The sequence below is a fragment of the Corvus hawaiiensis genome, chromosome 4 (assembly GCF_020740725.1).
Source record: "Corvus hawaiiensis isolate bCorHaw1 chromosome 4, bCorHaw1.pri.cur, whole genome shotgun sequence".
NCBI lineage: Eukaryota > Metazoa > Chordata > Aves > Passeriformes > Corvidae > Corvus > Corvus hawaiiensis.
Window position 1 is genome coordinate 18092165 of NC_063216.1, and position 68948 is coordinate 18161112.

A 68948-nucleotide genomic window follows, 5' to 3' on the forward strand; every position below is an offset into this window, starting at 1 on the left:
TGAGGCAGAAATTGTTCCCAGTGAGGGTGCTGAGGCCCTGGTGCACGTTGCCCAGAGAAGCTGTGGCTGCCCCATTCCTGGCAGTGTCCAAGACCAGGCTGGATGGGACTCTGAGACACCTGGGATAATAGTGGAAGGTGTCCCTGCCCATGGCAGGGAGCGGTGGAACGAGATGATCTTTACCGTCCCTTCCAACCCAAACCCTTCTTTTCGTTTCCCCTCATCCTGTCCCTTGTTCCCTGGGTGCAGAGCCTGACACCCCCCTGGCTGCACCCTCCTGTCAGGGAGCTGTAGAGAGTGAGAGGGTCCCCCCTGAGCCTCTTTTCCTCCAGGTTAAACACCCCCAGCTCCCTGAGCCGCTCCTCATCAGACTTGTGCTCCAGCCCCTTCCCCAGCTCCGTTCCCTTCCCCAGACTCACTCCAGCCCCTCAGTGTCCATCTTGCAGTGACAGGCCCAGAACAGGACACAGCACTTGGGGTGAGGCCTCACCAGTGCCCATGACAGGGGACAGCCACTGCCCTGGTCCTGCTGGCCACACTGTTGCTGACCCAACCCAGGAGCCACTGGCCTTCTTGCCCATCTGGGCACACGCTGTGGACCAGCAGCCCCAGGCCCTTTCCTCTGGGGCTCCTTCCAGCCGCTCTTCCCCAGCCTGGTGCTGCTGGGGGTTGTTGTGACCCAGGGGCAGGACCCAGCACTTGGCCTTGTTGAACCTCAAAGATATGAAACAGGACTGGCCCTGAAAGTGGGCCCAGGGGCACAGCACCAGTGACCCACTGCCAGCTGGATGAACTCCACCACCACTCTCTGTGCTTGGCCATCCAGGCAGCTTTTCCTCAGCAAACGGGGAACCTGTTAAAGCCGTGGGCTGCCAGCACAATGCTCTCCAGGAGAACACTGTGGGAGACAGTGATCAAAGGCTTTACTGAAGGCCCAGGTACACAACACCCACAGCCTTTCCCCATCCATGAGGTGTTCATTGGAGGAGATTGGGTCAGCCAAGCAGGACCTGCTTGAACCCATGCTGACTGGGCCTGATGACCTAGTGGTGCAGCACACATCGTGTGATTGCACTCAAGGTAATCTGTTCCATGCCCTTCCGTGGCACTGAGGTCAGGCTGACAGGCCTGTGGTTCTCCCAGTTGTCCTTCCAAGCCTTCTCACAGATGGGTGTCACGTTGGCCCACGTCCAGTCACCCAGGAGCTCTCCAGTTAACCAGGACTGCTGATAAGCGATGGAGAGTGGAGTTTTGTGAGCTGCTTCACCAGCTCCCTCCATAGCCTTAGGGGGAAGGATGGCATCTCCCTAGACTTGTGCATGTCTAGGCAGCACAGCAGCTCACTAACAACTTCCTCCTGCAGTGTGGGGACTTCATTCTGCTCCCTGTTTCTGTCTTCCAGCTCAGCGGGCTGGATATCCTGAGGATAACTGGGCTTTTGGTTAAAGGCTGAGGTCAAGAAGGCATTGAGTACCTCAGCCCTTTCCTCATCCCTGGAGGCAATGTTCCCACCCCAGCATGCAATAAAGGATGGAGAATCTCCTTGGTCTCCTTTTGTTATTAAGGTGTTTGAAAAGGCATTTTTTTCTTAACTTTTATGCTGGGGGCAGATTGACTTCTAGCTGGAGTTTTACTTTTCTCGTTTTCTCTCTGGTTAAGCTCATGACATCCTTGTAGTCTTGCTGAGTTGCCTGCCCCTTTTTCCAGAGCTGCTAAACTCTCTGTTCTTCCCTGAATCCCAGTGGAAGCTTGCTGTTCAGCCAGGCCAGCCTTCCCTGAACCAGTTTACAGCACACTGGGAAGAGCTCCTACTCTGCCTATAAGACCTCCTTCCTGAGGAATGTCCAGCCTTCCTGGGCCCCTTGGCCCCTCAGGACTGCCTCCCAAGGGATTCTCTCAACCAGTGTCCTGAACAGACCAAAGCCTGTCCTCCAGAAGTCCAAGGTGCTGACCCCTTTCCTTCCTTCCTTCCACCCTCCCTCCCTTCACGGAGAATTGAAACCAAATCATGTCGAGGTCACTGTGCCCAAGACGGCCTCTGGCAACCCCACCTCCAATCAGTGCTCCTCTGTTTGCAAAGTGCACATCCCATGGGACACCTCCCCTGCCGGGCTCGCCTGCCAGTTGTATCAGGAAGTTCTCTTCCGCATGCTCCAGGAACCTCCTAGAGTGTCTCCTGTCTGCTGGGTTGGATTCCAGCAGACACCTGGTAAGTAGAAGATGTCACTGAGAATGTAGGCAGTGGATGATGGGGGGTCATCCATCTACCCCTTAGGCAAGTCCTTGCTCACCACTCAGCACTGCTGAGACACACCTGGGGTGGGTGCTGCTTCTGGGATCCCGGGATGAGTGAGCCGTGTCCGTACTGCAGCAGATCCAGCAAAGGGCCACTAAGGTGAGAAGGGGACTGGAGCACACGGTGCGTGAGGGGAGGCTGGGAGAGCTCTGCTGACTTTTCTTGGACTAGAGCCGGCTGGGGTGTCTGGTCAGGGTGTGCAAACACCTGACTGAAGGCGGGTGGGTAAAGGACACAAGCAAGACCCTCCTCTGTTCAATGCAGAGATGGGAGGAGACACAGTGGGCACAAATTGAGCTGTGGGAAGCTAGAATGAAAGGAATGGAGGTGAAACACTGGATCGGGTAGCCCAGAGCGGTTCTGCAGTCTCTGTGCTGGGACAAGGATGGTCACGAGTCCATCCATGGTGCTGCTGTGCATGGAAGGATCTGGGGAGAGGAGAGGGGTGTGGGACGCTACAGAGCAATATTTCTTTCAGGCAGCTGAGGGGGAATTGCAGTAAACCCTACATTTAGTGGCTGCACTGATAAAGGTGGGATTTTATGAATGTGCCAGCGTGTCTCGTGCAAGGGAAAGTCAGCCAGCCTTGATCACAGGGGCAAGGGGGAAGAGTCATAGAATGAGGGACACCTGAACGTGGTGGCAAAGTCCTTCAGTGAGGTCCCTGGCTTATTAGGGGGTATTCCCTAATGAGTGAGTGAAGTGTTTGGTCCAAAGAGTGTGTTTCCAAAGGAGCATTCCGTACTTTGGCCTTGGGGTGGGAGCAGGCAGCTCTATGGAAGGGTCAGCTCAGTTACTGTGGCAGCCCCAGAAGCAGCGCGAGCACTGGGAATTCTTAGCAAAGGAGAAGAAAACAAAACCAGCCGTTTTCCTCCCATGGTCTAAAGTGTAGTGAGAATAAGGTTGCAATTTTCTCTATTTTTTCTCTTTTTTAAATTAATTTTAACTAACTGCTGTGTTCACAGTTAATCTGTATGACCTTTGTATCAGCTACTGACACCATAAATGATGTCACATGCTCACCGTTTTTTTTTCCAAGTTGCTTGGACTCCATTTCTCACCCTTCCTTTTTAGAAGAAGGAAGTGCCAGACCGTAGAGCTGTAGGCATGCTCACAGACTTTAATGTCTTAAATATCTTTTCCAGCTGAGCAGGGAATTCTGTGGTTTCTTGAAAGCAGGGACAGGTGAGTTTCCGGACTTCTCTACAGCACTATCTCTGTCCCACCAAGCCTGTGCCACTTTGTCTTCTACAGCTTAGAAAATTATTTACAGGGTTCAACCGCTGCAGTGTGGAGGGTGGGGAATGGAAAGGGTCTGTAAAAGACAGGGTGGGTTGGTTTTTGCTGCCTACAACACCGGCAGCACACGCTGGCATTTCTGTGTGGGAGGAGAAAACCTTCTGGGGATCCAGAGCTGATGCTTTGTCTGTCGGCTGCCTCTCCTCTGTCCCCCGGCCCCAGTGCCTGGTGCACACTGGTGGCTCCATGCTCTGACATTTGGATGCCTCCCAGGGTGGCTGACAAGTCGTTAATGGCCACGGGGAAGCTCCGTATGTGACACAGGCACAGTGATCGAGGGGCAGTGACAAATGGGGCTGTGTCAGCTGGGTTCTCTATCCCATTCCCTGCCTCTTTGCTTACAGCTGTTGGATTAAAGCTTTTCCTGTTTCCCAAACCTTTCTGTCCTGGAGCGTGGGGCTTTGGAGATGGAGCTCAGGGAGGCAGGAGAAATGATGGAATCCTTTAGGATGGAAGGGACCTTTGAGACGCCTGGCTCCAGCCCCAAAGCTCTCTCTGCCCAGTCCACCAGTAAGCCTAAGTGCCACACCTACACGTCTGTCAAATACCTCCAGGGATGGTGGCTCCACCACTTTCCCGGGCAGCCTCTGCCAAGGCCTGGTAACTCTTCCAGGAGTAGAATTCTGAGTAATGTCCACTCTAACCTCCCTTGGCACAACTTGAGGCCATTTCCTCTGGTCCTTAATGCCACAACCTTCCTCTCTGCTTCTTCATGTGCTCTTGCCCGTGGGCCTTTGGGGCTCGGTTGTGGGCGCGGGAGGTGCTGCTTCTGCTGCCTGCCCTTCACTTTAAGGAGAGGCAAGGGCAGCAGTGCTGATGCTAACGCTGAGGATGGAGCTAGACTGACTTATCTGTTTGTTGCTGCCTCATTAATAATCTCTTCCTCTCCATCCCTCCCTTTTGCCAGAAGAAGAGAGGAAGTAAGGGTAGGAGGGATTGCCTGTCCACCACCAGGATCCACTGGCAGAGCTGAGCAGGTCAGAGCCAGCGTGGCCCGTGCAGGGTTGGGAAGCAGCCTTGGAACCCCCTTTACTAAGGCAGTTCTTGTCCTTCTTTGTCTGCATCTGCCTCCAGAGCTGCCTTGTATCCATTCCTTTCCCACTCTCCATCCATCCTGCCAGGCTATAATGCCATGAACAATGAGCCAGGCTCTCAGCAGTGGGGCAGGTGGTTGGTTTAGAAAGGCAGCAGCTGCCAGGTCAGCAACCTGGGAGACTGAGGCTTGTGTTTGCTTTGGGGGAAGAGCACGCTGTGTATCAGGAGAAAACAACTCCCCTCACGACCAACACCTGTCCCTGGGCAGTGTCTGTTGACAGGGCTCCAGGAGTGGTCATAAGGAGCATTCCTATTTCCTCCTGCCAGGGGCTTTGCGTACGTGTCCCATGTCTCGTGTTCACAGGGACCTGAAGTTCTAGAGGTGACAGATGAGGTCTCTAATGGTGTTCCCAGGGTTTGTTATTCACTGCGGTGAAGGTGGGACACACCTGTGAAGGAAGGCTCATACTGCGCTGCCTCGCCTGTCAGGGTTTTTCTCTTCTTTCCTTCCTTTCAGATCATGATGGCTGTCTCGGGAGAGCAGGCTCCGGCTGGAGAGAGAATGCTCAGGATGCCCAGCTGCCTCCTAAAGCTGACCAGGGTGGTGCTGAGCCACAAGCCCTGGGCTCTGTTTATCCTCATCGTTACATTCGTATCCTTTGTCTACCACAAGTTGCACTGGGGCATCTGGGAGGACCCAAACAGCAGAGGCCACCCCTACGGCTTGTCAGATGAAATCAGTTGTGCTCACTATGTGCCTTCTTCCCTCAACATTGCTGCTGGGCCCTCTCCTTCCACAGGGAATGTGTTTTTTGTGGAGACATCAGAGCAAACTACCCCAAGTTACCTGTTCTCATGCTCTGTGGAGTCAGCAGCCAGGGCACACCCTGGGTCAAGGGTCACGGTCCTCATGAAAGGCATGGCCAAAGGGAACACCTCCTTACCCAAGCACTGGGCTTTCTCCTTGCTGAGCTGCTTCCCCAACGTGGAAATCCAGCCCCTGGACTTGACAGAGCTCTTTTCTGGAACGCCTCTGGCACAGTGGTACTTGCAGCCTCAGCACTACCAGGAGCCTCATTTTTTAGCCGTTCTGTCTGATGCCTGCAGGATTGTCCTCATGTGGAAATTTGGTGGCATCTACCTGGATACAGACTTCATTGTGCTTAAGAACTTGCAGAACCTCACCAATGCCCTTGGGATCCAGAGTGAAGACGTACTGAATGGGGCCTTTCTCTCCTTTAAGCCCAAGCACGAGTTCATGGAACTTTGCATGCAGGACTTTGTGCAGAACTACAATGGCTGGGTCTGGGGGCGCCAGGGCCCAGAGCTTCTATCTCGTGTCTTCAAGAAATGGTGCTCCCTCAGAACTATCAAGAGCATGAGCTGCAAAGGTGTGAGTGCTCTTGCCCCAGAAGCTGTGTATCCTATTCCGTGGCAGAACTGGAAGAAGCTGTTTGAGGCAGTCAGTGACTTGGAGCTTCACAAACTCCTTGAGCACAGCTATGCAGTGCACATATGGAACAAACTGAGCCACGGGACCAAGTTAGAGATCCCATCCCAGGCTCTGCTGGCTCAGCTCTATTCCCAGTTCTGCCCCGCCACCTATGCAAAGATGAAACAGGACTCTGAAGAGTGGGCAAGGCGTGCAGTGTGACCTGTGGGCCCTTGGCTGCAGGGATGCTCCCCAGACTGAAGGAAGCCAAGTGCCTTTGACCTTCCCCAGAGTTGGTTTCTAGACCCCAGCTCAGGTTTTCTGTGTGGCGCCTCTGTGCTTTTGTACCATTCCTGATACCTGCCTCAGATCCTTTGTGTTTCATTTACATTTACAGCAGAACCTGTACGTTCCTTTCACTGGAATATTGAGCCCCTTGTGGACGTCCAGAGGGAGACATGTCCACATCAGTCAAAGGACCAAGTCCAGGACTCAGACCAGTGTCCCCAGCGACAAAAATAAGATCACAGAAGCATGTGAAGGTTGGAAAAGACCTCCAAGATCATTGAGTCCAACCTTTAATTCAGTATCACCACACCCACTAGTCATTATCCCAAAGTGCCCTGTGTACTCTTTTTTTGGAGCACTTCCACGGATGGTGACTCCACCACTTCCCCGGGGAGCTTGTGGCACACAGTGCTGAAGCATGCTGACATTTTTCCTCACATCCAAGCTGAACCTACCTTGGTGCAGGGGGTGCTGCATCCAGCCCTGGGATCCAGCACAGGAAGGACAGGGAGCTGCTGGAGCCAGTCCAGAGCAGGGACACCAAGGGGAGCAGAGGGATGGAGCAGCTCTGCTGGGAGGAAAGGCTGAGGGAACTGGGATTGTTCAGCCTGGAGAAGGGAAGGCTTTGGGGTGACCTCATTGTGGCCTTGCAGTGCCTGAAGGGAGCCCACAGGAAAGATGGAGAGAGACTCTTGGCAAGGGGGAATGGCTTCACACTGACAGAGAGCAGGTTTAGATTGCATATGAGGCAGAAATTGTTCCCAGTGAGGGTGCTGAGGCCCTGGCACAGGCTGCCCAGAGAAGCTGTGGCTGCCCCATTCCTGGCAGTGTCCAAGACCAGGCTGGATGGGGCTCTGAGACACCTGGGATAATAGTGGAAGGTGTCCCTGCCCATGGCAGGGAGCGGTGGAACGAGATGATCTTTACCGTCCCTTCCAACCCAAACCCTTCTTTTCATTTCCCCTCGTCCTGTCCCTTGTTCCCTGGGTGCAGAGCCTGACACCCCCCTGGCTGCACCCTCCTGTCAGGGAGCTGTAGAGAGTGAGAGGGTCCCCCCTGAGCCTCTTTTCCTCCAGGTTAAACACCCCCAGCTCCCTGAGCCGCTCCTCATCAGACTTGTGCTCCAGCCCCTTCCCCAGCTCCGTTCCCTTCCCCAGACTCACTCCAGCCCCTCAGTGTCCATCTTGCAGTGACAGGCCCAGAACAGGACACAGCACTTGGGGTGAGGCCTCACCAGTGCCCATGACAGGGGGACAGCCACTGCCCTGGTCCTGCTGGCCACACTGTTGCTGACCCAGCCCAGGAGCCACTGGCCTTCTTGCCCATCTAGGCACACGCTGTGGACCAGCAGCCCCAGGCCCTTTCCTCTGGGGCTCCTTCCAGCCACTCTTCCCCAGCCTGGTGCTGCTGGGGGTTGTTGTGACCCAGGGGCAGGACCCAGCACTTGGCCTTGTTGAACCTCAAAGATATGAAACAGGACTGGCCCTGAAAGTGGGCCCAGGGGCACAGCACCAGTGATCCACTGCCAGCTGGATGAACTCCACCACCACTCTCTGTGCTTGGCCATCCAGGCAGCTTTTCCTCAGCAAACGGGGAACCTGTTAAAGCCGTGGGCTGCCAGCACAATGCTCTCCAGGAGAACACTGTGGGAGACAGTGATCAAAGGCTTTACTGAAGGCCCAGGTACACAACACCCACAGCCTTTCCCCATCCATGAGGTGTTCATTGGAGGAGATTGGGTCAGCCAAGCAGGACCTGCTTGAACCCATGCTGACTGGGCCTGATGCCCCAGTGGTGCAGCACACATCGTGTGATTGCACTCAAGGTAATCTGTTCCATGCCCTTCCGTGGCACTGAGGTCAGGCTGACAGGCCTGTGGTTCTCCCAGTTGTCCTTCCAAGCCTTCTCACAGATGGGTGTCACGTTGGCCCACATCCAGTCACCCAGGAGCTCTCCAGTTAACCAGGACTGCTGATAAGCGATGGAGAGTGGAGTTTTGTGAGCTGCTTCACCAGCTCCCTCCATAGCCTTAGGGGGAAGGATGGCATCTCCCTAGACTTGTGCATGTCTAGGCAGCACAGCAGCTCACTAACAACTTCCTCCTGCAGTGTGGGGACTTCATTCTGCTCCCTGTTTCTGTCTTCCAGCTCAGCGGGCTGGATATCCTGAGGATAACTGGGCTTTTGGTTAAAGGCTGAGGTCAAGAAGGCATTGAGTACCTCAGCCCTTTCCTCATCCCTGGAGGCAATGTTCCCACCCCAGCATGCAATAAAGGATGGAGAATCTCCTTGGTCTCCTTTTGTTATTAAGGTGTTTGAAAAGCATTTTTTTCTTAACTTTTATGATGGGGGCAGATTGACTTCTAGCTGGAGTTTTACTTTTCTCGTTTTCTCTCTGGTTAAGCTCATGACATCCTTGTAGTCTTGCTGAGTTGCCTGCCCCTTCTTCCAGAGCTGCTAAACTCTCTGTTCTTCCCTGAATCCCAGTGGAAGCTTGCTGTTCAGCCAGGCCAGCCTTCCCTGAACCAGTTTACAGCACACTGGGAAGAGCTCCTACTCTGCCTATAAGACCTCCTTCCTGAGGAATGTCCAGCCTTCCTGGGTCCCTTGGCCCCTCAGGACTGCCTCCCAAGGGATTCTCTCAACCAGTGTCCTGAACAGACCAAAGCCTGTCCTCCAGAAGTCCAAGGTGCTGACCCCTTTCCTTCCTTCCTCCATCCTCCCTCCCTTCACGGAGAATTGAAACCAAATCATGTCGAGGTCACTGTGCCCAAGACGGCCTCTGGCAACCCCACCTCCAATCAGTGCTCCTCTGTTTGCAAAGTGCACATCCCATGGGACACCTCCCCTGCTGGGCTCGCCTGCCAGTTGTATCAGGAAGTTCTCTTCCGAATGCTCCAGGGACCTCCTAGAGTGTAGGTTACAGGTTCAGGGGTTCTGGGGTCCAGTCGGGACGGCCGGACGTAGACGAATGGAGACGAGAGATCTCTATAGGCAGGTCTTGGGACACAGTCGGTTTATTGTAAAGGGCGTGGGTATTGGGGCACTGCTCAGAGCTGGTAGACTCAGCTCTGAGCAGGCCCAAGAGAGCAAGAGAGTGAACGGGTGAGAGAGAGAGAGAGAGAGGGTGTAAGAGCGAGAGTGGAAGTAAGAGCAGGAGTAAGGAAAGGAATAGAAGAGAGAATGTCTGAAGTCCTGGTTACAATACAATAAATCATCTTCTGTACTGAATATTCTAATTGTCACTAACCAATCTAATACAAGATACAAATCCTATAGCATTTACATACAGCCTATAAGAGTTCTTATATTACCATAGAGTGTTACATCTTAACTTCTAAAAACTACTCTTTGGACCCCTTCTGCTGAGCTAGTAGGGTCTGCTCTGACCCTTGGACCTGTTTGCAAGCAGAGGGTATTGTTCCATCAAGAGGGGATTACTTCAGTCGGCCATACCATTGTTTTCCAGTTGTTCAGTAACTAAGACTTGGTATTTCAAAAGTGGCTTTCATTTCGATGTTGCCTGTAGTTTTCATATTCCCAAAATCTTTTGTCAGGCAATCAAATTTACAAGGCTTTCCTGTTTCATCTTCCCCAACATCTCCCCCTTTCCAACGGACAATTAAGATATTAGACATAGTCTTACTCGTCATTTTTTGCACACACTGAAGTATACAAGGTACTGCTACTAAAACTATAATTATTACTACTAGAATAATCAAGCCTATTTTACAGAGTTCCCTTAGCCAAGGTGCAAAGCTCCAACCATCAAACAAACTGTCTAGCCAAGACGGGTTATCTGTTGTAATTTGGTTAGCTAGGTCCCTTAGGTTTTGTAACTGTTTGTGAATGGAAACAGAATGATCGGATAAGTTCATACAGCATAATCCTTCAAAATCTTCACAGCCATGCCCATGTGCTAATAAAAGATAATCAATGGCAGCTCTATTTTGTAAAGTGGCATGTCTGACTGCCTCTTCATCGGTTAACAAATCACTGATCATAGTAGAGGTGGCATTTACCTCCTTGCTGAGCCAACATCCCAACTTGTTTAACTGTTTTAGTGCAATTGAGGAACTTAACTGAGGAAGAAAAATGCTCGCAACAATTGATTTTTCAGAGTTCCAAGGATGAAAGTCACTATCACAGTCACTCTCATACTGATGTCCCCAGGAAGATCTAATCTTTCTGTTTTTCTTTTTGATTACTTCTTTGACACTGGGAGCAATAATTGTAAGTTGTCCCAGAGCACAAGGGCCACCATCTATTTTTGAAGGTATACCTTGCCAGGCTCTGTCTCCACAGATGAGCCAAATTCCTCTAGGGAATCGAATAGGAAGTTTGTTAAAACGATCTGCATGAGGTTCATCATATATAAGAAGCTTAGCTTGGTTGCACCAAGAAGTTACATTGCTGTAAGCTGGGTGATATGGGGTAACATTTAAATGAGGACCGTTTTCTCCTAGAAAGTGAAAGAAATAGCAGGTATCCATAGTTAACGAGCCTAGGATTTCTAGCTCTTGAAGGTCAGATTTATCAATTTTAGAATTATCAATATAAGTTTGGTGTTTATGGCTGGTAGTTGGAGAAATGTGATCATTATCATATGGCCAATATTTATCAAAAGTAACATTATCAAAACCTTCTGGTAAAGGTATTCCAACTGAACAGGTTGAAAAAGGTTTGTCAGGGCTTGTGTCAGATAGACAGATGGTATCGGAGCCTGCAGATTTGGCTAAAGCAACCCAGACATTTGTCTTTGGTTGATTTACAGGTAAAGCTTCACTATAAAAACTAAAACATAAGAATAAAAGCAACATGCATGCGCGCAGATGAGAAAGCTCCATTATTTTCTTGAGCTGTTTTTGGCAGATCGCTTTCTTCTGGTGATTCTGCATACTTCAGGTTTGGGTGCTTGCTTCCTGGCTTCCACTTGCAGGGTCACTGGCTGGTGTGGAGGCGTCGGCAGGTTTTGATGTGTGGTATGGCTTCACGTTTTTTGCTGGAACCCACTTGAGCTCTCCACCTGTGGAAACACATGCAAACCCCTTCCCCCATGTTATAAGATTGTATGGTCCTTCTATTTTTCCTGATTCTAGATTCTTGATTAAAACTAGGGGGTGCTCTTTCAGTTTTGCTTTTTTGTTGTTTAAGAAGTGTCTGAAGATGGGGGGATCAGGCTCTTCTGCAGAGCTATTCAAAAAATTATAAACATACAAAGCCTTATTCAACCTCCTTTGAGGTGTATCCTGGGCTTCTCCCCCTTTCTGTTGATCTAAAATGCGTTTTAGAGTTTGATGTGTTCTTTCTATTATTCCTTGACTCGTGGGGGAGTAGGGAATGCCAAATGTATGGCGGACACCCCAGTCATTTAAGAATGCAGCTAATTCTTGTGAAACATACGAAGGACCGTTATCAGTTTTAATTTCTTGTGGGATACCCAAATAGGAAAAAGCTTGTGAAAAATGATGGCAAACATGCTTAGCTGTTTCTCCTGTATGCACAGAAGCGAAGACTGCATTTGAGAATGTATCCACAGAGACATGGATATTTTTAAGTTTTCCAAAAGAGGGGTACTTAGTAACATCTGTTTGCCATTTCTGTAAGCTCTCCAACCCCCGTGGGTTGGTGGCTCCTGAGGAGGGGATAGGTTGAACAAGCTGGCAGTTTGGGCATGCTCGTACAATATTTTGAGCTTGCTCTAGGGTAATATGAAAATCTCGTTTGATTGCCTGTGCATTTTGGTGAAAGAACGCATGACTTAATTTGGCTTGTTCAATAGTGTTAGGCAAGGTAGTTGCAGCAAACACCGAGGTAGGATTTTCGATGTCTGCTGCAACTTCTCCATCAGATGCTGCTGATGCCAATGCATCAGCTCGTGCGTTTCCTTCTACCATAAATCCTGGAAGACCAGAATGAGCTCTAATGTGGCAAACGAAATAAGGGTTAGTTCTGTGTGATAAAATTTGGTAGAGACAGGTGAGCCAAAGACATAATTTGTCGTTGTTCACATCCTTTAAAACTGATCCTTCAATCCTCTTAATAATACCAGCAACATATGCTGAGTCAGTGATTAGGTTGAAAGGTTCTGGAAAGAGCTGAAAAGCTCTTACAACAGCCGCCAATTCAACAATTTGAGGAGAACCTTCAACTTTTTGAACATCTTGCTTCCAGACTTTAGTATCTTTATTTTGCCATGTGACCACAGAGTTGTGTGTTCGCCCTGACCCATCAGTGAAGATAGTGACCGCATTTAGAGGCTCTTCACTGATTAGGGGTTTTTCTTTGTAGCACAATTTAGCTTTGATTAATCCGTGTGCTGGGTAATGAATAGAGCAAACGCCTGGGAAATCGAGCAAGGCATACATCAAGTCTTCTGATTTTTGCATTGCCCAATCGAAATAAGATTTAATCATGGGCAAATAAATAATTGCAAATTCGCAACCTGCTATTGAAAGAAGCCTTGCTCTGCCTTTGATGATGATTTGAGACATCATTTCTAAAGGTGTGAGGATTGTCTTTGGCGACCTGTAAGGGAGAAAAACCCATTCAATTATCAACAGCGGTTCTATTTGAGAGGAATCCCATTGAAAAATGAGGCCGTACAGTCTCAACTTTTCTCCTAAAACTGCAAGGAAAAAGGGTTTGTTAGGAATACAGCGATGTGCCTGCCTGTTTTGCAGAGCGTCAGTAATTTTTTCCAGGGCCTTGCAAGCTTCAGGAGTGAGAGATTTAGGGGATTTAATGTCACTGTCTCCTCTCAATAAATCAAAGAGTGGAGCAAGTTCATCATTAGTGATTCCTAGCACAGGCCTGACCCAATTGATTTCTCCTAAGAGCCGATGCAAATCCTGCAAGGTACGAACATCAGTTCGAATTTGTATTTTTTGGGGTGTAATAGACTGTTCTGTTAGTTTCCATCCTAGATATTTCCAGCGAGCAGTCTCTTGTATTTTTGATTCGGAGATCACCAGTCCAGCCTTTCTGATTTCAGCAACAACACTGTTACGAGTTTCTTCCATTTGTTTTTGTGTTGGCGCTGCGATGAGCAAATCATCCATGTAGTGGAGAATAACTGATTGCGGGAATTGCTCACGGACTGGGGACAAAGTACGGGCTACAAAATGTTGGCAACTAGTCGGTGAGTTCTTCATGCCTTGAGGCAAGACTAGCCAATGATACCTTTGAAGCGGCTCTTGCAGGTTTGTACTTGGAACGGAAAAGGCAAAACGAGGAGCATCGTCTGGATGCAGTGGGATGTTGAAGAAACAGTCTTTTAGATCGATAATTACAAGCGGCCAATTTCTTGGGATCATGGAAAGGTTGGGCAGGCCAGGTTGGAGAGGGCCCATGTCTTCAATTACTGCATTGATTTTTCTGAGATCATGTAACAATCGCCACGTGTCAGAAGTTTTCTTATGGATTACAAACACAGGTGAGTTCCAGGGACTGTTAGTGGGTTTAATGTGGCCTTTTTGCAGTTGTTCAGCCACTAGTTTTTTGAGGGCACTCAGCTTATGATCTGGCAGGGACCACTGGTCGACCCAGAGAGGGGTGTCAGTTTTCCAGGTCAGTTTTAAAGTACTGAGTGCTTTAGTGGCCCCTATGAAAAATCCAGTTCAATTTTGGCTCCCCATTCAGAGAGCAAATCTCTTCCCCACACTGTGATGGGTTTCTGCACTACATAGGGACGGATCAATGCCTTTTTCCCTTGTGGTCCTGTAATACTGATGACAGATTCGCTCCGCAGGCATGGAGTGACACCTCCAATGCCTGTGAGAGCGCCTGGGGGGGTTATTAATTTCCAATCTGTCGGCCAATGATAATAAGAGATAACAGAAACATCTGCCCCCGTATCAATCATCCCCTTGATGTTAACTTGAATCCCACCATTTGACAATTCACAAGTTAGCATTGGTCGTTGTTGACTTATGTGTTGAACCCATAGAACCTCAGGACTTTCAGGAGCAACTGAGAAACGGCGCGGTGGTGTTTGTTCCGCAGTTCCCATGGGCAGTGCTATGGCAATAGCTATAGGGGTTCTAGGTGGGATATACAATGGGGGATGGCAGGCATTTGCTAGCACTAGGAGTTCTTCATTGCAGCTAGCAGATATTACGCAAGGCAAAACTAGCAGTCCCAGGATGTTATTTCTCTCTTTACCAACAACCAAAAAGTCTTGTCTAGTTTGTGAAGCCCCTGTAATTCTTGTTGAAATATAGTCATAACCATTATCCTTTAAAAAGGCTGTTGGCTTGGAGGTTGCCAAGGTGCACTGGGACCCTGGGGGTAGCAGGCCTGGGTCATTACTTGGGATTGCGCTGATGGTGAAGCGAAGTGGTTCTGAGTTGGGGTATTCATAAATTTTACCTTGGGTGTTTGGGGTGCCACTACTTGTTTCGTCACGCGATGGCATTGCGCGCTCGTATTGGAGTTTTTTGGACTGTGTTTTCCACTTGTATCTTGTCTGGATCGACACTGCCAGGCAAAATGCTTTCCCTTCTTGCAGATAGGGCAGCGATCTGGTGCTTGTGCACCCTTTTTGAGTTCTGGGCAGTTCTTCATGATATGGCCGGGTTTTTTACAGAAATAGCAAGGTCCTGAAGTTACAGCAGCTTGCATAACAGTCATGGTGTTGCTTTGTTGCTGGAGGTTTAGATGCAAGGCAGCCAGGATTTCAGTAAGTTTTTGGTCTCGTGCTTCTGCTTGTGCTGCCTGTGCAGCTGTTTGTACTGTTTGAGCTGTCAGAGCCCTCTCAATTTTTTCTCCTAGAGCTTTTCCAAGTTCATTTGCTTGTATAGTTGCCACCTGCTGTGGACCTCCTATTTTGTTACAGGCATCAATCATCTCAGGCACTGTGGGTCTTTCTCTTCCCAAAGTTTTGATAACTTTTTTACATTCCGCATTGGCATTATTTTCAATAATGTCCCGTATCATTATTGGGCGAGCTATGTCGTCGTTGCATTGCCGTTCTGCTGCTTGGATGACCCGGTCCACAAATGTGGTGAATGGTTCAGACAACTCTTGGCTAATGAGATTATAGGCTTTCTCAAAACTTCCTGCAGGCTGAATTTGCAAGAAGGCTTTGCGAGCCATCTTTTTGATGTCATCTAATGCTGTTTTGGGTAAATTTATTTGATTGTCATTTTGATCATCAGGATGGTCACCAGTCAGCTTAGATATGACAAGGGTACGAAGGTCTGCGTCAGTACTTTGTTTATAAGTGGCTAGTACCCCTGCAAGCAGTCTCTTCCATTTGAGTTCCCATAGCATATATTGTGAGTCTGTGAGAATTATACTAGCAAGATTTTTACAGTCATTTGGTATAAGTGTATGTCCTTCTAGGGTACTTTTCAGCAGTTGCTTAAAGTATGGAGAGCAGATACCACTGTCCTTTATTGCTTTCCGCAACTCTTTAATCTCATGGTGTGGGATAGCTTGCCATGTTCTAGGACCACCAGCTTGCTGGCTGAATAGTACAGGCATAGCTAAAGGATTTAGATTTTCCTCTTTGCAAATTTGGCGTCTGATTTCATGCCAGTCTGTAAATTGAAAATTATTGAAACATTTTTGGGAGTTTTCTACTTTTGGGATAAATGCAGGCGAATCTTCAGGGTTTAGTGTTTCTTTCTGAGTTGAGAAGTCTGTCCCAAACACTGGGGGGACACCAGAGCTGTTTGGGTTGGTTCCGGGAAGCGGCGGCGGAGTCAGGGAGGCAGGCGGCGGAGTCGCGGGAAGATGCGTGGCTGGTCCCGGGAGCGGTGCTGAGGTTGGAGAAGTTCGAGCGGAGTGACACCGGTAATCTGGGAGTTGCAGTGATTGCGCATGCGCGTGTTGCAGCGATTGCGCATGCGTGTGTTGCATCATCAGGTCCGCGCGGCAGGATGTAATGGCGGCAGTCTGTGTGGCAGATGGTTCGGGCAAAGCGGGAGATGGCAGGACTGCAGAACCAGGGGCTGGGGCTGCGGTCGCGGGAGGCAGGAGGGCTGGTGGCTGGATCGCGGCGTGCTGCTGCTGGGAGCTTGTAGGCTGGGCTGGGGTGGGTGGTGGTGCCGCGGGGAGAAACGGTGGTGGCGGGGCTGCAGTGCCGGGAGAAGGAGCTGGAGCAGGGGCAGGCACGGGCGAGACTGCAGACATCCGTGCAGGCAGCGCGGCACCGGCATCAAGTGGCTCGCGGAGCTGGGGCGCTCCCAGCGCAAGCGATGGTGTGCCGGGATCGGGGAACCGCACAGAAACGGCTGCAGGGACGGGAGTAGACACAGGCGGCTGCTGTGCCGAGGGGCCGGGGGACCGCTCGGGGCGTGCTGTGTGCGCTTGAACGGCAGGGTGGGGGGGTAGGGTTCCTGCGGTAACGTGCACAGGGGGTGCCGGAGACAGCAGGACGGCCGTGGCCGGCGCTGTGGGCACCAGTGTTTCGGGAGCGGCAGGGGACTGTGAAGACGCAGCAGCGGCGGATGGGGATGGAACAATGGCTACCATCGGCGCCGTGTGGGGGGGGGGGACCTGGGGGGCTGGAAGAAGGGTCGCCGCTTGGCTTTGGGGGGGGCCGGCTATAATGGCAGCCATGGCCATAACCGGCGCGGCTGGGGGAGGGGTAACACCCGTAGGTAGCAGGGGGGTAGGCGCTGGTCCCGCAGGGGTATCGCCGGGGGGCGGGGCCACCATGATGTCAGCAGCGGGGGGTGGGGTAGCAATGACGGCAGCAGGGGGGGGTGGAGCCGCGATGACGGAACCGGGGGGGGGGGGGACGGAGGGGCAGGGGCAAGGGGCGGGGCCGCGGAGACGCTGGCACTGAGGGCGGGGGCCGCGGGGGATGGGGCAGCGGGGGCCGCGAGGGATGGGGCAGCGGGGACACGCGGGATGGCGGGGATGGCGGGAGGGGCCGTAGGGTCCGGTGGGGTGGCTGGGGCCGGGGGTAACGGGCGCGGGGGCCGCGAGCGCGGGGGGGCGGGGCGGCGCGAGTCAGGCGGACCGCGGGTATCGGAGCCGCGGGGTCCGGCGGAGGGGTGGGGGCCATGCTCCGCTGCGGGCTCGCGACGGCAAGGGGCGGACTCGCAGCCGGAGCTGGGCTCGGCGGGGTGACTGTTGCGGGCGGCGCCACCGCAGCAAACAGCTCTACCAGCGCTCTGCAAGCTGGGAGCAGCTGCGCGGCTGCCATATCTCGGTAGGAGATGTTATTAAAGAGTTTAACTCCAACTGTGTCCCAAAAGTCTCTTGTAAAGACGGCTGAACGGTCAGCATTTGGGAAATTAAGTTGGGTCCATTCTAAAAGATTTTTTAGCTCGTGTTTAGGCAACTGACTTGGACCAGAGCTTATAAGTAAATGCTTAAGTTGCTTATAGAGATCTCTGTCATGGGCAGAGTGGGTTTGTCCCATTTTTTAGACCAGTATGATACTCACTTAGGTGATGTCGCAGGAGCAGCGTCCTTACTCAGATGTCTGTCGTGGGGGGCTGGCCAGGCACTCCACTCAGCACTCAGGACGCCGCTTTTCGGTCCTTTCCCAGAGCTCCGGTTTCAGGCGTCGCTTGGCAACGGCTTTCCGTGCTCAGGACCTCACGGGTAGGTCCGCACTGAGCTGCAGTGCAGGCGGTGCTCAGCACTACTCGCCTGTGCTCGGGGCGTGCGGCAGATTTCCCTCCGCAGAGCTCCGGTCAGTACTGCTTAGCAGCGTGTCCGTGCTCGAGGGGTGATACGGCAGACCTCCTCAAAGAGCTCCAGGGGGTCGCTGCGCAGCAGTGGCTGCCCGTGCTTGAGGGCTGCCAGGCAATTGCCTCCAAGAGCTCCAGGTAAACCCCGTGCTCGAAGGCTGCCTCAGCAGAATTACAGAGCTCCAGCTATTACGATGCGCAGCATCGGTATGCCGTGCTCACGACAAGTTCTAGATGGCTATAACTGGTCTTTTAGTTACCGACCATGGAGAAAAGTCCTACAGATGGAGAAAGCTGAACCGGGCGTTCAATCACGTTGTGCGCCAGACTGCAGGTGCTGGGTGTGGGTTCGGCAATCACGGTGGGCGCCAGACTGTAGGTTACAGGTTCAGGGGTTCTGGGGTCCAGTCGGGACGGCCGGACGTAGACGAATGGAGACGAGAGATCTCTATAGGCAGGTCTTGGGACACAGTCGGTTTATTGTAAAGGGTGTGGGTATTGGGGCACTGCTCAGAGCTGGTAGACTCAGCTCTGAGCAGGCCCAAGAGAGCAAGAGAGTGAACGGGTGAGAGAGAGAGAGGGTGTAAGAGCGAGAGTGGAAGTAAGAGCAGGAGTAAGGAAAGGAATAGAAGAGAGAATGTCTGAAGTCCTGGTTACAATACAATAAATCATCTTCTGTACTGAATATTCTAATTGTCACTAACCAATCTAATACAAGATACAAATCCTATAGCATTTACATACAGCCTATAAGAGTTCTTATATTACCATAGAGTGTTACATCTTAACTTCTAAAAACTACTCTTTGGACCCCTTCTGCTGAGCTAGTAGGGTCTGCTCTGACCCTTGGACCTGTTTGCAAGCAGAGGGTATTGTTCCATCAAGAGGGGATTACTTCAGTCGGCCATACCATTGTTTTCCAGTTGTTCAGTAACTAAGACTTGGTATTTCAAAAGTGGCTTTCATTTCGATGTTGCCTGTAGTTTTCATATTCCCAAAATCTTTTGTCAGGCAATCAAATTTACAAGGCTTTCCTGTTTCATCTTCCCCAACACTAGAGTGTCTCCTGTCTGCTGGGTTGGATTCCAGCAGACACCTGGTAAGTAGAAGATGACACTGAGAATGTAGGCAGTGGATGATGGGGGGTCATCCATCTACCCCTTAGGCAAGTCCTTGCTCACCACTCAGCACTGGTGAGACACACCTGGGGTGGGTGCTGCTTCTGGGATCCCGGGATGAGTGAGCCGTGTCCGTACTGCAGCAGATCCAGCAAAGGGCCACTAAGGTGAGAAGGGGACTGGAGCACACGGTGCGTGAGGGGAGGCTGGGAGAGCTCTGCTGACTTTTCTTGGACTAGAGCCGGCTGGGGTGTCTGGTCAGGGTGTGCAAACACCTGACTGAAGGCGGGTGGGTAAAGGACACAAGCAAGACTCTCCTCTGTTCAATGCAGAGATGGGAGGAGACACAGTGGGCACAAATTGAGCTGTGGGAAGCTAGAATGAAAGGAATGGAGGTGAAACACTGGATCGGGTAGCCCAGAGTGGTTCTGCAGTCTCTGTGCTGGGACAAGGATGGTCACGAGTCCATCCATGGTGCTGCTGTGCATGGAAGGATCTGGGGAGAGGAGAGGGGTGTGGGATGCTACAGAGCAATATTTCTTTCAGGCAGCTGAGGAGGAATTGCAGTAAACCCTACATTTAGTGGCTGCACTGATAAAGGTGGGATTTTATGAATGTGCCAGCGTGTCTCGTGCAAGGGAAAGTCAGCCAGCCCTGATCACAGGGGCAAGGGGGAACGGTCATAGAATGAGGGACACCTGAATGTGGTGGCAAAGTCCTTCAGTGAGGTCCCTGGCTTATTAGGGGGTATTCCCTAATGAATGAGTGAAGTGTTTGGTCCAAAGAGTGTGTTTCCAAAGGAGCATTCCGTACTTTGGCCTTGGGGTGGGAGCAGGCAGCTCTATGGAAGGGTCAGCTCAGTTACTGTGGCAGCCCCAGAAGCAGCGCGAGCACTGGGAATTCTTAGCAAAGGAGAAGAAAACAAAACCAGCCGTTTTCCTGCCACAGTCTAAAGTGTAGTGGCAATGGGGTCTGAATTTCCGCCGTTTTTTTCACTATTTCTTTATGATTATATTGGTCCTTTGCAGGACTACGTACATGCTCTTTATGAGCTACTCACTGGCTCAATGCGTGATGTCACATCCTTCTTTATTGTCTTTTTCCACGTATTCAGACTTTTTCTCTCTTCATTTCAGAAGAAGGAAGTGCCAGACCATAGAGTTGCAGGCACTCTCACAGACCCCAACCTCTTAAAACTCTTCTCCAGCTGAGCAGTGTATTCTGACGTGTCTTGAAGTCAGGGACCGGTGAGTAGTGTTTGCAGTTTCTATGGAATGGTGCTTGTGATTTCAGAGGAAGAGGGAGAGCCAGGCTTCCTGTGTTTGTTTTGTCAAAGAAATGCACTGGCTAATGCAGTGTCTAAAGCATTGTCTTACCTGCTCCACAAGCAGAAATGTATTTCTGACTTCACAGAGATGTGACGGTAGTAAAGTTCTGTCTTTTGCTCAAAATGCGCCAGTAACATTGAACCTTGCTTGTGGTTAGAGTGGCGCTTTCCTGCCCCTCTAGGGCACAGGAACTTCCCCCCAAGCCTCTACCGCTTTCTCTTCTTGCGCCTGCAAGGCAAACAATGATTTACAGGGTTCAACAGCTGCAGTGTGGAGGGTGGGGAATGGAAAGGGTCTGTAAAAGACAGGGTGGGTTGGTTTTTGCTGCCTACAACACCGGCAGCACACGCTGGCATTTCTGTGTGGGAGGAGAAAACCTTCTGGGGATCCAGAGCTGATGCTTTGTCTGTCGGCTGCCTCTCCTCTGTCCCCCGGCCCCAGTGCCTGGTGCACACTGGTGGCTCCATGCTCTGACATTTGGATGCCTCCCAGGGTGGCTGACAAGTCGTTAATGGCCACGGGGAAGCTCCGTATGTGACACAGGCACAGTGATCGAGGGGCAGTGACAAATGGGGCTGTGTCAGCTGGGTTCTCTATCCCATTCCCTGCCTCTTTGCTTACAGCTGTTGGATTAAAGCTTTTCCTGTTTCCCAAACCTTTCTGTCCTGGAGCGTGGGGCTTTGGAGATGGAGCTCAGGGAGGCAGGAGAAATGATGGAATCCTTTAGGATGGAAGGGACCTTTGAGACGCCTGGCTCCAGCCCCAAAGCTCTCTCTGCCCAGTCCACCAGTAAGCCTAAGTGCCACACCTACACGTCTGTCAAATACCTCCAGGGATGGTGGCTCCACCACTTTCCCGGGCAGCCTCTGCCAAGGCCTGGTAACTCTTCCAGGAGTAGAATTCTGAGTAATGTCCACTCTAACCTCCCTTGGCACAACTTGAGGCCATTTCCTCTGGTCCTTAATGCCACAACCTTCCTCTCTGCTTCTTCATGTGCTCTTGCCCGTGGGCCTTTGGGGCTCGGTTGTGGGCACGGGAGGTGCTGCTTCTACTGCCCTTCACTTTAAGGAGAGGCAAGGGCAGCAGTGCTGATGCTAACGCTGAGGATGGAGCTAGACTGACTTATCTGTTTGTTGCTGCCTCATTAATAATCTCTTCCTCTCCATCCCTCCCTTTTGCCAGAAGAAGAGAGGAAGTAAGGGTAGGAGGGATTGCCTGTCCACCACCAGGATCCACTGGCAGAGCTGAGCAGGTCAGAGCCAGCGTGGCCCGTGCAGGGTTGGGAAGCAGCCTTGGAACCCCCTTAACTAAGGCAGTTCTTGTCCTTCTTTGTCTGCATCTGCCTCCAGAGCTGCCTTGTATCCATTCCTTTCCCACTCTCCATCCATCCTGCCAGGCTATAATGCCATGAACAATGAGCCAGGCTCTCAGCAGTGGGGCAGGTGGTTGGTTTAGAAAGGCAGCAGCTGCCAGGTCAGCAACCTGGGAGACTGAGGCTTGTGTTTGCTTTGGGGGAAGAGCACGCTGTGTATCAGGAGAAAACAACTCCCCTCACGACCAACACCTGTCCCTGGGCAGTGTCTGTTGACAGGGCTCCAGGAGTGGTCATAAGGAGCATTCCTATTTCCTCCTGCCAGGGGCTTTGCGTACGTGTCCCATGTCTCGTGTTCACAGGGACCTGAAGTTCTAGAGGTGACAGATGAGGTCTCTAATGGTGTTCCCAGGGTTTGTTATTCACTGCGGTGAAGGTGGGACACACCTGTGAAGGAAGGCTCATACTGCGCTGCCTCGCCTGTCAGGGTTTTTCTCTTCTTTCCTTCCTTTCAGATCATGATGGCTGTCTCGGGAGAGCAGGCTCCGGCTGGAGAGAGAATGCTCAGGATGCCCAGCTGCCTCCTAAAGCTGACCAGGGTGGTGCTGAGCCACAAGCCCTGGGCTCTGTTTATCCTCATCCTTGCATTCGTATCCTTTGTCTACCACAAGTTGCACTGGGGCATCTGGGAGGACCCAAACAGCAGAGGCCACCCCTACGGCTTGTCAGATGAAATCAGCTGTGCTCACTATGTGCCTTCTTCCCTCAACATTGCTGCTGGGCTCTCTCCTTCCACAGGGAATGTGTTTTTTGTGGAGACATCAGAGCAAACTACCCCAAGTTACCTGTTCTCATGCTCTGTGGAGTCAGCAGCCAGGGCACACCCTGGGTCAAGGGTCACGGTCCTCATGAAAGGCATGGCCAAAGGGAACACCTCCTTACCCAAGCACTGGGCTTTCTCCTTGCTGAGCTGCTTCCCCAACGTGGAAATCCAGCCCCTGGACTTGACAGAGCTCTTTTCTGGAACGCCTCTGGCACAGTGGTACTTGCAGCCTCAGCGCTACCAGGAGCCTCATTTTTTAGCCGTTCTGTCTGATGCCTGCAGGATTGTCCTCATGTGGAAATTTGGTGGCATCTACCTGGATACAGACTTCATTGTGCTTAAGAACTTGCAGAACCTCACCAATGCCCTTGGGATCCAGGGTGATGACGTACTGAATGGGGCCTTTCTCTCCTTTAAGCCCAAGCACGAGTTCATGGAACTTTGCATGCAGGACTTTGTGCAGAACTACAATGGCTGGGTCTGGGGGCGCCAGGGCCCAGAGCTCCTAACTCGTGTCTTCAAGAAATGGTGCTCCCTCAGAACTATCAAGAGCATGAGCTGCAAAGGTGTGAGTGCTCTTGCCCCAGAAGCTGTGTATCCTATTCCGTGGCAGAACTGGAAGAAGCTGTTTGAGGCAGTCAGTGACTTGGAGCTTCACAAACTCCTTGAGCACAGCTATGCAGTGCACATATGGAACAAACTGAGCCACGGGACCAAGTTAGAGATCCCATCCCAGGCTCTGCTGGCTCAGCTCTATTCCCAGTTCTGCCCCGCCACCTATGCAAAGATGAAACAGGACTCTGAAGAGTGGGCAAGGCGTGCAGTGTGACCTGTGGGCCCTTGGCTGCAGGGATGCTCCCCAGACTGAAGGAAGCTGAGTGCCTTTGACCTTCCCCAGAGTTGGTTTCTAGACCCCAGCTCAGGTTTTCTGTGTGATGCCTCTGTGCTTTTGTACCATTCCTGATACCTGCCTCAGATCCTTTGTGTTTCAATGTACAGAAGAACGTGTGTTCAGCCTCTCTTGCTGTCCTTCAGGGCCAGAGAAAGGTTTAACTCATCCATCAGTGTCTCTCGGTTGTTCCTCTCCTAGTGTTCTCCAATGGCTCCTCCTTGTATCCCGGTCTGAGCAGCACATTGTGATCTTTCAACAGCTGTAGGAACCCCTGCCTTGCTCTCTATAGTATTTGAAAATTTCACGGAATATTCTGAGTTGGAAGACACCCATAATGATCATTGAATCCAACCCCTGTCCCTGCCAGGGGATGGGACACCCCAACAATCATGCTCTGTGCATGAGAGCATTGTCCTTGGGGCTGTGTCCATTCCTGGGGGAGCCTGTTCAATGCCCCACCACTCTCTGGGGGAAGAACCTTTTCCTGATATCCAGCCTAACCCTCCCTGACACAGCTCCAGCCGTTCCCTCAGGTCCTGTCCCTGGTCACACAGAGCAGAGATCAGTGCCTGCCCCTCCTCTTCCCCAGGTGAGGAAGCTGCAGAACTGCTGTGAGCTCTGACCTCAGTCTCCTCCAGCTGAACAGACCAAATGCCTTCAGCTACTCCTCGTGTGGCTTCCCCTCCAGCTGAACAGACCAAATGCCTTCAGCTACTCCTCGTGTGGCTTCCCCTCCAGGCCCTTCACCATCTTCATATCCCTTCTTTGGACACTCTCTAACAGCTTTAGATCTTTCTTGTATTGTGGTACTCAAAACCACACACAATATTCGAGGTGAGGCTGCCCCAGCCCAGAGCAGAGCAGGACATTCCCTCCCTGGCCTGGCCAGCCATGCTGGGCCTGGTGCCCCCAGGACAGGGATGTCCCTCCTGGCTCCAGGCCACTGGTGACTCATGTCCAACTGGCCACTGACCAGGACCCTCAGGACCCTTTCCACAGCACTGCTCTCCAGCCCCTCATTCCCCAGTCTGTCTGTACATCCAGGGCTGTCCCATCCCACGTGCAGAACCCAGCCCTTGTCTTTGTTAAACTTTACACAGTTGGTGATTGCCCAGCCCTGTCATTTTTCCAAGGCTCTCTGCAGGGCCTTTTTGCCCTCCAGGGAGTCAACAGCTCCTCCCAGTTTTGTATCATCTGCAAGCTTACTTAGTATCCCTTCCAGTCCTGCATTCAAGCTGTTTATGAGGATTTTTAAGAGAACTGGGCCTAAGATGGTGCCCTGTGGAACCCCACAGGTGACAGGCCGCCAGTCTCATGTCACCTCGGTTACCGTCACTTTTTGTGCTTGACCTGTGAGCAAGTTGCTCACCCATCACACGATGTGTTTATCCAGCTGCGGGCTGCACACTGAGATAGATGATATCCAAAGCTTTACTGAAATCCAAAAAGATTACATCTACTGACATTTCTTGATCAGATGGGCGGGTTACCTTAGTATGAAAAGAAATTAGTTTTGATAAGCACGATTTTCCTCTCATAAAGCTGTGCTGGCTATGACCAATGACTGTGTTGTCCTTCAGGTGTTTTTCAATACTTCCCAGAATAATCATCATCATCTTCATAATTTTACCAGGCACTGGAGTGAGACTGATAGCCCTGCAGCTTCCAGGGTTATCCTTCTTGCCCTCTTTGAAAACTGGGACCTCTTCAAATTCCCAAGACTTTTCAAAAATCATCAAGAGATGCCTCGTGATGACATCAGCCAGCTCTTTATGTATTCTCAGATTAATCTCCTCACACCCCAAAGACTTATAGGGATCTATCTGGAGCAGCAGATCCCTCACACCTTCAGGGTTAACTCAGAGTTTATCATTCTCACAGTCACAGTCCTCTAGCCCAGGGTGCTGGGACCTCCTTAATCCATCATCAGTGTTGAAGATAGAGGCAAAGAAAGCATTAAACATCTCTACCTTGTCCATGGCCCTGGTTGTGAGGTGACCATCCTCATCCTGTAATGGGCTGTTGTCATTTCAGCACTGCCTTTTGCCATTAATGTATTTTAAAACCCCTCTTTTTATTGTCCCTCACATTTCTGGTGGCTTCAATTGCAATGGAACTTTGGCCACATGAATTCTCCCCCTACAGTGGTGAGCAGCATCTCCGTATTCCTTCCACATCACCTGACCTTGCTTCCAGTGGGCATACACCTTCCTTTTTCACTTTATCTCCAAAAGAAGATTCCTGTTCAGCCAAGGTAGCCTTCCACCTCACCTGCTTGACGTATGATTTTTAGGAATTGCCAACTCCTGTGCTCTCAGGAGATGGTGCTTAAAAAGTGATCAGCACTGATCAACCCCAGGACCTTCAAAAGCATTTTCCCAGGGGACTTTATTTACTGGTTCCCTGAGCAGCCTGAAGTCTGTTCTTCCCATGTCCAGGGTTGAAGTTTTGCTGGTGCTTTTCCCTCTGTCACCAGAGATTTTAAACTCAGTGGCTTCATGGTCACTGTGGCCAAGACAGCCACCAATCTCCACTAAGAGGATCACAAGATCCTCTCTGTTGACTAGCAACAAATCAAGGAGGGCATCTTTCCGAGTCAGCTCTCTTAGTACCTGTACCATGAAGTTGTCATCCAGGTGTTTCAGGAATACAGAGGGAGTATATGAAAATTGTGTTAAGAAGCAGAATACATTTTAAGGCCTGCTGTGGATCTGATGACCATCTCCCCATCTGAATATGTTCCCTGTGTGTCCAGGTCATTGTATGGTAATAATGCATTTGAAATTAACCTCTTATGAAATGAGGAGAGGAGACTAAAACATCCTGGGGTTCTGCCTGTGCCAAATCAAAGCTTCTGTCTGGAAGGTAAAGTGTAAGCAATGTGTGGTTATTGCTCTTTTAGATATGCAGTGACTAACAAATAAGAGAAATATGTATATCAGTTTTAATACAACCTTTTCCTAAATGTCATTATTTGCGGAAAAGTACAGTGCTACCATGCACGAGGGAAGACTGATGTAAGTTAGATATAAATTTAATGTGAGCAGGAGTATGTTTCATGGTTTCTCAGACAGTGTCACAGAACACTACTGATTAAACACTCCATTGCAGACCAAAAGAGACAGAGTCATCAATTTTTACTTGAAATGAGTTGTATAAAACAACATATTAACTTTGCTGTCTGGCCCTGTCCACCCCCCATCCATTCCTCCTCTCTCCACCACTCCTCCTTTCCCCTGATTTAAAAAGAAATGGTTCCTGCTCACTCTACTAGTCTTCACTAGTGGTGCTGAGCAGTACTGGGTATGCTGTTCCAATGTGGTTACCATGGCGCCAGACAACCATCTGTAGCTCATACTCATCTATCTTCACTGTTTCACGTGTGACTCTTTCTTCAGACAGCAGGAAAATGACTGTGTAAAGGGCAAATTCAAACTCTGGGCTGACACCAACAAAGGTGCTTCCAATTGGCTTGACTGAGCCCTTCCAGCTGAACTGGATGCTCAAAACTTGGTCATCTTTGTCAGGCTGAAAGCATAAATGAAACAACAGAATAATCTCCAACACAGCTGTGACTGGACAGATAGAAATTCTGATTCCAGATTTTTGAGAGCTTTGTAAGATTCAGTCATCCTTTGTGTGCCTGGGTGCTATAGCTGGAGCACAGTCTTTTCCCTGACCCCTGGAGCATACATGACCATTTATCCCAACTAAGCCTCAGCAGTGTTGCAGTTCTGTAAACACCAGCACTTCTTTTTAAAATAGTTTTTGCAAAAAAAAAAAAAGCTGGAAAGCATGTTAGTAGTCATTCTGCTTATATACAGTTATATACTGTATATACTTATTACTGTTCAAAACTCTGAGGCTATGATTGCATCATTACACCTGTTCCATTACACTTCTATCTCTGGATCCATTTGTCTTGCAAAGGCCCCCAGCAGCTTGTTCTTACCCTAGTTTTGTTCTTCCGAGCCACGTATCCCTTGTAATCAATCTGGTTGTGCTTTTCCTGAAGGTAAAATTGCACCCAGTTGTGCAAACCTAAGATCTCTTTACCACGCCTTGTTTCTCCAACAAAAACATGTTCAAAACCACAAGAATCAGGTCTATAATGAAAAAGAAAAAAACAAAATACATAGGTCTTTAATATGTTTCATAGAGCCATAGAATGGTTTGGGTTGGAAGGGATGTTAAAGCTCATCTCGTTCCAACCTCCTGCCAAAGCAGGGACACCTTCCACTATCCCAGCTTGCTCCAAGCCCCATCCAACCTGGCCTTGGACACTGCCAGGGATGGGGCAGCCACAGCTTCTCTGGGCAACATACAACAGGGCCTCAGCACCCTCACAGGGAACAATTTCTTCCTCATATCCAATCTAAACCTGCTCTCTGTCAGTGTGAAGCATTCTTCCAGTTCTATGTGTAACATGGCACTTGGGCTTACATTTACCTAAATCGGAATAGCACAGAGATTTTCAGTGCCCATACCCATCAAACATACCTGTCTCCCTCTTTCCTGGCATAGAGCTGGAACCAGATGTCATAAAGCTGATGCTTGAAATCAGCAAGGTTTGGCTTTGCTAGATTTTTTTTCAGCAGATAGTCATGAGCTAGCTGAAGGATAGAAAACCAAGATACATACACAGTTTAGTTTTTAATTCAGTGTTTTCAGCAACAAAAAAGATCTGTGTTACTCACTCTCATGACCTCTGTCGCTAAGATCGCATCAAGGAAACAATTGTTTTCAGCTATTTCTTCTGGAGTCACTACTTCTGCTACACCAGTTGATGTCTCATAGTTGTCCAATAAGGAAATAAAGGCTGCAGAAAAAAGAGAAACTTTCAGTCTGCTCATATGCCTGATCCAGGCATTAGAGTGCCATCATAAAAAGTCACCATAGAATATGCCTTGACAGCCCTTAGAGAAAGTCATTCCTTTATATGTCAGATTCCACTCCCAGGTACACTGTTAGGTGTAGGCCTCAAGGTGACTCAAGGCCAGATCATTGCTGTACTTTTTAAAGATCTTTTTAAAGATAAAGAGCTACTAAGCTTCCTTATGGAGCTGAGTGATGAAGTAATAATTACCTTCTACCAAAACAAATCATATCTGACCACCACAATTACAGACACAGGCTTAGGACCTTGAGCTATGCTGGCACAAGGTTTTGTGGGCATTATTTCAGCAGAGAAATAATAGAGCATAAACCTATACGAGATGTCTTGAGCTTGAGAAAAATTAGGGAAGGAAACATACATTCATAGACTTGGCTGAAGTATAGCCCCCAACAGAAATGCAAGAACTAGCTATGGGTCTAGTACTATCTAGAAGGGCTTAGAAGCTGTGAGTAAAGGAGTAAAGATTAATTTGGCGTCTTTTTCAATACATAGAATCATAGAAGGGTTTGGGTTGGAAGAGACTTTAAAGATCATCCAGTTCCAACCTCCCTGCCATGGGAGGTCCCTCCCTGCCAGGGACACCTTCCACTATCCCAGGTGTCTCAGAGCCCTAGCCAGCCTGGCCTTGGACACAGCCAGGGATGGGGCAGCCACAGCTTCTCTGGACAAACTGTTCATTACTGTGTCTCAACCGCCCTCACAGGAAAGAATTTCTTTCTAAATTCTAATCTTAACCTACTCTCTGTCAGTTTGAAGCCATTCCCCCTTGTCCTGTCACCCTTGTAAAGAATCTCTCTCCATCTTTCCTGTGGGCTCCCTTCAGGCACTGCAAGGCCACAGTGAGGTCACCCCAAAGCCTTCTCTTCTCCAGGCTGAACAATCCCAATTCCCTCAGCCCTTCCTCCCAGCAGAGCTGCTCCATCCCTCTGCTCCCCTTGGTGTCCCTGCTCTGGACTGGCTCCAGCAGCTCCCTGTCCTTCCTGTGCTGGGATCCCAGGGCTGGATGCAGCCCTGCAGGGGGGTCTCAGCAGAGCGGGGCAGAGGGGCAGAATCCCCCCTCCCCTGCTGCCCACGCTGGGGCTCAGCCCAGCTCAGGGGGTTCTGTCCCAGCGCACACAGCCAAGGCAGGGCCAGCTCTCATCCACAGCACCCCTGAGTCCTTCTGCCAGGGCTGCTCCCTCTGCTCATCCCCAGCCTGGATTGATTCCAGGGGTTGTCCTGACCCTAGTGCAGCACCAGCACTTGGTCTTGCTAAATCCCTGTGAGATTCCCATGGGCCACTTCTCGAGCTTGTGGTAAGTGTCTCATCCCTTTTACTTTGTAGTGGAAGAGCCAGAGAATTCAGATTTTGCCTAAGGAACAAAAGGATGTTCCTCCTGAGGCTCAGGTACAGGTACCCTCCATGCAACTGTTACGAAAACTCCCTTCAAATGACCTACAGCCTGATGATCCTCACCACCATCCGAAGAATATACAGTGTTATATTTTAGGCAAACACATCAAAACCAGCACAGATTTTTTTATATCACATCCACCATTAACAAAAGAACAGGTCTCACTTGCAAAAGTTTTTATGCTCTTCAGGCGTTCTTCATTTACGTTGTGAAAGAGATGTCTGGCTGCGTTGTCCTGGACAGCACCGTCACCTTGCTGTGCTGGGCCTGCTTTTCCCTAGGAAGAACACCAGAGGAAAACAATGTAAGGAGTAAGATGTCCTTAGAGGAGATAGTGCCTGCCTTTGTAATAATCAAACCAAACCCCATAATGCTATCAGGATTCTTTGCTAGGAATTGTCTTCCTATGAAACAAGAGAAGACATTACAGAACTGCCAGCATAAAGAAAAAAGACAATCTCTGGCACTGTAAGAGCCTGAAATTTCTCTGTTGACACAGATGATTGTGATGGCCCATGTGATAGTTCTGTTCTGCTCAGTAACCAGCTGTGCTATTATACATCACAAATGGTAAACAGAAGTGATGTAGAGCAAGGGCTTCCTCCCATCACAAATAAATTAAAAGGAGATTTGGGTACCTTCTGTCTCTGCAGTTGTAAGGAGGCTTTCCTGATAATTTTCAAATTTCTATTTCATAAGTGGCATTCTCAAGGAAAGAAGACAGAAGATGAATAGCAGCTTGTTAACACGGGCAAGGGGTACCTAGATCCTTGTTCTGACAAATGGAGAAACCATATGGGAGAAGTTTTTCCCAAATGCATTTTGGCTTGAGGTAGGTACCACTATTTTGAGTTTATCAGCAACAGAAAATTTTCTGTTATAATATGAAGCAAAACTGGAATAAAGTGTTTGAGTAACATCAGAATAAAGTGAGTTCTTGTGTGAGGACAAAACTGGATTGTGAATATTCTGGCCTGTTGCAATTTGTGGTCAAAACACATGGTCATGTTTGCACTGCACTGAGCTAGCAAGGAGTGAATGGCTGCTTATCAAATCTCTCACTCCTCCCTCACAGTTCCCTGGGACTGGAAGCAAGTCCTGAAGTCTTCTTCACCCACCCCTCTGTGCTACTCCCCACTCTCCCAGAGAAACCCAGGAATTTCTCAAATTCCTCCCTTATTCCCCTAAGAATGACTTGCGACCTTTCTCCCTTTCTCCCTTTCTCCCTTGCTGCAAGTCACCCAGACCACACACACAAGTTGTCATTCACACACTGAAACACCCAGGGTGGAACAGGACATCTCTAGTGCTGCTTAAAGTGTGGTTAACACTGAATTCAGACTCTGTTTCTCAGGGTGTCATCGTGTTGGCTCTTGAAAACCTCCAGAGATGGGGATTTCACAGCTTCTCTAGGCATCCTGTTCCTTTGTTGTTGTTGAATTTCATGATGTTCCTTCCTTAGCCTGTTCCTCCAGCCTCCTGTGTCCAGTGGAAGAGAAGCCATGCACCTGAGCATATCGACTTCCTCACCACAGTTTGCTGTCATCTGTAAAACTGGAAGGGTTGCATGCTGGTTCCTCCTCCAGCTCACAGATAGAGATATGAAATATTACAGGGCCCAAGACAAACACCTGAGAGACTCCACTTGTAACCAAGGTCCAGGTAAGTGTGAAACATTTGTGATCTCTGCACCGTTCCCTCTCCTAAGGGATGCTTTCCTCACTGGACACGACAAAGGACAGGCAACTCCTTTAGCAAAAGGCACTTTTGCTGCAGCACCACACCACCCGTAATCCTGACTAAGCAACTGGTTACCTGCACATCAATTGTGTAGTCTTCCCCAGGCCTAAGGCGGTGAACATCTACATCCCACATCTCATTGAAAAGCTTAGAAAGTTCATGATTTAAGGCCTTCCTGTCAAGAAATACAGAGGAATATATGTGTTTAAAAAGGGCACATGCTGTTATTTCTGCAAGTCACTTCTAGAGTCTTCTAATGCCACTCCATGTTCGGGATATCAGCTTGTCATTAAGTTTCTCTTCCTCCCCACACCTTCCTGTCACTGCTGCTGGAAAAACCCCAATGCTTATGGTCCACATTCCTTTTCAAAGAATGCAGGCAACCTGTAAGGAAACCTGAGCCTTCCCTAAGGTTATGTCAGAATCTATTTCAACAAAGTTTTGTTGGTAAGTCTTCCTGCGGTTTTCCATGCACCAAAACAAAAAGGAAGATGGTACTTTTTCATTCTTGAGGATTCTGTGCACAAATCAGAGGCAAGCAAGAGATTGTTGCCAGCATGCTGCAACGCTACCAACTGAACAGGAAGCACAGAATTCTCTCTATGATGCTTTTCTAGCAGCAATCATATAAACTCTTCCTACCCTTTTTTCCTTCAAGCAAGATTCCACACAGAATGTTTTCCTTTGCCATGTGATTATCCCAGCATAAAGGTAGTGGTGACAAAGGGTGAGTAAGGCTCTAAACACCAGGTCTGCATACAATAAAAATCCCTCATGCACTGATCTCTGATGCACATACAGACCTACCCAAGCTTCTCCTTCCCTTATTTTTAAGGGAGTCTTTTCCTGCATAATAGTGTACAGTTTTCAGAAGTCTGTCCATTTGTCTATCAACAAGATTTAAGAAGGGTTGTGTCTTGGTTTTGCATGGCCTGGTTTTTGGTAGCGGGCAGGTCCACGGAGGTGGCTTATGTGAGAAGATGCTAGAAGCTTCCACCATATCCAGCAGAGCCAATCACTGATGGCTCTGAAGATGGACATGCTGCTGGCCAAGGCTGGGCCAATTAGAGAGGTTGGTAATGCCTCTGTGATAACATATTTAAAAAGAAAATCAACACAAACTGGGCACAGTTTTTCCTAGCCAGAGAAGAGGAGGAGGTGAGAACACGAGGAAAACAACATGGAGACACCAAGGTCAGTGCAGAAGGAGGGGCAGGAGGTGCTCCAGGTGCCAGAGCCAAGGTGCCTCTGCAGGCCATGGTGAAGACCATGGTGAAGCAGCTGTGCCCCTGCAGCCTGTGGGTCCATGGGGGATGCAGAGATCCACCCGCAGCCCATAGGGAAGGTGCCCATGCCAGGGTGGGTGGATGCCTGGAGGAGGCTGTGATCCAGTGGGAGACCCAGTGGAGAGAGAGGGCCCTGCTTCCAGGCTGGAGCAGCCCGTCCTTGGAGGACTGCACCCCGTGGAAGAGTGACCCATGCTGCAGCAGTTTTGGGAGGACTGTGTGCCTGTGGGAGGAATTCACGTTGCAGCAGTTTGGGGAGAACTGCTGCTCGTGAGATTTGGAGCCACGCTGGAGAAGTTCACGGGGAACTGTCTCCTGTGGGAGGGACCCCACAGTCTTGTGCACAGGGGAAGACTGCTCTCCCTGCACAGCAGAAGAAGATCTCGGGTGACAAACTGACCAAAACCCCCATGCCCTGTCTCCCTGCGCTGTCAGTGGGAAGGAGGGAGGGGTTGGGGGGAAAAAGATGTTTTTAAGGGCTTATTTTACTTCTCATTATCCTCCTCTGATTTTTTTTTAGTAATAAATTTACTTTGTACTTCTTAGTTGAGCCTGTTTTGCCCTTGGAGTGCTTTCTCATGGTCCTTATCTCAACTCATGAACCCTTCATTAATTTGTTTCTCTCCTCTGCCCAGCTGTGGCAGGGGAGAGTGAGGGAGCAGCTTTTGTCGGTGCCTGGCATTTGGCCAGTGTCAAACCACAACGGGTTGTTATTGTGATGAAGCACTCAGAGGTAGCTCCAGTTCAAGTACATTATGTCCACACTAAGAGGAGATCAAGAAGATGGAGGGGAGAAAAAAAGAAGTGGATTAATCTTTAAATGACTGACAGTGGGATCAATCAGTTACAAACCAGCACATGAATCAAAGCCCAGAGAAGAACCACTTGATAATTTTGAATTCTTCTCCAAAAGAAATGTTTTCCAGAGAAGAAGAAAAGTACAGAAGTCTGTCAAGAATTGGCATTTCTTTAAAATAGCTCTTGGGGCAACTTGCCATGATTTTACCAACTGGTTCTCCCAGACTGAACCAAGGCACCTTCAAGCCCAGCTCTGAACCTCTGATTAGTGTTAATCTTCTCCTTCTGTTCTGGCCAGGACGGAGATAACTCACTGCATCCTCTTGCCAGTGGCAAATTCCATGCTCTCTAGCAGAAAGAGCAAACAAAGATTGTGGCAAAGGCACAAAGGCAGGGCAGATAACCGTAACTACTGCAGCTGCCACGCCTCAGTCCACCTGTAACCACAGATCTGAGCTGCTGTGTTCCTTAGCTAAGCTGGAGGCACTGACAGTGCATTTTCCCTCGGGTTCTCTGGTACTTTGGGATAGTTGTGGATTGGAAATCTACACGATCACTTGAACTTTTAACTGGGCTTGAACAGGTGTCAATACCTGAAAAAAGGAAAAAGGCTAAAATTTCTAGCGTATAGGAGCCAAAGGATATGTTCATTGTCAGGGTTATACAGGAATATGAAGGAAGATTTGTGCTTGGAACACGTACTTGCATGGATCTCGCAGTGGAGAAGAAGGAGGCTGTCACAGAGGAGCTTCATTCAGCCCCTGCCCAAACGCCAGGCTCTGCTTGTAGAGTAAGTGGTGCTTGTGGCATCACATTATCAACACTGGCTGGGCTGCCCAAACAAGGCCCCTGCTCAATGTCCCAGGGAGCTGCCTCAGAAGCCAGCAGCAGCAGCAGTTTTATTTATTTCCAGCCATACTTCCATATTCTTTCCAGATTCTTAAGAAGAGCAAGCCCTTCTCAAAAGAGCTTACAAACCACCACCAAACAGAAAACTGCTCACCTCAGCAGCTCAGCTGAAGGCCCAAGGACACGACTGGTGAGTTCACAGAACAGTACCAGAGATGTTTTTCAAACTTCAAGCCTTTACCTTGGACTGCTCTAATTTTATTGGATCACTTTTGTCCTGGATTCTGGACCTTCTTGCTGTCTCCTCCTCTGCATCAGCTTATCCCGTCTGTTTGAGAACCATCATATTATGTTTAATAGAGTTTTTACTTTGGAAGGAACTACTGGTGGTGGAGAGGAGTCTGCTGCCTGCTGAACATCCAAGGTATGTGGAACATTAGGGAGGGTGTCAGCTGGGTTTTATTATAATATTTTGTTCCACAGATACAGTATTTTATATACGTATATTTTCGTATGTGTGTATTTTGGTGAAAGTCACCTATCTAGGAGAGATCTGTCATCCCTTTAATACCCACTGCTTGTTCTCAGTCTGCTCTTGGCAGATTTGTCCTGTGTTTATAAAGCACTGTAGGGCTCTGTTTGACCTTTCCTCCTTTAGAAATATTATGGAATATCACATGAGCTCGAGGTGTCTACTCAGGAGAGGGTTACAGCAAGCATATACCTAGAGATTTCAATCCCCGTTTTTGTTTAATAAATATTCTTTTACTAAATGTATTCCTGCATTCAGGAAACTTGTCCCAAAACTGAAATCACTACATTTTACAAAATAAAAGCCTTTGCTCTCCTTTATCTCTGTTAGGTGCTACCACAATGTCATAATGAAGTTTTCCTCTCCTTTTTGTTGTCCCTTTAGTTTCCAAACAGAGAGAGCACCTGTTTATGCTGTAAATGAAGATTTAAAAAAATATACCCTTGCCAAAGCAAAAAAACTTGTCTAGCAACCTATATAGTCATCTTGTAAAAACTCTTTCTGGATGGTATTTCTTTAAAAAGGGCCATAAACTTAGCTTACACATACAAGGTGAGACAACTTCAATGAGAAGATGCCCAACACCTTCATGCAAATCCATGACACACCAGCAAGTAGGTAAGGTTTTCCTGGAACAGGGTATTGCATATTTACTCCCTGGTTTTCAACACAATGGCATGGCTGGCTCAAACACAGAGATGTTTATCATCAATTCTCAATCGCCTCCCTATGGTGAAAGTTCTGAGTTGTTAAATTTATGCTTTCACATAGAATTAATTATTTCTGTGCAAGAAGTCTGGCCAATTGGATTTTGTCCAGTTGGAGCCTTGCTTGGATGTGCTTATGTGAGCAAAGCACCACACCAGTAACCACACTCAGTCTGCACTTTTAAGAGCTGAGAAAACTTGGGAGAGGCTCTTTGCAAGAGTAACTGATGCACCAGCAGTGTGGCTAGAGCAAAAGAATCTAACATCTTCATTTTATTCTTCATTCTACCCAAAACAATGCTCCAAGAAGAAGACTTTATTGCAATACATCAGAAATGACTCAAGACACGAAGAGAATTAAAGGTCAGTGGCAAATAATGTGTGCAAGTCAACAGTGTCAGAGCAAGAAAAACATGTATTGCAAATGGGTCACATGAAGCCCTGCAAAGGTTTGATTGAACACCTTCTCCAAAGCAAATTTACCTTCCAAGATCCTTTCAACAACATGCAATTTTATAGAGCCTTTAATCTTTACATAGAGAAGAAAAGGAAATATATGCAACAGCTTTTATGGCTAACAGAAGATAGAAACAATTCTTTAGATTTTCATCTTATGCCAGTATCTATGTCTTCTATTTGAGTCCAGTGATTTTTTTATTTTTTCATTTAAAGCTGGTATTTGAAATACCGAAGGATAAATATGGCAGGTTTTGTACGTGGAAAGGAAAAGGCAATGTCAAGGGGCAAACATAAGAGTGGAACAATCTGTCAAGGTCCTGGGCAGGCAGCTGATGTTTGAAGAACTGATTCTAAGTTGCCAGCTATGTTTAAGCACAGTCTGATTTTAGCATCGCCTTTATTTTAAGCTAATGGTTCAGTAGCCTCAGCGATGTTTTACACTGTGAAACACAGCAGTGAGTCAGTAAAACAGAACAGAAGGAGGACCAGGGTTCTTGCTGTGTGCCATGTCATGTAATATTCACCCTTTTACAGACAAATCTATCCCATCCCCACTATCCTTCCTGTTAGAGGAGAATTAGTATGATTGTCTCTTACCCACTTGCCATGCCAGGAAGAAGTTTTTCTCTTGGCAAATACTCTGAGCAGGGAGAAGGCAGCCAGAAGCTCAGCAATCCTCCCGTAGTCCAAGGCACAGAGCTGTGCTCCTCTTACACCCTCTTGCCCGCTGAGGACTGTCACTCAGCCTGACAGGAAGGCACAGGAGAAGCAGGAGGTGCCAGTTCCCACAACAGTCTAAGGACAACACCACAACTCACGCCTCTCTCCGCGCAGGAACACTCACACCAGGAAGTCAGAGGTATCTGTAGCAAGCTGTTGCCTCACTTTATCTTGCATCTTGGATTATTTGCCATACAGATTTTACATCTCTGGATGACGTTTGAGCCCAGAAAAAAGCACTGCAAGCCTGAAAGCCTTGTGATAGACGGGACATGCTAGTGTTATTCTGTATCTAGTGATTATTTGACAGTAGAAGGGAAGATGATAATTAAACTGAGATCAAAAAAAAACAAAGGCGGGGAAGAAAAAACCCCCAACAAATGCTTCTTTATTTACAGCTGAAACTGCTAAATGGGATCTTGTGAATATTAGGAGGTGTTATAGCAAGGAAACGTTTTTGAAAGGCAGAACTTTGCATGTGCCACTGGAAGCAAGTGGTGGCAGGTGCTGGTAGGTGCAGGTACCCACTCCAGTGCCTGTCCTGGGAAGCTTGCATTCATTATGTGGCTAAATCAACCTTCAGATGGTTTAAAGTTTATTGGGTTTTGGTTGGTACTTGTAGCATTTTCTTCTTCATAATAATTAATTTCTGAAAAGCATAGCCTTAGGTCTAAACTATAGATATAGGAAGAGAGAGAGAGAGAGAAGCCAGAATGGCTTGATGCTAGCTACCAGTCATACAAATGGTTCTGCACCGCTGGTCCATGTACCCCTTCAAAGAATTAATTTAGGGCCAAATAAAACCCCTGGTAATGAAGACACCTGACACACAGAATTGCATAGGGAAAAAGACATGCAGCCCACTTAAAACTCTTAAAAGTGAAGCTTCCTTTTGACACTGGTAGGGGAAATGAAAGTATCTCAAATTTGCATGTCCTTAATTTTAACAGAAATAATTTTCTTTATCATTTTTGCATAGTATTTATTGCAGTTCAGGGTAAACAAGGTAAATGACAAAAATCCATTACCCTGGATTTGTCAACTGCCCCAGTTTATCAACTGAATGCAGGAACTCTTCTTCTAAGCTTTCCTTTAAAATACAAAAGCCAGTGGGCATATTCTGTCCATAAGAAAGTTGCAACTTCTTTACTCACACTAACAGAAAGAGCCCAGATGGGAGCCAAGGGAATTTTCACTTACAAGCAGCATCATCACTAGAGTCAGTGGTTTTAAGTTAATCTTTAATAAAATTACAACTCAGTAGCATCACCAGAAATTTCACAACCAACTGTGTACTTGAATCTCTTTTAAAACTTCTGTCTTTTGATTTGGACACTGAGCTAAGAAAAATGCAAAGTTCCTGAAGAGGTGCAGGGGTATGTCTGCCAACACAAACGAAGGACTGATCAGAGGCAAATTAGATCAGCACAGAATCTGGGTCATCCCCAGGTCTAATGCAGAAAAAAAAAAGTGTGCAGAGAGCAGCCTTAGTATCTACATGGGTTGGCTTCCTCTGCAGCAGAGCCCAGCCAGTGCTTTGTCAAAACCATTGCACAGGGCAGCAGATGTGGTTTCTGTGCAAGAGTTGAGGCCAGGCTGCCCCTGCTCTGTTCCTCTTTTTCTGTCACGAGGGAATAGGGAGAGTGTTTGGTGCTGTCTCACTCACACGTGACCAGCACTTCCAAAGGAGTGGGGTGAGAAATTGTGGAAGATGTTCTGCCTGACAAAACCACCACCTCAAGCATCAGATGCTGACCTTTGCCAAGGTCAAGGATCAAGGAGATCCTGGGTATAGAACATGTTTCTAAAGCATGTAGGCATCTCTGCACATTTCTGGCCTAAATATTTTGCTTTTCCAGCCAAGGTGGCCAACAGGTAAGTGTTGGTTTGTCACCTCTAGTCTGGTGCCTACATTTCCCTGAAGGGAGAAGGGGTTGATTCAGAGTTAGTTTAAACCTCTTTGGTTGATCAAGAGAGGTGTGAGTGAGAACGCTGAGTTTTACAGGCTTCCAGACCAATGCAGCCAGGGCTCAAACCTGCACAAAGGGCACGTTTCAGCTGGACAGGCTCGCTCAGGGAGACTGAGTAAAAGCTGCCAGCTGGAACAAACACCCTGCAGATCTACAGTACACTCAGTCCTTTCCCAGGAAAAGGCAGAGCAGATCTTTGGGTCATGTTTTGCGTGTAGATGTAGGGAAGAGGGAAGTTTATGAGACACTGAGGATGCTGGACATTCCCATGGGAGCTTTGGCTATTGCTGCCAAGTCCCCACAAGCTGACCCACACTGAAAAGCAGTGGAGACACAGCCTGAGTTGGTCAGTGGGAACCCATCCAGGTCAGAGCTCACTGAGAGCAGAGCACAGGGACACTGAGGTCTCCACCCTTCCTTAAATATTAATATTCAAGTTGGAGCCTCTCCTACCAGATTGTTTCCCACCAAACTCCAGGATCCCTGTGCCTGTCTCGGTTATCTCCCTTTTCCTAAGCCTCAGCCTCTCAGTCCTGGAGTCCTTCTCTCCAGCCAGTGGCGTTACAATCCCTACAACTTACTGGGGAGTTTCTGGTGCAGCAGCTGTCATTCTGAAAGAGAAAACGATGAGGATTACAGAGCCAGGCATGTTCTTGTCATAGAAACGCCAGGAATAAATAATTCCATCCCTGCAGCTAGCTACATGTATGTACCTGGACTGTGACACAACCTTCTTACCATTAGGCTGGTCTGTTAATATTCTTGCACTTACCAGTGCTAATTCCCAGGTTTAGTAAGTAAATCATGACTGACTTATGATATGTTCTCACAGCCAGATGAGCCAGCTGCACACTCAGCAAACCAAGAAGCTAAAAGAAAACATCTGCTTGGGCACACAAGAGGCTCAGTACCCCTGTGTGAGCTTAAGGGATAAAGGAGGACTTTTTTATTATGTTTATTTTTAGGACAGCCAAGCGTACACCTTTCTTGATTTTGTAAGGAGAAACCTTCTAGGAATCATGGAAGACATACTGAGAAGACACAGTATGTGAAGACATATTAATTAAAGAGTTTTGAAGTGTTTCACATTTAGCACAAAGATACATTGGGGTTATTAGTCACTAATTTTCACACATTGGTGTAAACCAAAATTTTAGGGAGCCTGGCTGAAATATCCTATCTTCCTGCACAGCTCAGTTCTTTTCGGATCAATGAATCCTTAAGGCTGAGGGAACTGGGATTGTTCAGCCTGGAGAAGAGAAGGCTTTGGGGTGACCTCATTGTGGCCTTGCAGTGCCTGAAGGGAGCCCACAGGAAAGATGGAGAGAGACTCTTGACAAGGGCCTGGAGTGACAGGACAAGGGGGAATGGCTTCACACTGACAGAGAGCAGGTTTAGATTGGATATGAGGCAGAAATTGTTCCCTGTGAGGGTGCTGAGGCCCTGGTGCACGTTGCCCAGAGAAGCTGTGGCTGCCCCATCCCTGGCAGTGTCCAAGGCCAGGCTGGATGGGGCTCTGAGACACCTGGGATAGTGGCAGATGTCCCTGCCCCTGGCAGGGGGTGGAACTGGATGATCTTTAAGGTCCCTTCACACCCCAAGCAGTCTGTGATTATTTAGGCAGTTAACAGAGCGCACCGGGGCGCTCGGGGCGCGGTGCGGTCACACAAGGCGTGTGCCTGGCACACAGCCCCGGGCAGCCGCACCGCCATGGCGGGGGGGGGGGGGGCCGGGCCGTGACGTCAGCACACGGGGCGGGGCGCAGCCCAGCGCGCGCTGCGTGACGTCACGGGGCGGAGCGGGACAGGCACCGCCCAGCGCGGTGCGTGACGTCACGGGGCGGGGCGGTGCAGCCTGGCGCCGTGCGGCGTAACGGGGCGGGGCGGGGCGGTGCCCGCGGGGTGTCGGGGCAGCGATGGGGGCGCAGCTCAGCGCGGTGAGTGCCGGTGGTCGGCCGGGAGCGGGGGTCCCTTCCTGCTCACCCCTGCTCCGCCCGCAGCGCCCCGGGGCGTGGCGGTGTCCCGGGGTGTCCCAGCGTGTCCCCGCCGCCCGGGGGACCGCGCGGTGCCGGGCGCGGCGGAGGCTCCGGGGCCGTCCCGCGGCTCCTGCGCCCGGGGCGATGTTGGTGCCTGTGCTGGCTGCCTGGCCCGGGGATTTTGCCCTCCCAGCTCCGTGGATAACTGTTGTTGGTTTTGTTATTGTTTCTGTTATTGTTGCTGCTGTTGTTGGGGGCCCGCGCTGATGGCTCTGAACGCTTGTGGTGTTTTTCCTCCGTCGGAATAATTTCAGACTGGAGGGGCGTAGGTTTAGAGCGGGTATGAGGAAGAAATTCTTCCCTGTGAGGGTGGCGAGGCCCTGGCACCGATTGCTCGGAGTCGTGGCTGCCCCATCCCTGGCAGTGTCCAAGGCTAGGCTGGACGGGGCTCTGAGCAAGCTGGGATAGTGGGAGGTGTTCCTGCCCACGGTGTTGGAACGAGATGATCTTTAAGGTCGCTTCCAACGCAAACCATTCCACGATTCTATGATCATGCCTGCTGAGCGGGGGTTCTGCAGCGCTGTCACCTCTGCCACGCATCGTTACCCTCTTTTCTCAGCTGCCTGTTACGGTTCTTTGCTCCGGTGCTCAAAGACTTCTGTCTCTGGATTTGTGAGAGAAGCAGGATAGAGCTGGATTCAACATGTGCTGGTTTGGGTACAGCTGCTCGTAAGGTGCATTGAACAGAGGAGATGAGGCTAAAGCTGCAGAAGTTATGAAATCCGTTTATCCTCTCTTTGGTTTCTGACACAGATGAGAAGAATGTTTAGCTGAGATTACTTCAAAAACAGGGTTTTTGAAGCTGAGGGTCCAAGGTTTGTCATGCCAAAGCAGGGTTTGGTTTGTGTGTTTGCAGGGCAGTGCTGGAGTGTGGAGCCGTGAGCTTGTGTTTTTGAAGGTGCTGTGCTCACCACACCCCGGCAGTGCAGTCTCCATGGCTTTTCTCTTTGTTATCACACAGAGGCCTCTTTCCATTAATAAAAATTCCTGCTCAGTTACTAATTCTGCCTTCTCTGTTTGCAAAGATTTGTGCAGCTGGAAATGATGAGTCACAAGGTCCCTGTTTAGTGATTCTCAGGCCTTTTGGTCAGCCTGTTGCTCTCTGCTGCCATAGACCTGATGCTGTGCAGTTTTCTTCATTAATATCTTGGTCTGCCCTGTGATGAGGGTATATAGGCCACTTTTAACCCAGAGAATGCTTTTCTTAGCAAGCATGACTTTTTGTAATCATTCAGCCTTCAGTTCTTCCCCTTTTTTCTGCCCACCTGGTCATAGATCTGAGTAAGGAACTAAAATAGCTTTCTGAATTAAGTGGGTGTGCTGTTTCTTTCCAGGCCAAATCCCATGAGACTTTTGCACTAATTGACCATGAGCAACAAATTGCTTTCCACGAGGTTAATGCTATGTTAAAATTATTTGTCATTGCCTGACCACAGCAGCACTATTTTTTGTTCATTTTAGATAGTCACATTTGTAAATGAAACTGTTTTAAAATATTAATGTCTCATTTGAAACACCTGCTGCAGAGTCAGCTTGCTGTTGCCACCAGATCTCACTCACATGTTAATTTCTTATTAAGGAGTTTATTTGCTGCTCTGTCACCCTGAACAACTTTCCTCCCTCTGCCCTCTTTTGTGACTCAATAACAAAAGTTCTTCCCAGAGCTTCAGTAATGTGGTGGATCTATAAGAGTTTAGGAATAATTTTCCTGTGAACTTCAGCTTCTTCAGAAACAGCCTGTGTGGAGCTACTGCAGTATTCCCAAGTAAAAGTGAAAAATGCAGTGTGTATATAGCATGGTGTGCCCTCAGGCTGTACACAGTGATGATACATTTTAAACCTGTACAGCAGCATTTTAAGAAGAGAGAATTTGTGCCATCCCGCAGTTTTATTATTAATGATGTTGGAAGTTTTTGTAGCCTCCTGAGGGACTGTCACAGTTGCACAAATGCCATTCTAAAATACTGGTCAGGTCCCTTTAAAATAAAGTGAAAATGAAAGCTAAGCAGGCAGAACTTCGAGCTCATTTTTATAAAATTTTTGCTATAGTCATGCTTTTCCCCTCACCTCTGTTGAAGTGTTGAATAATAAATTACTGAGTCAGAGAGGATTTTTGTAAGTAGTTGTGCAGTTTATTCTCCTGCTCCAATGTGAAGGGGGTGGTGTGGTGTCAGAGCATAATCTGTTGCTGTCTTGCAGGGCTTCAAATGTGGGGGAAATGAAATAATAAAGGGACAAAAAGGGCTGTCCCTTGGCTCTGTCCTGCAGCTTAGCTGCTTTCCCAGGGAAGGGGTGCCGCTCTGCGTGCACGGGTCTATGTGGTGGTGGAATCACCAATGCCTGCACCCCGACTCTGAGGTGGAGGGTGTGTGCGTGGTGCCAGCACCCAGCAGCAGTGGGGGTGGCTGGCAAAGTCCTGCTCAGCTGCCAGAGACAGCATGGGGTCTGTGGGTCAGGCATGAGACCCCAAATTACGGGGTGTCTGCAGCGCGTGGGGTGGGGTGTGTAGGGGTCTGTGCAGCAGTGGCCTCTATGTCCAGATGGCAGCAGCTGGGGAGCCTGGAGAGTGGGCACAGTCTGCCAGGGCAAAGCCAGCTGCTGGGGGATCCACCTCACACACGTGTGCGCGTGTACGGAATTCCCACTCATGGACCTTCATCCTGGTCAGCGGGGAGAGGAACGGGATGAGCCCATCGGTGCTGTTTGTGTGAGTGTCTGGCTGTGTTGGTCAGTGTGGTCAGCCACATGTTTAGGTTGGGTATCAGGAAATGGTTCTTCCCCCAGAGAGTGGCCAGGCACTGGAACTCCCCAGGGAATGGTCACAGCCCCAAGCCTGACAGAGTGCAAGGAACATTTGGACAACATTCTCAGGCATAGGGTGTGATTGTTGGACCATGTGGGACCAGGAGTTGGACCGGATGATCCTGATGGGCCCCTCCCAAGTCAGGATATTCTGTGATTCTGTGTGTATTTGGACACACGTGACACATGTGTCTGTGTGCCTGCTGGAGATGGGGATTCAGCCTCCCTAACAGGGGACCTGGGGATATGGAGCTGTGACAGCCTCGCTTGTGTCCAGCTGCCAGCGTGGCAACCCCATGCTGGTGTGCACGTGCCTCAACACAGGAGTGACACCAGGTCTTCATAAAGCAAATCTGTGGGTTTGGGATTTCTTTTGTAATAATGCTTTGTCTTGCTGCTCGAAGAACCATGTTCTCTGCTGGTGGTTAGATTGTCATGGCATAGTACCCTTTTCCTTGTCACCCAAATAACTCTCTCTCATTCTGCACGTGTGTGTGACGCTGTTTCTGTGCTGCTGCAGTTGCGTCAGGTTGTGACATACCCAATATGGCTGATCTACACCACTGTCATGAGGATTTTCAGGAATCCCCGGCCTGCAATTACCCTGAAGGACCCAGAAGTGAAGTATGCACTGAGGCTGATTGATAAGGAGGTAGGTGCACGTGCAGTGCTGAGCATGACCTCTCCACGGACGCTGTGAAATGCTTACAGCTTCTGAAGTCTTGGGTGATGTCCCAACAGGGTGGATACTTTTGTCTTCAGGAAAGAATTCCTTTATAAAAGCTCTTTGTGTGGTATAACTGAGTTCTGCAGTTCTGCAGGCAGCTTGTTTCCAAGCAGTTTAGAGTGGAGAATGCTGCTTTAGAAAAGATCAAACTCACGGTCACGTGCATCTCATGTTATGGAGCACATCAGCAGAAATTCCCAAACTGTGCATTACTGGCTGGGCTAAGGGACACAAGTCCTGCTGTCAGACAGGGCAGGCAACTTTTCCATGGTCAGTAGCATTCAACAGCAGCTGTCAGAACTATGTTGATACTGATTCCTGTTACTGGATTGATGTACTGTAATGCCTTACAGGAAGACAGGTGTTTAAGTCATGCAGTCCTGACAGCACCTGAGCTGTCTCAGCTTCTCTTTCTCTCTGTTAAAAGTAAAGCCTCCTGGTACAAAATTGAGTTCTTGCTCAAGTGGGATACCAGAGGAAAGTCATGATGCTTTCAGGGGTGGATCTTGCCATCAGAAGTTGGTAACTAAATTTGTGGGAAGTGAGCCAAAGACACCAAAGCTGGAAAGTCCAGGTTTACCTTGGAAGAACCCACCATCAAAAGCATGAGAGAGAAATCTTGGTTTTTCAGGTGTAAAGTCACACCTGAAGATATCTTTAGTGTTGACTTTTTAAGGCTATAAGCTATTCAGAAATTTTTCAGAAGACTTTGGACTGGAACAGAGCTTTGTTTGAGGTTTAGAGGGTGCACTGATAGCTTGGCTTTCCCTGGTTCTGTCTGTCAAAGGAAACAATCACTGTCATTTTGAATCCTGGGTTTGTGGGAACTGAAAGCTTCCCTGTGGCTTGGGCTGGGTTGCATTGCTGAATTTATTTCCCAGGTGTACTTGCTGAATTTATCTCCTAGGTGTACTGCAACCACACTGTTATTATAGACTCCCTACTTCTCATGAGGTTGGGAGAGGCTGAGGGAACTGGGATTGTTCAGCCTGGAGAAGGGAAGGCTTTGGGGTGACCTCACTGTGGCCTTGCAGTGCCTGAAGGGAGCCCACAGGAAAGATGGAGAGAGACTCTTGATAAGGGCCTGGAGTGACAGGACAAGGGGGAATGGCTTCACACTGACAGAGAGCAGGTTTAGATTGGATATGAGGAAGAAATTGTTCCCTTTGAGGGTGCTGAGGCCCTGGTGCACGTTGCCCAGAGAAGCTGTGGCTGCCCCAGCCTTGGCAGTGTCCAAGGCCAGGTTGGATGGGGCTTGGAGCAAGCTGGGATAGTGGAAGGTGTCCCTGCCCCTGGCAGGGAGTGGAACTGGGTGGGCTTTAAGGTCCCTTCCAACCCAGGCAGTTCTGTGATACCTGAGTTATAACCTGAGATTTATCTGCCCAGGACATACGATCCAAGTGTTGAGCCTGCAAAAAACTGTTACCCAGCTTTGCATTTGGCAAGAGTGGAAGACTCCTTGGCACTGCAACTTGAGACAGAAGTGTGTGGCCAAGGGCTTCCAGGTGCTTAGGGCAGTGCCAAAGGGGAGTGATAGTGTGAGGTGACCCCGTGCTGGAAGTGGATCCTGATCCAAGGCTGTCTGTAATCCAGCCTTGACTGACACCTTGCAGAGTGGCAGGCTCAGTGTCCTGGCTGTGTGACAGAGAGAGGCACAGGCGTGCTGATCTAGGTATTGGGGATTCCCTGAGCCTCTTAGTTTCTCACAATTGCCTCATGATGCACCAAAGTACTTGTGTTTAGTCACCTTCAGCTAAACTCTCTCGACTTTAATTGGTGAGATGATTAAGTGGGAATTCAAAGCTTTGTTCTTTCTGCATGCTGTTAAAGACAGCATAATAAAATGAAGCATTATTGTCAAAATCCAGTGATTTCCATACAGTGCTGAAAATTCCATACAGAAACAGCAGCAGTCAGAGTGAGAGCAGCAGTGTTAAGTCCACATTAGTTGTCTTTCTGAAGGAATTTTCAATGGCAGTTACTGCTCCTGAATAGACATACGTACAGAGAAGCCCTTTTGAGACTGCCAATCAGTTCCCTTCTTCCTTCAGGATTTGCCTTAAAATGAGGTACTGTGAAGAAAATTTCATCAGTATGACCATAGTAAGGGGAGACAAACTGTGAGGAAGGAATTTGTCTCCACTGGTTACTTCAAAAACAGTTAAGCAAACAAAAGAAGGGTTGCAAAACCCTTAAAAACAGAAAGTCACTGGATGAGGCATTAAGCTGCATGCTGTTTCTTTCTGGTTTTTTTTTTTTTTGCTGTTTTTCTTTCCTGTGAATATGACCTGATTTTTGAAGCATAATACTTACATAATATAAGAAATAATAATTACTTATTGCCAAAATTTTATTCAAGGTGTGACTTTCCTAGTGAAGATTAGAATAATTGTCCCAGCAGGACTGCATATATTGTCATAATTTTGTTCATATCTAAATACAGTGCTCTTTTCAATTTTATTTATGGATTAATTCAGTTTTTACAGGGAAAATATTTTTAAGGATCTTACCATAGCAGAAGGAACTAGGTTGCTACTTCCATTGAAATGGTTAATTCATCTGATTTTGAGAGATGAAAACCAGAATACTTTGGCCTTGAACTGCTGCATATGTAAACTTGAAGTGAGAATTGAAGAACTAATTTATTTTTATCTTGTGGCCTTCTCACAGAAGGCAGTGTAAATGTCCGTAATATTTATAAAGTTATCACTTAATCTGCACATGAGTATCGTTAAGTATCATTAATTCTTAATCCTGCAGGACTCCAGACTTGGCTTGTTTTACGAGTGAAATCACAAACATTAAATCCCAACAACACAGCTGACTGTTCTTTTGATTCTCCTCTTTCAGGAAATTAGCCATGACACAAGGAGATTTCGATTTGCTCTCCCTTCCATGGAGCATGTTCTGGGTCTCCCTCTAGGTACGTTCCTTATGAAGAATCCAAGTGCTGCTTGTATTAATTATGCTATAAGAGATTTTGGGGGCTTTTTCCCTTTGTTTTGAATTGAATACTGCTCGTGTGGCTGGAGCTGTTACTGAGAGCTCTGCAAGATTGTCCTCATGCTGTGACTAATCTGCAGGTTCTGAAATGCAGTGCATATGAGTGAACATCCAGCTTGTTTGTGTGCAGAGAGTAGGAACACAGGTCTTCACTTGTACTTCTCCAGTCTCAGCTCTCCAGCGTGTGTTATTCCTGTGGGGCTGAATCCCTGCAGTCCCTTTCTGTGCCCTGAGGCACCACTCTCATCCACTTCTCTAACACATGCGGTTTACCAGATGATCTACTCACTTCTGAATTTCATGGAACTTTTGAATCACCCGGGGGTAGCTGTTTCCAAACGCCCTGCCACGTGATGTGGTGCCTTCCATAACAGCTTAGTGCCATTGTTTCCTCCTGCTTGTATAAAGAGAATTTAATTGTGACTTGTGTTTAATAGGACTTCTGCTTTAACAAGCTGCTGCAGTGATCCTTGGCTCCTTTCTTTGTGGTTGTTGTCAGCACCTTTTCCAGGTGTTAATTTCCCTCTCGTTTGGGGTGTTAAAAATCTCTTGATCTTTTTAAGTAGCCATGAAAGCAAAGCTCCTTTCCCTGGCTTGCCCAAAATGGACATTGAGGAGTGGTTTGCGGGGTGAGACTTAGGAAGCGGAGAAAGCTGAAAGCTGCAGAGGGTGGAAAAGCAGCTGGGAACAGCAGAGCTGCAGTTGGGAAACAGATGCTGTTTAGTCCAGCACCAGCATTTGCCTTGTATCACCAAAAACACTGAAAGGTTCCTTCTGAGGAAGAGGGTTGTGTGTGGCCCCACGCAGAGGCTGCCAACTTCTGTCCTGTCAGGGTGGGGTAAGGCTGTAACAGGTGAGGGCATAAGGCACATTTTCTCTCTGGAAAGGGCACCTTTTCTGGCTTTGTACCAGTTCTTGTGAGATGTGCCCCAGCAGCAGCACCTCTGTCCAGGCTGCAGTGGTCACCAGAGGTCTGTGGGTCTGTGCCTGCAGCCACTTCTGCCCTAGAGAAGGAACAGGAGCTGCCTGCTGCAGTTCCTTTCAGGTCTGCCCTAGCAGGATGTCTGTAGGTTTGGCTGGGAGGGTTATTGGACTATGATGTCCATGTGCAGCTTCAGGTGAGTTGCCCATTCCCCAAGTCACCAGGTAACACATCTTCCTTCACCTAACACTTTCTAATCCTTCTGAATTCTGTAAGGAATTAACCATGCCTGAAGGGTCAGCTGCTTCTGGAGCTAATGTAATATGGTCATTATGATCATTTGCAAGCTAGCTCCTTGTAAAAGTCCCTCTTTGTGTTGCCATAACAGGCCGAGGAGCTGTGCCATCTTTGAAAATGCTTTGTTCTGTTGACCTAATGGTGTTAAAAAACCAAAACCCAAAACCTCTCTCTCCCCTCCCAGTTAATCTGCACTTGGGTCTCTTCAGAATGCTGGAATTTTATAGGAAAACCTTTCATAGAAGTTAATTCTTTTCTTGTTTTTTCCAGAAAAAAAAAGATGTAGACATTGAGAAGAGAAACTTGTAGAGAGTTCAGAGGATGTGTGACAGATGGAAACGTGATTGCTACATTCACATGTTAAGCTGGAGGAATAGCAGGGTTAGAAAAGTGCTTTGTGTCTAGGCAGCCTGAACAAAAGCAGCTGGAGAGCTCCTGGAAGATGAGAGGGATCTGTGGTCAATGCAAGAACAGTTATAAGCTCAGTTTTAACTAAACTGTGGCAGTTTACAACTAACACGTTACTAAAGATGTGTGAACAGCATTGGACAGTTTTCCCCTCCTGTGTCCCTTTTATTTGTCTGTACAGGAGAGACAAATCCCATCTTTTGCAAGGTCTCAGGTACAGTTCAGGCTTTGGTAAATGTAAATGCATGAAGTTATGATTGACACACAGAATTAGCAGTGGAGTCGTCTGTCTGTTCAGGTAGATCTGTGCATGGCTAGCAACTCTGGCCAAGGTGTTGCAGTGTCAGGAAAATAAGAAGGGAAGAAGTGATGCCCCAAAATAAGGTAGTTAGAGCTTTGAGGCTGCATTTCAGTCCATGCCAACTCAGCACATCCACTGAAAGAAAAACCTTTTGAAAGAAAACTAGTTTTTGTGTTTTCTTCCCTGCAACAGGGCAGCACATCTACCTGTCTGCACGGATTGATGGAGCTCTCGTTGTCAGACCTTACACTCCAGTTTCCAGTGATGATGACAAGGGCTTTGTGGATCTTGTTGTCAAGGTGAGAATGTCATGCTCTGTTCCCAGGCTGGGCAACTTCTGAGCCACCTTTACAGTGCCTTTATGTGAAGTTTGGTGTGCTGGCTTCTCATTAGAAATGTGCCATTACCTACAGTCCACATGGTATTTTGCAGGCACTTCTTTAGTGAGGGTGTCTCATGAGATGTTGCATCATTTTCCACCCTCTGTGTAGACCTGCAGATGTTCATGTACTTTTTAACCTTTCTGGAATAAGGAATTAACCTTGCCTGAATGGGCAACTGCTTCTGAAGCTAATGGAATTTGGTCATTATGATCACTGAGAGCAGTGATCATTATCATTGCTGATCCCAGCAGTGTGAATGATAGATTTAATTGGTAAGAATGTGATTTTAAGTCTTGTGATAATGTACTTTTGTTTTGCCTCTTGGTAGCTAGACTGCCTATCATTTAAATTCCTGATGGCTTTAAAATATGAATATCTGCACTGGATTTCCTCTTAGAATTTTGTTCTTTGGAATCACAGTATTTTGGGTTTTTTCTTTATTTTTCTAGCCCCTTTTAAACTTGGGTGTAAATTGTGTTGATTATTGTCAATATTTTCTGTGTTGCAGAACTACGATGGAGAAATCACCAGTCTCTGTCCAAAAATTGGGGCAGAGGTGGCATTTTGATCTTTTGTCAGTCAGACTTCATGGAGTAATGGTGCTCTTTGCATGAGGAGTATTTGTACCTAAAAATTTGAAGGGCAAATGCTCATCTCTGAGCTGTGAGATTGAATTGCTTCATTATTGTTTTTAACAGGTCTACTTCAGAGGTGTCCATCCCAAGTTTCCTGATGGGGGGAAGATGTCTCAGTACTTGGACAGCCTGAAAATAGGGGACACCATTGACTTCAGAGGACCAAGTGGCCTCCTTGTGTACAAAGGAAAAGGCAAGGCTGGTTTGGAAGATAGAATTTATCCAGAGTAAACAGTACAGGAAAAATGTCTTATTACTCTAGAAGGGCTTTTTGTTGATGCTGTTCTCAAGTAAGGGATGGGTTTTTTCCATGCTTATATGGACATAGTTTATACACTGACAAAAACACTGGGTATTTGCACTGTCCACTGCTAATTTCCCAAGTAAAAATGAACTTTATGAGTAGGCATTACTTTTATGTCAATATAAAATATCTCACTTTGTATAACACAGCCACAAATGTGTCACAAAAACCTTCTGGCAGTTTTGTGTGAAGCAGAACTCCCGACACGTGGTTTTCCAGAGCTTTGTATGTAGCATTCATGTTATCCTGGATGAAGAGAGCTGTGAATACAACACAGCATTTTGGGGACTTTCAGACTCTCTGTTGTGTTTGGCTGAAACGGGCAAATGGGTTCAAATAGAGAAAAATTTTTAAAAAAACCAACCATGCTGCATATTTTATGTTTTTCCCTTAAAATAATCTACACAGGGAAATAAATTCACTGAGCAGATCAGTTCCTTAGTGTAGAACTGTTTCCAGAATCTGGGCTTGTGAATGTCACTGGGGGTTGGGATGTGAGCAAATAGAAATACACGTGGTGTGTATGTAGGCTGTGGTCAGGGATAACTCGTAACCCATGACAGTGTCTGATGTTACCACCTCATGTCTTAAAATCATCTTCCAGGATTGCTTTGATTCAGGACAACTTCACCTTTTCTGTTCCCTGGGAGGGAAGGGTGACAGGGCTGAAACAAAGTCAGTTTAGCAGGATGTGCTGGAAAAGGATAACAGGAGGTGTTTCCTGCTTGCTTCAGTGTTTTCCATCTCTTTCTCTCTTCAGGCAAGTTTGATATTCGGCCAGAAAAGAAAGCTGAACCAGTTACCAAGACAGTGAAATATGTGGGGATGATTGCAGGGGGGACTGGTAGGTATCTGTAAGGCTTCATCTGTGGTTTCTGACAGCTGGTGGATGCATTTGCTCACATTTTCCCGCTTGTCCCTTCTTTTACTCCCCATCCTCACATCACTGACCTGCCTCTCTCTTCCAGGGATAACACCAATGCTGCAGATCATTCGAGCAATCATAAAGGACAAAGATGACCCCACCATTTGCCAGCTGCTGTTTGCTAATCAGGTAATTCTGTCCTTTTTCTCTGTTTGTAGTGTTTTACTTACCTAGCAGAACTCCACTCAGCAAATGAAAACCTCTTTGAGGAAATTTGGTACACAGATACAAACCCTGAGGGGAGAAGTGAACTGAAGTGTTGGAAACCTCCCATATAAAAGCACTGTAATAAATTGGGGGTTTAGCATTACTACAGAAATGTTTGCTAATGTTTGCCTTCCTGTGACTCATTGCTCTGTTTCTAATCCAGTTTATGAATGTTAAAGCCCTGCATTCCATTGTGCAAGTTGTTAATGTTTTGGGCAGACTTTCAGAGCTGTCTTTCTTAGTGGAAACATGAAAGGGGTGGACATTTGTCTCCTCCAGCAGTTTTAACTCCCCAGCTTTGCAACAGGGTTTGTCTGTGGAATCTTTCTGTCTGAGGACGTCTTGGGTGAGGCTGTTGCGGGTATCCCGCAGTGGTAAGGAGGAGAAGAGATACCCAGCAGGCAGGAATTGTGCAGCAAGATTGATTTATTTATTTATTTTACAGCTCTTTTATAGACTTTTTTCTTCATAGTCTAATTGGTCAAAGGGTCAGCCACCCCTTGGGGTGATTGGCTAAAATCCTAAAACATCCATTGTCAAAATATTCTTCTACTGTACCATAAACAAAGCTCTGCAAGGTCGCAGGTGTTCATAGTTTATAGAACTCTGCTAATATCTTCCATGAGAGAGAAAAATATCTCATGGGACTGGAAAGAACTGGAAAGAAGCAAGAAAAATTCTTGCTAGCAGCAATATTTGTATCCACATGAGGCTAAAATTAACTGTGGTCTCCTGCAGGTCCCTCAGTTACAGAACTGTGATTCTGCTTGTCTGCTTTCATTTCCATCCCCTCTGTCAGTTCTTCACGTGCTTCTCTTGCTCCTTGAGGTGTGGCATCCTGAATGCTGGCCAGAGGGAAGCTCTCTCATCCATGGAATCCTTGCAAGAGAGATTTTTTGGATAACCCAAATGCTGGTGTGCTGCTGAGCAACACCCCTTCTTTGCATGATGTTCTTCTGCTGTGAATCTTTCTGCTTTTTGATTTCTCTCTCTCATTAATATTTGTTTCTGGATTATGAGTCATTATTTGTGGTGAGCTTCACTTTATGCTTGTGGTTTTTAGCTTCTTTAGGCTCTCCTCTATTTTTCTTCTCATATTCATTGTATCCTCATTTCATTTGTGCCATATCTAGGCCTACAAGAAAGATGGCAGAGAGACTCTTGATAAAGGCCTGGAGTGACAGGACAAGGGGGAATGGCTCCACACTGACAGAGAGCAGGTTTAGATTGGATATGAGGAAGAAATTGTTCCCTGTGAGGGTGGGGAGGCCCTGGCACAGGTTGCCCAGAGAAGCTGTGGCTGCCCCATCCCTGGCACTGTCCAAGGCCAGGCTGGATGGGGCTCTGAGCAATCTGGGATAGTGGAAGGTGTCCCTGCCCATGGCAGGGAGTGGAACTGGGTGGGCTTTGAGGTCCCTTCCAACCCAGGCAGTTCTGTGATACCTGAGTTATAACCTGAGATTTATCTGCCCAGGACATATGATCCAAGTGCTGAGATTCCCAGTTCTGAAGAGCCCTGCCAGTGCTCTCTGCTTCTGGCTGGAGCCCTTGGATTTGGCATAAAGTGCAGTGGTATCAGGGCAGGAGGGCCAGGATTTGCTAGGAATGATTCAGAATGACTAACACAGGGCTGGAACTGCTTTAGCAGCATGAGAAACCCATTGCAGCTTGGAGGCAGAGCCTGGGGAACAGTTCCCTGCATGTTAGCAACAGCCTGTGGAAACATCAGTCCCTGGCTTTAGAGAGTCCTTGCACCCAGTAACTGCACAAATAGAAAGCAGTTTTTAAAAAATATTTTAAAGTGTTTAAACCTATGTGCAAGGGCTCCTACTGTGCTTCTGGCTGGCACACTTTGAGTTGGCCAGAGGCAGTAGGAGTTTTTCTGGAGCACCCACAGCTGCAGATCCAGGAATAGGCACCTTCTCTGGAATAGCTGCTGCACATTCCTGCTTACTCCCACAGTTACAGACTCACTGGTGACCTCAGTGCCAAATTACTAAGGGTGCCCGGGATGGCAGCACTTTCAGTCCCTACCTTTTTCCTTCCTGCCAAGGCTGCAGCTGCTCTTAGGGAAATAAGGCTTTCCTTTGGCCTTCAGTGATGCTGCATCAGGGAGGAGCAGAACTTGATACCCTGAGTAATGTTTGTTGTTCCAGCCAGAACTTGATACCCTTTTGGTTATTTGTTCCACATCCTTTTTAAAAGCCAGGCAGTCTCCATATAGCAGTGCTGATACTTGAATTGGCAAAGGTGAAAAACCTGGCATTTTCCTGAATGGATGGCACAGTACAAAGCAGTAGGGAGATATTTCTGTGCAGTCATGATTAGTTTTTTGATGTAATAGTGCTAAAAAGGGCTTTATTCTTCTGATTCCCTGGTGAAGTGACGGTTCTACTTTGTTTTATTTTTAGAGGGAAGGCATTTCATGGTCAGGATTTAGGAAAGTTATGAGCCTTTTATTAGCTCTGCCACAGGCTAGGCGTGGAAATAACTTGGGTTTGGTCTCTTCAGCCTGTCAAATGGAGTTGAATCATCTCTTCCATCTCTCAGAGCTGTGCAGTAGCTGCTGCTTTGTTGCCATCTGAGGGCTGCACTCACATGCAGGGTGTGATCGTTGTTTTCCTTGTCCTGCAGACTGAGAAGGATATCCTGTTACGTTCCGAGCTCGATGAGATCCAGGCTCAGAATCCCAGTCGCTTCAAGTGTTGGTACACGCTGGACACAGCACCTGAAAGTAAGACCTGAAATGCCACTTCATGTGAAACTCACGAGTGTTAATGTGTTTTACAGGAGACATGCTATGTCGTGTGTATTTCTGAGCCTAATGATTCATTTCTTGCTTAACGAATGTCTGAGTGCATCCAGTAGCATCATTCCCCACACAGGGATGCACAGAGGCTCAGGTGTAAGCAGATAAGTCTTTCCAAAGCTCACCTCAAGACAGTGGCAGTGCAGTGTTCCTCCCATGGCTACACCCACATACTTATCATTGTCTCCATTGTGACCTTCTTTTCTCCTCCCCCACAGACATAAATATCACGTTATCCTTGTGTTTGGAGCCTGCCCTGAGGCAGCTGCAGTGCCAGAGGCACCGTGTAGCTCACCAGCACAGATCCCTGCCTGAGCTTGCTGAACAAGCTTGAGGAAGAGAAGGCTAAACAGTGTCATTCCTTGTGGTTTTCCTTTCTTGCCATTCCTTGTCATGCCCACCCATGTCAGGATATATTCACACTTGTATTCAGTGGGAGTTTGGGGCAGAGAAGGAAAGGCCATGTGCCTCCTCTTTCTTGTGGCCAAGAATACGCCTCTGGTACGGTGATGGAAGGGTCTTGCCCTCCCCACAGTCTGGTGCTGTTGTGTCATCCTGTGTAATCAGTGTTCTGGAATTTCTGATCACCATTCATTTTTTGGGGAAATTGTAAGCTGATCTTAGCAGTTGGGATAAAAGTTCCTCCTTGGACCTCTTCAAGACTGTTCTGCAGACTTTCATGGTCGTATATGAAACCTGACCAAACTGGGATAAAAAAATGTGTAGTCTTATGCTGCCCAAAAGTTTGGGTCAGCAGCAGCAAAAGTTTGTTCTGCATCCAGGGATGGTTAAACCTGAATCCCAGTAAAACTGGCTTTCACTGTAAGTGTTCCAGCTGGGAACAACTTCACCAGCTGGATTTCTCCCTTCTAAAGTGACTTGTATCTTTCCTTCCCTTCTTTTAACCTCATTCCCCTTCCCCTACTTTCTTTTTTTTTTTTTTAACAGATTGGGATTACAGCCAAGGATTTGTGAACCAAGAGATGATCAGAGACCATCTGCCCCCACCTCAGAATGATGTTTTGATCCTCATGTGTGGACCTCCTCCAATGATCCAGTATGCTTGCATTCCCAACTTGGACAAACTGGGCTATGCCAAGGACATGAGGTTCTCCTTCTAAACACGACTGGTAATTCAGGGATCTTGTGTAGAAGGGAAGGAAAAAAACATTTAATGGGGAACAGGACAAAGTTACAGAGGTGGCTGATGCACAGTGCTGGGAAAATACATTTACATTTAAAAGGCTTCATATTTTCAGACTCTCTGGCAAGTAAGACACGTAAGTGTGCTAAACCTGTGTATGGAGAGGTGGTGATGCCTTGCGCTCTGTGTTGTGTGCTCCATGTCCAGGGAGGACAGTGCAGCTGCTCAGGGCAGCACACACTCATTTATGCTTTTTCTTAGTGCTGTAATCAAGTGGCAGTAATATCCTACTTCCTAACACTGTGCATACCCAGGATTTTATTCAGTATGAACCATGAAAATAATGAAAAGTGTTGGATTATTCATCTTGCTTATGCCAAATTGTAATCCTTACAAAGCTCTGAGGGCCAGGAGTGTTTGCCTTGTACCCATAACCTTTGCAACATCAGTTTAAAGATGCTTGTTGAGCTGAAGGATGCCAGTTAACTATTTATGACTGAAGCTGTTGCAGTCTCCGTGTTAATCGAAACAGAGAGGTAGGCAGGGATAAAAAATGGTTTTCCTTTGTATTTTGGAATAGCCTCTCTTAAGTGCAAACACTTTTCCAGCTGGTCACAGTTCTCATCCCTGGGCAATGAAAGAAACTACAGAAGGTGGCTTTGGGTACTGTTCCACAAGTACCTTGAATTTTTTGCTTGATAATGTGTGGAATACTGAAAAAAAAAATCTTAATTTTGTATTTACTCCTAAGTACTGGGCAATGGCATAGGAGTACAAAAGCAGTTGTTCTGCATGTCCTGTGCAATGAAAAAAAATGCTGGGTGAAAACGATCAGCTTTTCTTGTTAATTGTTTCCCAGAGATGGATTTGGCCTGAAGGGAGGCCAGGTTTCATTGCTGGGAGGGGTTGGCAGGCAGCCCAACTCTGCCTGCAGTAGCACCCGATCGCCTCCGTGTCTCCATCAGGCAAAGCTCCCCAGGGTTTGCTTGGTAAGGATGCTCGGGAACAGCCTTAAATCACCAAACTGACAGCAAATTCAAGTGTCTCACTGAGTCTAAAACTGTTTCTTAGAAGCTGTTTACTACAGCTTCAATTTTTATTTTTTAATATCCTTTTTTTACAGCAGCCTTTTACCTAGTTTTTAGGACGCAGTAGGCATCTTGCTTGCCCAACTTCGTGCTTCTGACCAGCAGAGATGCTGCTGAGGTTAGAGGTGTCCTGCAAGGAGTCTGGGAAACTAAAAACCTTGTTCTGGTGATGACATCAGAGTGACTGAAAGGATGTGTAGTCATGTGTGAAGTACTGTGGGTGCTGAGGTAGCTACAGGTGTCAATGTACAGTAGCAATTTTTAAAGAGTGGGTGAGAATTCGAGGTCATAGCTCCGTGTTTTCTTTTGTGCCCGTACAACAGGTGGGTACGGTGTATTTAAAAGGTTCATTTTCCAGCAAGAATTAAAAGGCAAAGATACTACAGTTAATTTAAGGAACCTCAACTAGGTAATACTGTTACTAATTTTATTAATTTGATGTTTGCCTTGAGTCTTGAATTTTTGGTATGTGCTTCTGAAACTTGTTCTTTAATACTATGCTCCAAAGTTGAAATACTACTCAAGTTTTCAAGTTTTAGTCCCTTTTTTGGAAGGTAAAAAGCAGAAATATGAGAGAAGTGATTTTGCTGCTGGTCTGTATCACTGTGGGATATGCATAGATTTATTTCATTATTGTATTTGCCAAGGTCATTCTCATCTTTTTTTATCCTAAATAAAGGTTTGGAAAGCTGAGTTTCATGAGAACTGGTTCATATTTTGATTATTCTTGACTTGGAGTTTCCCTTGGCACCAAAATCAGCAGGTAAACCCAACATGTCCTTGAAGGGCCATAAGATCCCAAATATCAAATCCCCAATTCTCTCAGGATTTGTTCATTGAAGCTTTTCAGAGTTAATTTAGCAAACTTAAGGTTTTGCTGATTTCATGATCAAAACAGCAATAAATCTGTGAAAAAGAAACTTAACTAAAGCCGGCTAAAAGTGCTCTCTGCTGATGGCTCATTGAAACACCTCATGAAAAGGAGGCAGCATAATAAAGTAATTCCTGGTTTTCCAACACTAGAAATGCAGTACCAGAGGGTTCTGTTATCCCAAGGATTTGGGGGGATATTTGGCAAAAATTTATGGTGGCCCAGGTTGGACTAAGCTTTTAACACTCCCTGGATTCAGGGGATTGGGGATTCCAGCATGCACCGCGCAGGTTTTTCCAGGGAAATCCCTTGATCCCCAAATCGGTGTGAGTTCAAAGCAAAAAACCCCTGGGAGCTGAAGGCAACAGGATGTTTCTTGGGAATTTTAAAATATTTGGTGTGTTAGATTTTAATTAATGCAAATTGTCCGGGGTTGTGTGTTTGGAGTTGCTGGTTTAGGGATGGCAAGGTCTGGGTTTGGATCTGTGGTCACTGAGAGCTCCTTGTGTCAAGCTTTAGGTCTGGATTGGTGGGAACTGTTGGAAAAAAGAGAAGGGAACTGAAATGCACAGATCTGTTCTTGCAGAAATTACCAGGATGAGGAAAAGAGGGCGTGGAACTGCTGGGAGCTCCTGGAGTGAAGGAAAGGATCCAAGGATTGGAAGCAAAAGCTGTGGAACAAAGCCCAAAAAGGGAGTGGGAGAAAGAGGAAAAGAATCCCTGCTCCAGGAATCCAGCAGGGGCCAGGAGAGGATCATTTTCCATCCACCAGCTCTTGGTGAAATCCTAATAATGAAGGTCAAAGGAAATGATTCATTTGTCATTAGGTTTGGAATGAAAGGTGCTATTACAGACGGGAATATTCACCTGTTAAAATTCTGTTGGGTAAAGGAAAAGAGGAAGGAAGCAGCTGGGGAATAAACAGGTGGATTTTTGGTGGGTACAGGGAAAGACATGGGAAGAGCTCTTAGGTAAAACACGCCTCACAGGTACCACCAGGAAAAGCCCAAACTGCCCATTTTTCCAAGCTCTGACATTCCACAGGTGCAACCAGCGGTTAGCACATCCATTTCTACATTCCTTGGATGCCCAGGGCTTTGTTGAGAAGAGGTAATATTTGGAAATGAACAAATCCAGGGATGTAATTCCTGATAGTAAAGCTCTGGAGGCCCAGGTTTTGATATTCTTCCAGCACCCAGACAGAGGGAATCCTGGAGGAGGTGAAAACACTGTCACTGTGTTGGTGGAATTCCTGGGAAATGGAAAGCAGCAGAAGCAGCAAGAACAGAGTTGGAAGCAGACTCCAGCCGGGTAAGGCAGACACCAAATCCTTTGGAATTAGAACTGGGCTAAACTTGTACCCCATGGATTCCTGAGCAGGATCCCAGCAGGGAAGGCTGCAGGGATACTCTTCCACGAGAAGATCCAGACTGGGGACTCTTCCCAGATGGGAGCAGCGAGCCTTGGAATTGCCTGAAGGGAAGAAAGAGGGATCCTTTCAGCACAAGGATCAGCTGTCAAACATGGAGGTGTTACCACGCAATTCCTCGGGAGTGTTCAGTTCCCACCTGTCCATCTCCTGCCTTGTGAAGCTCAGAAATCTGGGAAGACCCCAACTAAAGCCGGCTAAAAGTGGTCCCTGCTGATGGCTCATTGAAACACCTCATGAAAAGGAGGTGGGATTGATTAAATACTCACAAACCCATCCTGCCAAGGCCAGAGTTCTCTGCCCACCAGGCACACAGCAGCCAGCAGGGACATTTCTCCCACTCTCCAGCAGAGACCTCCCTCCACATCCAGGGAGCTGCAGCCACTCAGGGAACACCAACTTAGACCTGGGCTGGGAACAAGAGAGGAACAAGGAATATTTTTAAGTCATTTCAACCTCAGTGGTGTCCAGACCTGGGAGAAAGCACTTCCCACACCACTCTTGGAATTTTCTGCCCTGTCCCTTCCAGGTTTGGAAGGTTTCTGTGGGAGCCTGACTGACTTGTGCAGTTCAGAAGCTGCACATGCCTAAAGCATTCCCTTGGGAACATGAAACTTCCCTCGTACATTTCACTTCTTTATCCCAAATATTCTCCCCAATTATCCACAATCTAGAAAGAAAAAATACCCCTATTTTTCCACCAATTCCATCATTTATACTTCAAAGTATTTATTTAATACCATGGAGCTTTTTTCAAGATTTACCCCCACAACTTTCCCTACATGTCCCCTACTCATCACCTAATTTTCCCTCAAAGTGTCCATTCTCTGCCACAGAGATTTTGTCAGGTTTTGCCTCCAAAATTCTCCCTACCCGTTCGTTACCAAGTTCCTTATTTTTCCCCCAAAATACTCATTCTGTCCCCTCCAGATATATGCACATCTCCAGTCCCCTGGGTCTTGTCACCAGAGAGAAAAGATCAGTGTCTGCCCCTCCTCTTCCCTTGTGCTTTATATACATTTGATTTGCCAGGTCTTTAAGAATTTTAAGAATACTTTTTTTTTAATCTGCAAATGCACTTCCAGTGTCAGATACTTTTTTCATTATCATTGAAGAGGTGATAAATCCTTTAACAAACAGAAAGGCAGGTGAGCTTAGTGTTGTTTTCAGTAAGATACAATCAGCTTCTAAAGATTTACTCTGAACAGTAGCTCTGGGCTGCCTGCACTTCATTCTCCAAGGAATTTGTGTTCCAGCCCCTCTGGTGCTCAGGATGCCCATTCTGCTGTGGGCAGCAATGGACACAGGCTGACTCCTAAGGAAATTGTTGCAGGAAGAGCTGCTTCTCCTCTTCTGGGCTCCTGGTAGTTTCATCTGCAGATTACTGTTTTACTTATGGATTGCTGCTTCTGGGGCTGGAAGAGACAGCAAAGAGTTGTTTCTTATCTTCTGTCTCTCTCTTACTCGTGACCACTTAGGCCTTTATGACAGTGCTCCTTTATGAACCCCCAGCTTTAGAACTTTTTAAATCACAACAGTTTTCAGGCCTGTCTCACTTGTGGTTTATTACAGTAATTTACTGCCTGCTCCTAGATTGTCTTAAAAAAAACCCAAAACAATGTATTTAGTCTCCTGTGGTAATTTTTCTGTATTTCATATCCAAGTTCTGTAAGGAATGTGAAGTTTCCAGTATAAAGACACGTGTTTTGTATCTCAGAAATCAAAGGTCATTATTGCAGGATTCTTACAGTTGCTTTGGTAAAGAGCCATGGGAAACACTCCCATGTTGTGGGAGCTTGCAGATAAACACAAAGATCAAATGGAATGAAACTCCAGATGCAGCTGCAAGAAAAATACATTTGTCACCAAAATAAAAGTGTGTGGGGGTGGCAGAAAGTCAGGACAACTACTTATATAAATAATCTAAAATATAATTCTATCCCATGCTGCAAGCAAGATACTTGTATGAATGTGTGACATGTTGCTCCCTCAGCTCCTTTGGGATAAAGCAAAAGGGGGTGGATTGTTCTTCTCTCTCTCTCCATCTTTGCTGCATTTAAACCAAATATTTACTGATTCTGGTAAACTTTTTCATCATGGGCACTTTTCTGGTGTTTCAGATTTGGTTATAAGGGTTCATAACTTTTGAAACCTTTGAAGAGGATTCCTGACGGCAGCTGGAGGGGAAGATATTTCCAAGGGGATTATTTTCCTGCTTAGTCTATTACACAACTGCTGTGGCTGCCCCATCCCTGGAAATGTCCAAGGCCAGGCTGGATGGGGCTCTGAGCAACCTGGGACAGTGGAAGGTGTCCCTGCCTATGGCAGAGGACTGGCCCTGGATGAACTTCGAGGTCCTGTCCAACTCAAGCCATTCTGTGATTCTCATACGGGGCAAGTCTTTAAAAATTCAGACATTTCAGTCTCATGGTAGGATGCTTTTCATAGGACAGAACTTCTAACATGTTCCAGTAGTCCTAAACCAGTCCATTAGATGTCTCTGGAGTGGCACTTAGGCACATGGTGCACTTGGCAGAGTTAGGTCTACAGTTGGACTCAGTGATCTTGAAGGTCTTTTCTAACCCAAATGCTTCTATAGTTCTAAGAAACAGCCCTAAGAATAGGTTACAGATGTGGGTGTGGGATGGCCAGATTCTTTTTCCCCAGGCCTTCATAGATAATTTCATTTGGTTGCTGATGGGCCAAGGATTTTATGGCACTGTTATCTGTAATTCTGTGAAATCCCCAGTGTAATCTTGTGTACACCAATGAACGATTACACACTTCCTTGTCATTAAACAACCTGGGAAACGTCTTCCAACCCTTCAAATTCAAATGGAGGATGAGCTTTTGTTTCTTCTGAAAGCTGAGTTTCACTGAGAATGCAGACCAGAATTTACAGGATTTTTAGTATGTCCCAAGTGGGCTTTAACATTGTAGTTGATTTATACTAACAAAAATTGAGTGCAAACTTGACCCCACTGCAGTCTGTGAGAATCTCTGCCTTCAGCGTGGCCAAGGTCAATATTAAGAATAATTGCAAGGTAGCTGTTAAAACTGAAGTTCAAGGTAGAAAAATGGGCTGGGTATAAATCCTCTCTGCAGACAGGCTGTATTTTTTCCCTTGTTGTTCCTCTGCAGTTATCATTGCACAGACTTATAGGCATTTAGATATATAAATCAATATCTATTTAATTCACACAGGCTGCAGATGAGATCATTGTAACAGAACTTGCTTTGTCACTTGTAGGCACAGTAATGCATCTCTTAATAATCCGAACTTTCTAAATGTTGAGCTTCTGAGGAACTGAGAGATTAAAGTCATGTACAGCTGTTAATAATGAAGAAGCAAAAAAAAAATGCAGCAATGCTCGCACACTGCACTCATGGTTAGTGCCCCAGGTAATGGCCCAGAGAAGAAGTCAGATTCAAAACCAGCATTTGGACAAGAAGTTTGTGTCAAAACAATGAAATTAGTTTGCATTTCACATGGTTTATTTCATAGAGCTGGAAATGGTAAACCCAGTATTTTTTATAAACAAGTGCTTAAAAGTTACCTGCTGTGAATGGAAGGATGCTGTTATTTTTTTTAATGATGAAGCATTTCCTTGCAGAAGGGTCCCTGATGCCACTAATGATGTGATAATGCTGTGCAGCAGTGTCTTGAGAAAGCCCAGGGCTGGTTCAAACCAGGCTGTTTGTGTCTAGCACAGTACAGCACCATCAGCACACCAGTGAATCCCGGAAATAATCCAGTTACAGGGGCAAAGCCCACCAGACCAACCTAATTGGCTTCTCTTCCACCACCTACCTCCAGATCCAGTTTAGGATTCTCCACACAGCACTCTCAGGATGGTGTAAACATTGCCTAGAAGCTTAATCTGGCAGATATTTTAACGTAAGTAGCTTTTATTCTGGACTAGCTCTGTTTAGAATTATCCCCATGTTTAAATAAATATTTGCACTTGGAGTGTACAAGGTGGAATTAAACTCCACAGTTAAATTGCTGCTTTAGTTGGTGGTTAGTGGAAACTCATGGCAGCACAGTAATTCTGCACTGGAAGTAAAAAAAAGATAAGAAAAAGAGGTGGAGCCACAGGCAAAAATAATTGATCACTTTTTAGCAAATGTTTACAATGTCTTAACTATATTGAGATATTTGTAAAATTATAGTTAAATAGAAGTGATCTGCACCTCAATTTCAAACCTACTTTGATTTTTAATGCAACAATTTTAGCTGAAATATTTCTCCAAGAAACACACAGAATCATTAACATTAGGAAAATGTTAGTAACCTTTTCTTAAGAATGTGTAAACACTAATAAATTGCTGAGTTCTTTCTGCATCAGAGACAGCACTTGGGAGTTCAAGGGCCTTTTGCTGAAATTCCAGGACAAATATTAATGGTAAGCTGAGCAGAGCTTCTCCTACGGAAATAGGAAACTTGGCTGAAAAGCAAAGCCAGGATAAACTAAACATGTGGATTCAGCCATCGTTTAGCTTAAGCAAAGCCACAGAGAAATAGCTGCAAACTTTACTGAGCAGATGTGACTCCCCTTCTGTAAACTTGGGATACCACTTCCAGATTTTTAACTTGGCCTATTGGTTCTCATTGTCACAGCCATTCCTATGATTGCTGTGCATTTTTAGCGATTAATTTACTTTCCCAAAGCCCACAGACCGAAATGAAAATGTCTTCTAGCCTTGCCTGTTGAAAGTGTCACCAAGTGTAGGAATAAGGGAAAGATTCCTGGGGCCACAAGGAGACTGAGGAAGGGAGCACACTCCTGTTCATGAGGAGGAAGGAGGCTCTCCACAGGATGAAGGTGGATCGCTGGCTGCTGAAGTTGGTGGTTTTTCCCAAATAGGTGAGATCTTTATGTACACTGAATTGTGAGGGAAATCCAGACTAATGGTCCGTTGGGATTTGAGTCGCCCAGCTGGGATTGCTCCACGCATTCCTCAAGCCTCCCTGTGGGAAAGGAGTGAGTTTAGGACTCTCCCTTGGCTTGTGTTTTCAGTGTTTAATGGAGGGAGGTGCTGCCTCTGGCCACAATTCCACGAGAAGTGAGGGCCTGACCCTCTCACACTTCAGAAATATCCGCTCTCTAATTGCTTGCACGTACCTGTGTTACTCCATACGCAGCAAGTCTTGGTGTAAAGATGAGTCCAAATTAAAGCAGACACAAACTCAACAAGACTGCCACTCATGCCTGAGTGTTGTGCTACCCCCAGCCTCACTGCATGGTGTCTCACCTCATCTGCCTTCTGAAATAAGGAGGATTCCAATAGGTTTCTACTTAGTCTTCATAATGAGAAACTTGGAGTGGGACTGACTTAATCTGCAAGATCTCATTATGTGGCTTTTCGTTTGGGGTGATTTGTCAGTGCTGTGGCAGAATTACATCACTTAAATGAATTTAATGCTGAGAATAGGAATTAGGCCATCAAATCTGAAACCCTGCTAAGGTAGCATGGGTGTTTGGAGCTCATGGAATGCCAGTGATGTGGGATTTACCTAGAGTTTGGGAAAAGGAGGTCTTTGTTTCTTAATCTGATACTAATGCTGAAATAACCTGGTTTGGATCCTCACTTGTGCAGCAGGTTGGTAGCCAAAGGGTGCTGTGCCGAGGACTAATTTGTAATTCTTGGTTCTGAGACTCTCCAGGTAAAGGGTGATCCCCGCCACCCATGCTTCTGAGAGCAGGCAGGAAAGAAACATGCTGAGCTGAGACAAAACAAGCTAGGAAAACTCTTGGGACTGGGACTCCTCAGATTTTTGTTTGAAAGCCAGTCAGGACCCTGGAGCTAACATCAAAAACCTATTTGCTCTTTTCATTGGCATGGTAAGGCTGAAACCACCAACCATGCAAAGCTCTATTGCTCATAAAATCCCATGGTTTTGGGTATGGGGTGTGAGTGAACTGTTCTGACCGCAGTAGCTTTGCTTCTTGGCAGTGACTGGGGAGATAGATGAACTTCAGTGCTTTAACATCAGTATCTACAACACCATTTGCCTCACAATGGCTACTGAGAGCTGTTCCTCAGCCTCACAGGGAGCTGGAGCAGGCTCCTTAGGCACACTTTGCATTCAAGGATGGGTGTTGGTGCGGATGCTTTTGTAAACCCACAAAAGAAAAGGAAAATAGGAGGGAGCTCTTTCCACTGCTATTTTTATTCTGCCTTCCATCACATATGCAAGGATACTGAGTTCAGCCATTGTGCATTTTAAATAACGAGCCTGGTGTTGGGATCTCTGTGTTTAATGTTTCAGCTTCGCATCCTGGGTGACCTTTGGACTTCACTTCGTTCCGTTGTCTCTGTTTCCCACCTGTGAAAACACAGCCCAAAGCACTCCACACTTCAAAGGCCTTGAGAAGAATCACTTCAGTGTTACAGTCAGAACAATCATAAAGTTCTCAAAGCTGAGGGAAGGCTTCTCCTACCTGGGAAGGCTGCACAGATGGAGAGTTAATAATTGCCAAATGTAATTACTGTCAAGCTGAGGCTGCATTTCTGAGCAATGTACAGGGCAGACAGTTAATGCCATAAGGAAATCAGCATTACACCTTGTACTGCTGCTCAGATGTGGGATGGAAAGTTCTTGCCAGTTTGTTAATGAATTGGTGTACCCTTAGGATAAAACAATAACGAGGAGTATCAGAGAACATTGGAGTGGCTCGACTTCAAGGCCTGGAGAAGTCAGTTGTCTCCTGCTGCTGGCTCTCCTTGCCTGACAAGGAATGCTGCTGCAGCCTCACAGTGATGATTTTGTTGGAAGTTCTTCCTGAAAAGCGAAATAAGCACGATGAACCAAACTTGGGTCTGAGAAGCTGAACTTGCAGCAGCATGCTTTTTCAGCTTGATTAATTAAAATTTAATCAATAGCTGGGACACAGCTGCTGACTAGAAAACCAGCATATGGAGCTGATCTGTGATCGTCTGAAGAAAATAAGAACTTGTGCACACATTGGCCCTGCGCTGCTGTTACATCAATCGCTGTTTATATTTAAATCTCATCAGACTGACAGTGAGTCTGACTTCTTACTGGCACTTGACTTTTGAAGGTTTATGGAGAAAACGGCATGTGGAGATGAGCTTTGTGCTAACTATAGGATTTCCTGTCTCACAATAGCCCACCCAGCTGTCTTCTCTATAGCTGAGTATTCATCCCCAAGTAGTGATGCACAGAAGATGTAATTCTGCAATGCAGCAGAGTGCCAATGGCAGCTATCCCCCCACATTAGTACAGAACACAGAGGCTTTAGTGTCCCACTACACAGAATTGTGTGGCCAAAGTGCCCTTCTTGCAGGTGTACCTGGGGCATTGCTGGGCTTGTACTTGTAAGTGTTCCCTTGGGTGATTTTAGCACGTACCCTGCGGTGTAAAGTGTAAATTGATGTTATTCCCTCAGGCTGAGAGAGGTTTGAAATCTCTAGGAGAAGGTTGTATGTAGAAATACCTGATTCTACACATTTATCTCAGTGGGATGGAGCTAACCTCTATTTTGCTCCTGGCCTTGATGATCACAGAACGGATGGAGCTGGAAGGGACCTCTGGAGACCACCCAGTCCAAGCCCTCTGCCCAAGCAGGTTCACCTGGAGCAGGTTACACAGGATCACATCCAGGTGGGTTTTGAATCTCTAGAGAAGGAGATTCCACACCCTCTCTGGGCCGCCTTTTCCAGTGCTCCATCACCCTCGCAGTAAAGAATTTTTCCTCATGTTCAAATGGAACTTTCTGTGTTCCAGTTTGTGCCCATTGCCCCTTGTCTTGTCACTGAGCACCACTGAAAAGAGCCTGTTCCCCTCTTCTTGACACACATCCTTAAAATATTTTGACATACTGGTAATATCCCATCTCAGTTGTCTCTTCTCCATTCTTTCTCATCAGCTATTACTGTCCAGACAGCTACGGCAAGATATATCTCGGATTACACGAGTCTTTAAAATAATCCCAGTTTTTATTAAATGAGATTCCTGAAGTCAGGACTTCCAGTGCCTTGTTTACAGCCAGTCACTGAGCTGAGCAGTGCTGCCCTTGAAAGAGTCCTCCAGAACATTCCCACCGGGCAGAGCTCAGATTAGGCTAGATGGTGGTCCTGAATACCAAAAGGTTGGTGGGAGCAGAAGATTCACCATGGTGCGTGTAGCAGAGGCTGGGAATGTGCAAGGAACCCAAATGTCTCAGAGGGAGATTGTCCCTGGGTGCTGCACCTGCTCCCCAGCTTGCAGAGCCACAGAGAATCACAGCAGTGGCATTGTCTTCCTCAGCACCTGGCCTGGTATTGTCACCACGGGGAATCTCTGGTTTAACTGACAGGCAGGGATGGCCACAGAGACAGGTAAACCCCCAGTGAGGGCACCGGTGCACATGCAGGGAAATGTTATTCCAGAGTTTGTCCTAGCTCCGATTCAGAAACATCCCCTGCAGACCTGCCTGCTCTGCTGGGTAATGCTTCTCTTTAAATACCGTTCTGTGCTAGTTTGACATTTCCCCCTCCTGCCAGCTACAGAGCTGGTCTAGAGAGCTGGAGGGGCTTTTTTTGTGAAGTGGGAGCATTCAAGCAGAGAGGCAGATCTGCTGCAGGGCACCAACAAATAAATGATACCAGCCCTCACCGAACAGAGTGCAGATGGAAATTTCAGCTGAGATGTTCTTGTTCCTTCTGCACCAGCACAGTATTTACTTCACCAAGACAGAGGCACTCTGGTGTCCTGCAGCTGGAGGCTCTTGCCTTCAGAAGCTGCTTGTGTAGGTTTCAAACCTAAGACAAATACCTACAACAGGTTACAACAAGGGATGGAGGGGAAAGACAAGCATAATATGACTGGAGGTTGCCATTTTGTCTCATGGCATCTCTTCTTCCTGAGATTTGTTTCTGGATTTTGTTCAAAGTCACATTATCTTTGTGTGCTCAGTCCCTCTCCTTATCCTGCCCTACTGGAGGAGCTGCTGCCCCTGGCCAGGCATTGTGAGGGACATCAGGACATGTAAACCAACTTTTCCCACAGTGCTGGAGTCCCTAGAAGGGGCGTGTGTCCATCTGAGGTGCGTGTGAGCACAACCCCTCCCAGTCTGGAAGTGTGCTGTGCTTGTCCCTGCTGCTGGCTTCCCTCCCAGGCTCCCTCCTCTCATTCCCATCCTCCCCACAGGAATAGCCTGTGGAGTCTCGTTCAGCCATTTCACTATAACACTGTATTGATGCTGGAAGCTCAGATCATTATTTACAGAGACTGCTTCCCCCTGTGACACTCCAAAAGCTGCTGGCAGGCCTGCACAGCACTTGTGCCAGCTGCCTTCCCAAGGAAAGTAAATTCCAGGTTGAATCAGTCCTGAGACCTGGGGTAGAGAAGAGGATGTGAGCTCTGAGCAAAGCAAGAACTCACTTCTGACACCCTCTGTTTGGGAATGCCATGGCTACCTTTGGGTTGGATGAAACAAATGTTTTGAAACTGCCTGAAACTCATTTTGGTTGTAATCACTGGGGGCCTGTGCCAGTCTCCCAGCTCTTCTTTGATGTGTGTCTCCCAGCTTGTTAATGCAGGAGCAATCAGCTGCATAATTTCCATGGGAAGTAGGAGGGCAGCTTGCCTTAATGTCTTCCAACATGCAAAATATGGCACATTGAATTTAAAAATACCCCCCCCACACACTTAATGCAGCTTTGGTAGCTCACTGGGGGCCGACACTGAGTGCTGCAGCCCGGGGGGATTCTGTGGGCTGAGTGACAATGGGGGACAGGAAAGGCCTGTGGCTTTTAAATCCTTTTTCCGTCATACTTTATCATAAGAAATGCCACATAGTTTGTCCTGTGTTAGTGGAACATTC

At 47.4% G+C, this 68948-nt stretch overlaps 4 protein-coding genes across 8 annotated transcripts; 3 read left to right on the plus strand and 1 right to left on the minus strand.

Moving 5' to 3' along the window:
• Positions 1 to 1710: 1710 nt before the first annotated feature.
• LOC125324886 (lactosylceramide 4-alpha-galactosyltransferase-like) lies at positions 1711 to 6538 on the plus strand. Of its 2 annotated transcripts, none has more exons than XM_048301380.1 (2): positions 1711 to 2209; positions 5148 to 6538. In XM_048301380.1, exons 1-2 carry the CDS (start codon positions 2009 to 2011, stop codon positions 6282 to 6284), a joined length of 1338 nt encoding a protein of 445 aa, XP_048157337.1. In that variant the 5' UTR covers positions 1711 to 2008; the 3' UTR covers positions 6285 to 6538. The 2 variants fall into 2 exon arrangements, with proteins under 2 accessions (XP_048157337.1, XP_048157336.1); XM_048301379.1 differs by lacking the exon at positions 1711 to 2209 and adding an exon at positions 4361 to 4572.
• Positions 2134 to 23991, plus strand: LOC125324887 (lactosylceramide 4-alpha-galactosyltransferase-like). 3 transcript variants are annotated; one of them, XM_048301383.1, is made up of 3 exons: positions 2134 to 2209; positions 20255 to 20365; positions 22274 to 23991. In XM_048301383.1, the coding sequence occupies exon 3, from the start codon at positions 22277 to 22279 to the stop codon at positions 23408 to 23410; it is 1134 nt and encodes a 377-aa protein (XP_048157340.1). In that variant the 5' UTR covers positions 2134 to 2209; positions 20255 to 20365; positions 22274 to 22276; the 3' UTR covers positions 23411 to 23991. The 3 variants fall into 3 exon arrangements, with proteins under 3 accessions (XP_048157340.1, XP_048157338.1, XP_048157339.1); XM_048301381.1 differs by lacking the exon at positions 2134 to 2209 and adding an exon at positions 19055 to 19099; XM_048301382.1 differs by lacking the exon at positions 2134 to 2209 and having other exon boundaries at positions 19829 to 20365.
• A 2602-nt stretch (positions 23992 to 26593) lies between these two features.
• LOC125324889 (poly(U)-specific endoribonuclease-A-like) lies at positions 26594 to 36918 on the minus strand. 2 transcript variants are annotated; one of them, XM_048301385.1, is made up of 7 exons: positions 36737 to 36918; positions 31580 to 31679; positions 29930 to 30041; positions 28171 to 28292; positions 27974 to 28086; positions 27426 to 27579; positions 26594 to 27001 (listed from the first exon to the last, which is right to left on the minus strand). In XM_048301385.1, the coding sequence occupies exons 2-7, from the start codon at positions 31637 to 31639 to the stop codon at positions 26744 to 26746; spliced, it is 819 nt and encodes a 272-aa protein (XP_048157342.1). In that variant the 5' UTR covers positions 31640 to 31679; positions 36737 to 36918; the 3' UTR covers positions 26594 to 26743. The 2 variants fall into 2 exon arrangements, with proteins under 2 accessions (XP_048157342.1, XP_048157341.1); XM_048301384.1 differs by having other exon boundaries at positions 36733 to 36918.
• A 3791-nt stretch (positions 36919 to 40709) lies between these two features.
• Positions 40710 to 57508, plus strand: LOC125325087 (NADH-cytochrome b5 reductase 3-like). Its single transcript, XM_048301795.1, has 9 exons — positions 40710 to 40761; positions 44183 to 44314; positions 47240 to 47312; positions 49513 to 49619; positions 50402 to 50531; positions 51403 to 51486; positions 51611 to 51696; positions 54409 to 54508; positions 55532 to 57508. The coding sequence occupies exons 1-9, from the start codon at positions 40741 to 40743 to the stop codon at positions 55702 to 55704; spliced, it is 906 nt and encodes a 301-aa protein (XP_048157752.1). The 5' UTR covers positions 40710 to 40740; the 3' UTR covers positions 55705 to 57508.
• Positions 57509 to 68948: the final 11440 nt, after the last annotated feature.

Excerpts from the sequence above, each read along its gene's own strand:
- LOC125324886 (XM_048301380.1), top strand. The coding sequence starts at position 2,009 with ATGTCGAGGTCACTGTGCCCAAGACGGCCTCTGGCAACCCCACCTCCA. Across the intron at positions 2,210-5,147 it reads TGGATTCCAGCAGACACCTG|ATCATGATGGCTGTCTCGGG; the intron begins GTAAGTAGAAGA and ends CCTTCCTTTCAG.
- LOC125324887 (XM_048301383.1), top strand. The coding sequence starts at position 22,277 with ATGATGGCTGTCTCGGGAGAGCAGGCTCCGGCTGGAGAGAGAATGCTC.
- LOC125324889 (XM_048301384.1), bottom strand. Across the intron at positions 28,293-29,929 it reads GAGCATAAAAACTTTTGCAA|CCTTTATTTCCTTATTGGAC; the intron begins GTGAGACCTGTT and ends TTTTTTCTGCAG. Across the intron at positions 28,087-28,170 it reads TAGCGACAGAGGTCATGAGA|CTAGCTCATGACTATCTGCT; the intron begins GTGAGTAACACA and ends TCTATCCTTCAG.
- LOC125325087 (XM_048301795.1), top strand. The coding sequence starts at position 40,741 with ATGGGGGCGCAGCTCAGCGCG. Across the intron at positions 40,762-44,182 it reads TGGGGGCGCAGCTCAGCGCG|TTGCGTCAGGTTGTGACATA; the intron begins GTGAGTGCCGGT and ends GTGCTGCTGCAG. Across the intron at positions 49,620-50,401 it reads TTGTGGATCTTGTTGTCAAG|GTCTACTTCAGAGGTGTCCA; the intron begins GTGAGAATGTCA and ends TGTTTTTAACAG.